Source organism: Bos grunniens, chromosome 18 (genome assembly GCF_055505025.1).
Source record: "Bos grunniens cultivar Pamir isolate PY7600 chromosome 18, Bosgru_T2T1.0, whole genome shotgun sequence".
Taxonomy (NCBI): domain Eukaryota; kingdom Metazoa; phylum Chordata; class Mammalia; order Artiodactyla; family Bovidae; genus Bos; species Bos grunniens.
Genome location: NC_141182.1, coordinates 51,622,544 through 51,686,907, shown reverse-complemented (window position 1 = coordinate 51,686,907; position 64,364 = coordinate 51,622,544). Strand labels below are relative to the sequence as shown.

The 64,364-nt window shown below is 52.0% G+C and overlaps 3 protein-coding genes across 15 annotated transcripts; all 3 read left to right on the top strand.

Annotated features, from left to right (window-relative positions):
• Positions 1-9,164: 9,164 nt before the first annotated feature.
• LOC147353947 (cell adhesion molecule CEACAM6-like) lies at positions 9,165-20,518 on the top strand. Of its 3 annotated transcripts, XM_086352850.1 has the most exons (8): positions 9,165-9,338; positions 10,217-10,576; positions 11,767-12,045; positions 17,500-17,611; positions 18,812-18,840; positions 19,160-19,191; positions 19,809-19,850; positions 20,095-20,518. In XM_086352850.1, the coding sequence occupies exons 1-8, from the start codon at positions 9,275-9,277 to the stop codon at positions 20,158-20,160; spliced, it is 984 nt and encodes a 327-aa protein (XP_086208976.1). In that variant the 5' UTR covers positions 9,165-9,274; the 3' UTR covers positions 20,161-20,518. The 3 variants fall into 3 exon arrangements, 2 of the variants coding, with proteins under 2 accessions (XP_086208976.1, XP_086208977.1); XR_015146140.1 differs by having other exon boundaries at positions 18,812-19,191; XM_086352851.1 differs by lacking the exons at positions 17,500-17,611; positions 19,160-19,191; positions 19,809-19,850; positions 20,095-20,518 and having other exon boundaries at positions 18,812-18,904.
• A 10,272-nt stretch (positions 20,519-30,790) lies between these two features.
• On the top strand, positions 30,791-42,141 carry LOC147353946 (cell adhesion molecule CEACAM6-like). Of its 6 annotated transcripts, none has more exons than XM_086352863.1 (8): positions 30,791-30,960; positions 31,839-32,198; positions 33,389-33,667; positions 39,123-39,234; positions 40,435-40,463; positions 40,783-40,814; positions 41,432-41,473; positions 41,718-42,141. In XM_086352863.1, the coding sequence occupies exons 1-8, from the start codon at positions 30,897-30,899 to the stop codon at positions 41,781-41,783; spliced, it is 984 nt and encodes a 327-aa protein (XP_086208989.1). In that variant the 5' UTR covers positions 30,791-30,896; the 3' UTR covers positions 41,784-42,141. The 6 variants fall into 6 exon arrangements, with proteins under 6 accessions (XP_086208989.1, XP_086208990.1, XP_086208988.1 ...); XM_086352862.1 differs by having other exon boundaries at positions 30,856-30,960; positions 40,729-40,814; XM_086352867.1 differs by lacking the exons at positions 39,123-39,234; positions 41,432-41,473; positions 41,718-42,141 and having other exon boundaries at positions 30,856-30,960; positions 40,783-40,810.
• Positions 42,142-52,411: 10,270 nt separating this feature from the next.
• Positions 52,412-63,766, top strand: LOC147353945 (cell adhesion molecule CEACAM6-like). 6 transcript variants are annotated; one of them, XR_015146139.1, is made up of 9 exons: positions 52,423-52,585; positions 53,464-53,823; positions 55,014-55,292; positions 56,126-56,390; positions 60,748-60,859; positions 62,060-62,088; positions 62,354-62,439; positions 63,057-63,098; positions 63,343-63,766. XR_015146139.1 is itself a non-coding variant. In XM_086352844.1 (9 exons), exons 1-8 carry the CDS (start codon positions 52,522-52,524, stop codon positions 63,068-63,070), a joined length of 1,155 nt encoding a protein of 384 aa, XP_086208970.1. In that variant the 5' UTR covers positions 52,423-52,521; the 3' UTR covers positions 63,071-63,098; positions 63,343-63,766. The 6 variants fall into 6 exon arrangements, 5 of the variants coding, with proteins under 5 accessions (XP_086208973.1, XP_086208970.1, XP_086208972.1 ...); XM_086352844.1 differs by having other exon boundaries at positions 62,408-62,439; XM_086352847.1 differs by lacking the exon at positions 56,126-56,390 and having other exon boundaries at positions 52,412-52,585; positions 62,408-62,439.
• The last annotated feature ends 598 nt before the right edge of the window (positions 63,767-64,364 follow it).

Genomic DNA, 64,364 nt, shown 5'->3' with positions numbered 1-64,364 from the left:
CAAGCATGGCCATGTATCATCTGTGCTGAGATGAGATGAGAGGTAAGAGAAACCACCTGCAAAGCTTCCAATCATGATTTAGGTCTAAATTACTTCTTATCCCCCCAGGCACACAGTCTTGGATGAGACAAGGTGACGCTTCTTGGTGTTCCTTACTGTTCTGTAACAAATGACCACAAATTTAGGGGCACAAACCACAGTGTCAATATGACGCTGTTCTTTCTGGATTCTACAGACAGTTCATTTCTTTGCCTTTCCAAGCTGTGAGAGGCTGCCTGCTTTCCTTGGTTCGTGGCCACTTCCTCCATCTTCAAAGCCAGCAGTGGAACATCTTAAAGGTCCCCAAGGTCTCCTTCCATCATCCCATCCCCTCTGGCTCTGCCTCTCCTGCCTTGGAACACTGTGAATGTATTGGACTCAGCCCAATACATCACCCACCATAATGTCCAAGTTACCCCACCATATCTCCCAAATACCCCACCATAGTCTCCCAGTCATGTGATCTGAATTTCATCTGTAGATTTCCTTAATAATGGGGCACATTTCTCAGATTGTGGGCTAGAAGTTGTGGACATCTCTTAGGGTTCTGTGCTCTGCCTCCCACTCCTCTCAAGGCCGTGGGCATCATCTTCCCTCGCTGCAATCTGCTCTGGGCAGCTTGGACTTTGTCAGGCCGATGTGGGGTCAAGTCCCGCCACGATGTCCACAGCAATCTCACTGGCCCTGAGCCCTGGAGATCGAGGCCAGTCCACACTCCCTGCAGCTCTCCCCACCCCTTCTTTCCAGTGAAGTGAAAGTTGTTCAGTCCGTCCAACTCTTTGCAACCCCATGGACTGTAACCCTCCAGGCACATCTGCCATGGGATTCTCCAGGCAAGAACACTGGAGTGGATAGCCATTGCCATCTCTGTAGATTCATCAAACCCAGGTCTCTGGGATTGCAGGAAGATTCTGTACTGTCTGAGCCACCATGGAAGCCTCTTCTTTTCTAGCAATGCCCAATTTTTCAGAATGGAAAGAAAGCAGATGTGACTCAAAGACCACAACTCCCAAGTCTCCAGGTGGCCTGTGTTCATCAGCACCATGGACAGTGTCTCTGCTGTGCTCAGCCCCCATCAATGGGAAGGGACGGCTGCATATCCTGCCCATTTCTATTCTATGACAAAGATGAACATAGTAGAATGTGTTCAGGGATAACCCGCTTTTCTCTAGTTTATGAATCGGGAGCACCTTCTCCTGTCTGTGTATTAGTTGTAGCTACAGCCATGATAACTCCCAGGTGAATGATCCTGCGCCCGGAGGGTGTCCTCAAGGAGGCTGAGAACTAACTTTGTCCTCTCAGAGTATCTCCCCGCCGCTGAGTGTCAGATAACCGGCTTGTCTACAACTTGGAGGGAACGTTTCATGATTAAGTCCTGACCCTCGGTACCTGACCTTGGAGACAGCCATCGCCTAGCCTGGAGGCCTCCTGAGCACAGCCTCCTGTTCCCTCATTCTCCAAATGATCCCCCCTCCCCCAGGGAGCAAGGCTGAGCAGAACGCCTGGGCTACCCTCCCAGCTTCTCCAGTCTGAGCCTCAAGCCTGGCGTGAGAGCTTTTGCCATCTCTCCACGCTTCCAACAGAGCAAGCGTCCTGCTGAAGAACAAGTGGGGCCTGAAGACCAGTCTCCAGGGTACAATCTGTCACCTGAGGGCTCCTCCGTCTGCCTGTGTACCCAAAGGAAGAGAAGGAACTAGGGCTCCACAGTCACCCCAAACTTCCTCTTCTCCATAAATGTACCATTGACAGGGGTAACTCTGACACCCAAACCCAGCACTATATTTCTCAATGACTCAGGTCTAACCCATCCAGCATCCCTAACAGTCATGCAAAATGCTCGAGACACCCAGTATAATGGTCACTGGATTACCAGGGCCTCCCCTATCTTCCATGGGGACAGACTCTGCAGGAATCACCTGGGCTCATGTGCACCACCTGTGGAACCATGGTGTTTAAATGGAGCAGCAGAGGGAGCTACTGAGGGTATCTCAGGGGTCCTGGCATCTGACCAACCACAGAGGCGCAGCCACAGGACTTCGTGAAAAGATGAACAGAAGGATGGGTAGGGGATAAAGGAGGGATGGTGTGTGGGAAGAGAGGTGGACATATGGACACACGTGCTATCTCCTCACAGAATTTTTCCGTAAAGGGTGAGGATGTTGGAAATGAACGTTTTCCTCTAGTCCCCATGCAGATGCAGTTTAGGGGATACAGTGGCACTCAGTGTGCACACATGTTAACCAGGACTCCAGTTCTAAGAGGAACCCTGAGCTGGGAGCTCGGACATGGAAGGATTCACCTGTCCTGCTTCTGCTGAGTCCACCGGCCAGCTCCAGGCCTGATGCAGGGAACTGCATGTCTGTGTGTCGAATGAATGAGCCCCTGGCTCACACTCCACGGGGGCCGAGATTTGTGGTGAGGATGTTCACTGCAGAGCAGATGCTCAGTGTGAAAGGCGGGATGCTCGCTACTGGCTGTTCCAGACTGAAAACAAATTTGCAGTGAAGTCACCCCAGTGGCAGAGCAGGTCCTCAGCCTGTGGAAAATCAATGTTTCAATGGTGTTCTGGATGTTTGAGAAAGAAGGAGTTGAAAAGAAGACCTCACAACTTCGGGAATAACATTTAATTCTGAACTACTCAGCAAATATTTTGTTTATTTTTTAATTTCCCCGCTGCACTGGGTCTTCATTGTTTTCCACCAGTTTTCTCTAGTGCGGTGAGCAGGGGCTACTCTTCGTTGCGATACGCCGGCTTCTCATTGAGGTGGCTTCTCTACTCCCGAGCAGGGGCTCTCGGCAAGCAGACTTCAGTCGTTGCAGCTCGTGGGCTCAGAGCACAGACTCAGCAGTTCTGATGCATGGCCTTAGTTGCTCAAAAGCATGTGAAATCCTCCTGACCAAGGATGAAACCCGGGTCCCGTGCTTTGGCAGGTGGATTCCTATCCACTGAGCCACCAGGAAAGTTCTCTAAACAATGCCTAACTTGTAGATAGACACTGGTTCATCATGGCCGCCCCACACACGAGGTTTCCATATTTGAGTATGGGTAAATAAACAAGCGATGTATGTCATAGTTTTTTAATTTACAGACACAAAACCATAGGCTCTGTGCTCACTAGCCCTGCAGACACACAACCATAGGCTCTGTGTTCACTAGCCCTACAGACTCACAACCACCTGCTCTGTGCTCACTAGCCCTGCTGGTGTGACTTGGGCAGCAGGACTGTCACTGACCTGGCGGTTGTTCTAGTTGCTAAGTCATATGCAACTCTTTTGTGACCCCATGGATGTAGCCCGCCAGGCTCCTCTATCCATGGGATTTCCCAGCAAGAACACCAGAGTGGTTTGCCATGTCTTCTCCAGGAGATCTTCCTGAGGCAGAAATCAAACCCGAGTCTCCTAAACAGGGAGGAGGATTCTTTACCACTGCACCACCAGGGAAGTCCATGTTGCTGATGATCACTTGTTCAAACCCATGCAAGTTACAGCTGCTGCTGCTAAGTCGCTTCAGTCGTGTCTGACTCTGTGCAACCCCAAAGATGGCAGCCCACCAGGCTCTCCCATCCCTGGGATTCTCCAGGCAAGAACACTGGAGTGGGTTGCCATTTCCTTCTCCAATGCATGAAAGTGAAAAGTGAAAGTGAAGTCACTCAGTCGTGTCTGACTCTTAGTGACCCCATGGACTGCAGGCTACCGGCTCCTCCACTCATGGGATTTTCCGGTAAGAGGACTGGAGTGGGATGCCATTGCCTTCTCCGGCAACTTACAGTACCAAGTGTCAACCCTAATGGAAGCTATGGAAGCTGGGTAATTTTCATGTGTCCATGTGGGTTCATCAATTAATAAAATGTACACCTCGGGTGTGGCATGTTGAATACTGAGGAGACCCTACACTCATGGGCGGCAAGTATCTAGGAAAACTCCGTACCTTCCCTCACTTTTGCTGTAAAACTGAAGCTACTATAAAAAAATAACCTTTACTACAACTGAACCACCCTGGCACCAACCCTTCTCAGGCTTAAGGAAGATGGAGATTCACCTTTGAAACTTCAAATATCAAAAGGTAAAAAGAAGTAAAAACAACCTAATAAATTAGAATACGAAAGAGCCCATTAAATCCTAATAATTTAGTTACAACAATCATCTACAGGGTGACAGGGACACTGAGTCCAGAGCTAGCATGCTTGATCCCTGTGTCCCTTTTGCTGAAAGAATCTCTGATCAGGGTCCTGTGGAGACGCCCCACCTTCCTTCTCACCATGAAGACCAGGTCCCCTGCTGGGGCAGAGACACAGAAGGCGGGAAGATGAGGTTCAGAATCACTGCACCACCCCTGGTCTTCCAATTCCACCTGGCCCTGCCCCCTGTGGAAGACACTAAAGGGGGTATGGGGGGAAAGGAAATGCAGCCTTTTCATGTCCACATGGACCCTCTGGATCAGGCAGGACACACGGACGTTTCCTCACCCTCCTCCTACTTACAGATGCTCCAGTCCTGCCCAAGGACTGAGAATGTTGCATCTGGATCCTTCCTCTTCTACAGAGAGAAATTGGCCTGGTATCAACACAAATCTCAACTGGATGAAATCTTGGAGTGGGGTATATAAGAGAAGATCTTGGACGAGAGATGTTGGAAATTCAGAGTGGGACATGATTCAGCATAAAGGATATGTAGTGTTGAAAGGGTTAGTCGCTTGGTCGTATACCATCCTTTGCGACCTCATGTCTGTAGCCTGCCAGCACCTCTGTCCCTGGGATTTGTAAGATGATATGTAAACACTTGACAAATACTTGAGTTGTCTTAGGAGAAAACCTCGAGTACTTTCCCATCGAGAAAAGTGAAGAGGAACTTTTCTCGAAGTTCCTCTTCGAAAATGAAGAGGAACTAAAAAGCCTCTTGATGACAGTGAAAGAGGAGAGTGGAAAAATTGGCTTAAAGCTCAACATTTGGAAAACAAAGATCATGGCATCTGTCCCATCACTTCATGGCAAATAGATGGGGAAACAGTGGAAACAGTGTCAGACTTTATTTTGGGGGGCTCCAAAATCACTGCAGATGGTGACTGCAGCCATGAAATTAAAAGACGCCTACTCCTTGGAAGGAAAGTTATGACCAACCTAGATAGCATATTCAAAAGCAGAGACATTACTTTGCCAACTAAGGTCCATCTAGTCAAGGCTATGGTTTTTCCAGTGGTCATGTATGGATGTGAGAGTTGGACTGTGAAGAAGGCTGAGCGCCGAAGAATTGATGCTTTTGAACTGTGGTGTTGGAGAAGACTCTTGAGAGTCCCTTGGACTGCAAGGAGATCCAACCAGTCCATTCTGAAGGAGATCAGCCCTGGGATTTCTTTGGAAGGAATGATGCTAAAGCTGAAACTCCAGTAGTCTGGCCACCTCATGCGAAGAGTTGACTCATTGGAAAAGACTCTGATGCTGGGAGGGATTGGGGGCAGGAGGAGAAGGGGAAGACAGAGGATGAGATGGCTGGATGGCATCACCGACTCGATGGACATGAGTTTGAGTGAACTGCAGGAGTTGCTGCTGGACAGAGAGGCCTGGCGTGCTGCGATACATGGGGTCGCAAAGAGTCAGCGACTCAACTGAGCTGAACTGAACTTTCCCTTCGACACTCCCCTCTGTGGCCGCCAGAGGGCGGCAGAGCTCCTCCATAGTCTGGAGCCTCCACAGGGCTGCCCACCTCCTTCCCACTTAGCAGGTCCCACCGCCCAGCAGCCTCTGACCCTCACCAACCTACTCCGTCCACAGTCCTCTCCACTCTCCCAGTTCCCCACACTGGACTCTGGCAGCTCCTCCTCCCAGCCAGGCCCACCTGAAGGCCAGACTCCCCTCAGGTAGCTCTGCCCTCTGAGCCCCATCCTTCTCTGCTGAGGGTCTGCTCACCCTTCACATCTCAGTCAAAAGATCACTTTTGCAGGGGTGCCTTCCATGACACCCAGTCCAGCTGAGATTCCATGACAGACTCCGGACCCTTTCCTTTCCACCAGACGCTTCCCTTTCAGTCTATCCCTCCATCATAATTAGCTCCTTTTTTCCAGGATTTTCTCTGAGTGTCTGTCTCCCCGTCACAAGGTCAGGTGTGTGAGCTCGAAGTCCAAGTCTATCCTATTCTCTGGACACCAGGACACAACCCAGGGCTGACAGGTCACACATGCTCAATAAATACTCTTTAAATAGATAAGGGAATCTGCATGACAGAAGCCAGAACTCACACCCCCCACCCAGTGTGACACCGAGGGGTCAGAGAATATTCCTTGTGGACACAGGGGTTCTGGCATCAGAGTGGGAGGAGACCTGCCAGTGCCCATAGCTGCTCCAGGACGGAACTTTATTCCTCCTGGAGTCAGGAGTGAGGACAGGGGCCTCTTAAGTGTGAGGAGTCAGACCTCTGCTCATTCCCAGATAATCACACCCTCTTCCATCTCTACTCAGGAGAATCTTCTAGTCTCCCTGGAGGGCCTGGGCTGGCACCTTGAGTCCTTCCCCTTCTCTTGGAGACCTGACCTGGCTCAGACTCCCGATCCTCCATCCCAAGGGAGTCACCACAGGGGAGGGGGAGCCCCAGCGTGAACTCACAGGAATTGGGGAGCAGCTCCTCATCCCAAGGTCCCTGATCTGTGGGAACACGTGGGTCTGGTCCCTGGAGACATCTCAGCCCCTCCCCCTAAGGCATCCTGGGAAAGGAGGGGAACTTCCGGAACAGAGGAACATAGCTTCTGCAGTTGATTTATCCCAGGGGGACTGGAGTCCCACGGGGGTCTTCCCTCCACTGACAGAGGAGCCCAGGGGCTCCCCTGACAGAGTCTCCCCAGGTCCTGGCACTGTGGGGAGGCTGAGAGCAGACCACTGATGGGGACACAGAGAACTAGGGTGCAGGCCCAGTGCTGTGAGGTGGAGGAGGACAGGGCCTTCTGGGGTCCAGCCCACAGGCCGCCATCCTCTCCCCAAAGCCCCGAGACCCCCCGCTGGCCCTTCCTTTGAAGCCTCAGGGACTGAGAGCTCCTCCTGAGCACACGTCCACCTGGATGGATGGTTCTCCTGCCACTGAACAATGCCCATCGTCTCCCTGGGCTCACCCTGCACTGGGATGAGGTCAGGAAGCCTGGGGACCCACAGAGACCTGAACCCCGGCTGATAGCCTCTAGTCTGGAGGTCAGCGCCCACCTCTGCCCAGAGCACATAACCAACTCACTCCCTTTGGCATTTGCACCCCAGCAGCCCACTCCAGTACTCTTGCCTGGAAAATTCCATGGACGGAGGAGCCTGGAAGGCTGCAGTCTATGGGGTTGCTAGAGTCGGACACGACTGAGCGACTTCACTTTCACTTTTCACTTTCATGCATTGGAGAAGGAAATGGCAACCCACTCCAGTGTTCCTGCCTGGAGAATCCCAGGGACGGGGGAGCCTGGTGGGCTGCCGACTATGGGGTCACACAGAGTCGGATACGACTGAAGGGACTTAGCAGCAACAGCAGCAGCAGCAGCCGCCTGTTACATTGTCCCCGGGTCTGCTCATAACCTCCAGGGGGCAACATTGGGCCAAACAGGAAATTAGCAGGTGAATTTTGTTTTGCCTAAGGAAGTGGAGAAGGAGCCTGATTTCCATCCCTCCTTCTAAATAGCGGTCTCCAACCTTAAGGGCACCAGGGACCGGTTTCATGGAAGACAATTGCGGAGGGTGGAGATGATTTGGTGATAATTCAAGCGTGTTACAATTACTGTGTACTTATATCTATTATTATTACATCAACTCCACCTCGGATTATCAGGCCTTAGACCCCAGGGGTCTAAGACAGACCCTCAGACCCTCAGACCCTCTACAGACCCTCAGAGCCCCTCATATGTGCCCACACTACGCGGCCCAACCTTCTAGGGGCCTATGGGCACCCATGCCAGCTCTCATCCCTGCCTGCAACCACCCATGGGAAAGATCACAGCGACCACAGAAAGATCAGCCAGGGTGACAGAGGAGGCCCTGTAATGGCAAGGAGGACCTGAATAGTTTCTGAACCAAGGTTCAGGCAATAGACACAGAGACGGAGAGTCTCCCGGAACTTGACCCGAGGACCAGGGAGCCCAGAGTCAGCCCACCCATCAGCACCAGGTTCCTCTCCTCCCAGGACACACAGGAAGCCTTTCCCTTCTCACCTGAGAACTGCAGCTCCTCCTGAACTCAGTTCTGGGTCTCTGTCCCTGAAAACAGATGCCAGGCTGGTGACACTGGAAAGTGGAGGTCAGGTCCCCTCTCCAGTCATCGCTCATCTGACTCCTTTCTCTCCTCCAGAGTCAGTGTGACCTTGAGGGGGGAGTAAATGCAGTCCTCTCAGATATTTGAGAACAGGAAGACCCTGGGCATCCAGCTGGGTTTCTGTGTCCGGGAACAATTACCACCAACATTTGGAAACCGCTGGATCTGTGTGTTGTGCTGAGAGACCTCAGACCAAAACACAGCAGAGGCCAACACTGGGGTGGGTGGGGCAGCCTAACCGGTGTTCTGGGGTCTCAGCCAGGCTGGGCGAGCGTGTGACCTGGTGGCTGCTGAAACAGCATTTCTAAGGTGTCACCTGGGGGTTCGCAGTCTTCATGAAGCTCCACAGGTGATTCCCACGCACCGTGGGGAAGACGTCCCTGTGACAACGTTCCTCATGCACCCCCCACCCCCAGGCTCCTCCTCTGAAGGGAAAACCCAGAAAGGGATAACAGAGGGCTCTGAGGGAGGCTGAGTGTGCATCTGATCCAGAGCAGTGGGAACCTCGGGCCCGAACACCCCAAGGTTGTGCTTTTCCAGACAAGGGTGTGTGTGTGTGTGCGTGTGTGTGTATAGATGTGTGTGTATGTAGGTGTCTGCGTGTAGCTGTGTGTGTATGTATGTGTGTGGTGGGTATATGTGTGTAGATGTGTGTGTGTGTAGGTGGAGAATCACTGCTCTAGAAGGCAGGGGACTCAGCAGAATTCAGGGAATAGAAATACAGACAAGGGGGACGGGGGAGGGGGACCACCAGGGAGGGAAGGAGGAGAGGGGAGGCAGAGGGCGGGGCCTGGGCAGAGACCCCGCCCCGGGCCACGTGACCCAGCGACGTGCTCCTGCCCCCGGAGGAGGCCCAGCACACAGAGGGAAGGACAGCGGAGCTCACACAGCAGGCTGCAGTGCTTCTGAGCGTTTCTGGACCAGAAGTTCTCCTCCCAGAGAGAGGGACACAGTAGACAGCAGGCACCATGGAGCCCCGGTCGGGCCCTGCAAGCAGGAGGCATGTCCCCTGGAACAGGCTCCTCCTGGCAGGTGAGAGGGGACAATTTTCAGGGAGTGGGCAGAGACTGGAGAACAAGAGACTGGCTGGTGTCTGGGGGAGACAGGGCTCTGAGAGGGGACAGAGGGCTTGTGTTCACACCTGAGCACAGAGGACAGGGGAGGGTGGGGGGCTCAGCCACAGGAGACTCTCCATGAAGTAGAGCTGGTGAGGGGTGGGAAGACCTCAACTGTTGTAGGTTTCATGAGTTATTCTTCACTGAGCAGTAATTGTTGAAAACTGATGACAATAATAACAGTTTATTGTGTCAGTACAGAAAAACAACCAGAACAGTAAACTTTGTCCTTACCCGCACCCTTAGAAACTGACAAATAAACAGCAGGCTGTGGAATTCCTGGGACTTCTCCTTCCTTCATCCCCAGGTACTAATGACTGGAGCCTGGTCCTGGCCCTGGGTTTCAAGCAGGATCAGACAAGCCCCTGCCCTCACGGAGCCCAAGCCCTGTGGGGAGGAAGACAGACAAGCAGAGAGATCGAGAGTGTGCTGGCAGGTGCTACAGGCGTCACGCAGGAAAGGGAGCGGGGAAGGGTCAGCAAGTGAGCACGGAGGGTCTTTACAGCAGTTGGTCGGGGCAAGGGGCATCTCCCAAGAGGCCCTGAGTGTGAGCAGGAGTGTGAGGGCAGTGAGGGAGTGAGCCAGGGGACAGCTGGGGAAACAGGAAAAAACGAGCCCAGAGGGGCTGAAGTGATGGGGGTCATGCTGCTGACCTTGAACCACACACACACATACATGCACACATACCCACACTAAGGCTGAGGGATGAAGAGACCTGCTCAGGACCCAGGGCACCATTTTCCCATCCCCCACATAGGTCACAATATTAACTGATTTCTCTCTCTTCCCTCCTAGTCTCCCTCTTAACTTTCTGGACCCCGCCCACCACTGCCCAGCTCACTATTGAAACGATGCCCCCCCTTGCTGCAGAAGGGTCGGATATTCTTCTACTTGCCCACAACCTGACAGAGAATCCTCTAGCCTATGCCTGGTACAGAGGAGAAAGGGTAGACAACAGCCAGCTAATCGCATCATATAGGGTAGACACTAACGCAACTACCAAAGGGCCTGCACACAGCGGACGGGAGACACTTTACCCCAACGGAACCCTGCTGATCCAGAACGTCACCCAGAAAGACACAGGCTCCTACCTCCTGCTCATTACAAAGGATGATTTACAGACAGAAAGACAAACTGGACACCTCCATGTACTCCGTGAGTGCCTCCTCTCTGACCTCGGGGTGTTGGGGGATGAATTCTGTTCTGACTAACCCGGATGGCACCTCCATCCCCTCTGCATTGTGTCCCGTGTTGGGGTTTGAACATTCAGTGCAGCGCGCACACTGTGGAGACCAACTCCAAAGGGTCAGAAATGCTTTCCAGGAAGCCAGGCCCTGCAGACACTGTGTAGAGAGAAGGACGGTCTGATGAGGGACTCGGCAGAGGGAGAGCACTCTTAGTCAGCCCCCTGGGCCCCTCCCCGTGACCATGACCCTGAGGAAGACCCTGCAGGACTCAGGGAAGACCCTGGCCTGAGGGCCCCCAGGGATCCTCACAGAGAAGCTCAGCCCCAGGAAGTCCCTCCCAGACCCTGTCCCAGGGCTCCTGCCTCCAGTGACCCTGGGAAGCCTGTGCCAAATCTGGAGGCTCCAAGCTGGTCACCAGCCAGGGCTCAGCCCCAAGAGCCACCTCCGTGCAGGGGCACAGTCTGGTCCTACTCATGAGACTCAGCATGGACAGCACACAGGTACGAGGTCCCCAGGAATCAAGCAAATGCCCTAGGGGACTTAGAGACGCCAGAAAAATCTCAGCACCCCCAGAGAGGAACACAGAAAGGAAGACACTGCTGGCAGCTCCTCCACCACAGGGTGCTGCCCAAGGAGCTCTCTCCTGATGCTGGTTGGTGAAAACTCGGAGATATGTGAGGCGGTCTCTGAATCTACCCTGTTCTGTCCACCACTAAACGCTGCTGCACAATCAACCCCCAAGGAAGCCTGTGCTTCTCCCAGACATAGAGCAGGTGGCCTCACACTCACTGAGCTCAGGTCCCCATGCATTTGTCCTGCCACACACAAGCCTGCCTTATTCTTTAAAGTCTGGCTGAGAGGCGAAGGATGCCAATTTTGTTGAAAGATGCTTTCAGAGGAGCCAAAAGTATAAGAAAGTGAGAGTGTTAATCGTTCAGTCACGTCCTACTCTTTCCTATTCCATGGACTGTAGCCCACCAGGCTCCTCTGTCCATGCAATTCTCCAGGCAAGAATATTGACTGGGTGGCAATTCCCTTCTCCAGGGGATCTTTCTGACCCAGGGACTGAACCCAGGTCTCCTGCACTGGCAGGCAGATTCTTTACTGTCTGAGCCACCAGGGAGGCTCAGGGCAATGTCCTCTCTGTTATCTGCACAGCGGTGCTACCCACACCCGTCATCACCAGCAACAACTCCAACCCCTGGGAGCACAAGGACACTGTGGTGTTAACATGTGGACCTGAGACTCAGAACACCTCCTACATGTGGTGGATCAGCAATCAGAGCCTCCCCAAGAGCACCAGGCTGGAACTGTCCGAGGACAAGAGGACTCTCACAGTGGTCACCGTCACAAGGAAAGAGAAAGGACCCTATGTGTGTGAAACCCGGAACCCAGTGAGCATCAGCCGCAGTGACCCATTCACCCTGGATGTCCTCTGTGAGTAACCTCTGTTCCTATGTGGCCTGAGCTGCCCACCCAAATGCACACTGCCAGAGGCCAATCCACACCCCTCCCTCTCAGGTCCGAGTACATGGGCCATCACCCCTGGACACCCAGACTGGCCATGACTTCCTGTCCCAGGCAAGCCCAGGCAGGTCCACCTTGAATGAGGACAGGGAGGGGATGGGCTGCTCTGTGTGGATGGCTGAGGATCACCAGAATATGATGGGAGAAACAAATTAACATCAGACTCACAATGAGTGAGCATGAAGGACCCAGGGGCCCCAATACAGACCAGGAACTTGCCTTCCCTCTGATTGCACCACGTGTGGCTTTCTGCTCTTTGCTCTAAACGGTCCGATCACCCCACCACTACCCCTCAGACTCCTCTGACCATCCAGAGGGGAACCTCAACCTCTCCTGCCACACAGCCTCTAACCCAGCCACACAGCGCTCCCCGCTTGTCAGTGTGAGGCCCCAGGAATACACCCAGGCTCTCTCTATTCCCAATCACAACATGTACTCTCAGATCCTACATTCTCTGACTGTCCTGGATAGCCCCACAGTCAGAAGATCAAGGTTCCCAGGGCTGATAGCACAGAGCTGTCTAGTACTAGAGTGTTGTCCCAGCAACCAGGCAAGGGTCCCTCTTGTGTGATCTGGGGGTCAGAGGAGATGTGCGATCATCTCTTTCCCGTTGCCACCTGAACAAAGACCCAGGGCCTTCCTCACAGTCATCTTTACAGAGGTCTTGGGCCCCAAGACTGAGGAGGGAGCAAGACCCAGGCCCCTGACCCACTCTCAGCAGTCACCCCTCTGTCTCTCCACAGACCCAGTGGCACGGCCTTCCCTCCAAGTCAGCAACACCACAGTCCCAGAACATGAGGGCCCCGTGGTCCTGACCTGCCTCACAGATGAGACTGGGGTCTCCATACGCTGGCTCTTCAAAGGCCAGAGTCTCCTCCTTGCAGACAGGATGACACTGTCCTCAGACAGCAGCACCCTCACCATAGACCCTGTCAGCAGACAGGACGCCGGGGATTATCAGTGTGAGGTCTCCAACAGGGGCAACTTCAGCAGAAGTGGCCCCCTAGGGTGAGGGTGACCTGTGAGTGACCACTGTCGCCTCCTGTCTTAGTCGTTCAGTGGTGTCCGACTCTTTGTGACACCACGGACTTGAGCTCACTAGGCTACTCTGTCCATGGGATTTCCCAGGCAAGAATCCTGGAGTGGGTTGCCATTCGCTACTCCAGGGTACGTCCTGACCCAAGGATCGATCCCGTGTCTGCTGCACTGCAGGCAGTCTTCCCGGCTAAGCCTCCAGTGAAGCCCATTTTCACTGGATAAGCTTCTTTTATTAACTCCACCAACAATTAGCCTATCATCTCATTTCCTTCACTTCAAGCAATTAGAACCTGTGCTGTCTCTCCCCTCCTCATCCCCTGATTTCTCCTGGCCCTCTGCTGTGAAGCCTCGTTGCCAAGACCGCTGGAAGCAGCACTAAAATCAGTACCTGGGACTTCCTGGGCAGTCCAGTGGTTAAGACTCCACCTTCCACTGCAGGGGTTGCTGTGACCTCCTCCAGGAGATCTTCCCCACCCAGGGACTGAATCCGTGTCTGTTATGCCTCCTGATTGGCAGGTGGGATCTTTACCACTGGTGCCTCCTAGGAAGCCCTGGTGAGTCATAAAGCCTAAATCTCCTTTTTCTTATGTGTACAGTGGTGTTTGTTATGCACTTTATAGAGCTTTGTGAATACGCGCTCCGATGAAGGTGGAAATTACAGCAGACATGTTCAGGCAGTAAGTGTCAGGATGTTAGTTCGCACTGTTGTGATTGCAGGCTTGCTGCCACACTCAACTCCAGGTCCCTCCACTTGGCTTTCTTAGTTGCACCTTCGTCTCTACAGTGGAAGTGACACCGTTTCTTCACAGGATGGGCGGTGGTCATGTGTGGTGAGAGCTGGGGGCCTTGAGGACTGTACTTTGTGCAACATAAACTCCTATGACTGTGTGTTGTCTGTTGGTCGGTTAGGTCTCTGGTTTACAGTGTTCTCACGGTCTCTAGTTGTCAGTGAAATCTCTCTGACTGCTGTGTCCATTATTGAAAGTGGGGTGTTGTAGTGTCAGTGTTATGACCGAGCTATTTCTCCCCTCGATGCTGTCCATTTTTGATTCACAAATCTGGTGTTGTTGGGTGCATAATGCTTATAATTGTTCTATTTCCTTGATGGATGGAAACTTTTCTTGATATGCAAGGTCCTAATGTCTCTTGCAGGCTTTTTTGATTTAGAGATGATTATAGCAGACACTCATACAGCCACCACAGTTCTCTTTTTATTGCTATTTGCATAGAATATCTTTTTCCAGCCTTACTTCAACCTTCTATGTTTTTGTATCTAAAGTGAGTCTCATGAAGAGAGTATAGAGAGGGGTTATAATTTTTATCCATTCTGTCAACCTCTGCCTTTAATTTGAAGGTTGAGGCTATCTATCATTCAAATACTTCCCAATAAGAAAGAGCTTCTGCCATCTAGCTATTTGTTATATGTCTTACATGCTTTATTCATTAATTCCTCTATTACTTCCTCTTTGGTATTTAGATGATTTCCTTTCATGTGTCATTTTGATTCTGTTCTTCCCCTTTCCAATGTATTTCAGTTCTTTTCTTAGCGCCTAACTTGAAGATGACAGTTATATCTTAAACACATAACTATCGAGTTGAAATACCAACCAGATCTATGATGTATATTACAAACAAGGTGCTCCTGTGCATCTCCATCGCCTCCATATTACACACTTGTTGTCATATATTTCAGCCGTCCTTGTACAATATATGCCCGTTATATAGATTTATAAACATTGTCTCATGTAATATCTTTGAAATAAAAAACAAAAATGAGCAATTATATAAAAGACAATAATACCGGCTCAGATAAGATAGCTACCTATTGTGTAATTTGACCACTCTTGTCTAGGTTGCCTGTGGCTCTGAGTTACCGTGTAATGTTTGTTCAGTCATCTTAAAGGCTTCCTTTCACACTTCATATATGCTGTGTCTCCAAGGAATGAGTTCCCTCGACTGTTGTTTATCTGGAAAAGTCCTAATTTGAGCTTCATTGAAGGAGAGCTTCTCTGTACATTGCTTCGCCGGTTGACAGTCTTGCTTTTAGGACTTCAGTCGGTCATCCCAACGCCTTCTGATGTGGAATTTGCTTTTCACACTGTTGAAGATCTGCTGCACACGCTGAGTCACTCCTCTCTCGCTGCGTTTTTCACTTCCTCTTTCCCTCGGTCTCTCAACATTTTGACTCTATTGTGTCACAAAGTCTATATCTTGAGTTACCCCTTTTTGGAGTTCCTCAACCATCTCTAATATGTGATCTCATCTACTTTTGGAGGTTTTAAACCATTCATTTTTATATATATTTTTCATTGTTTTTCCCTCTCTCTTCTCCTTCAGGAACTGCCATCCTGCATATGTTTGTCCACCTGATGGAGTTCTGCATAATACTTTGCCTGGAGTCACTATTTGCCTTTTTTTTTTTCCCTTTCTACTCCCCAGTCTGAGTAACTTCTTTTTTTCTATCTTCGTGTTCACAGATGCTTTCTTCTACCTGCTCAGACGTGCTGAGGAATCGCCCTTCTAAGTTATTGTTTTCACTTCCTATTCTTCAGCTCCAGATTTTCTTCAACCCTGTTTAAATAATTTAACAATGAGGAAGAACACATCTTTCGTGAGAAGCAGGTGCTCCTCAGATCTGACCAATGTGGAGACAGCCATCCCCTCACACTGTGCACTCCAGTGCTTTAGACATGGACACTGATTATGTGGCTACTGGGTCAATCTCAGACAAGCACACTAGGAGCAGAAAACCACAAAGAGAGGAGGCTAGTTGTGGACCCTGAGAAGGAAGGCTCATCCCACGAACTCTCAGATGGCATCAATCAAGGAACTGGACTTCTCCTCAAGTTTGAAGTACTCCCTTCCCTCTCTAGGGGCTTCTCATGTGGGGCTAGTGGTAAAGAACCTGCCTGCCAATGCTAATGCAGGAGACTAAGGGATGCAGGTTTGATCCCTGGGCGTCAGGAAGATCCCCTGGAGGAGGAAATGGCAACCCACTCCAGTATTCTTGCCTGGAGAATTCCATGGACAGAGGAGCCAATCCCAATGATCTGGAACCACAGACAAAGGTCATGCTCTTTGGTAATCAATCCCTCCCTCTTAGAAATCCCATGAGCCTTCCAATCTGGATGTAATAAGACCAAGTGATATGGGGACAAGCATCCAATGGTCGGTGAAACAATGAGCAGAGTTTACGGCTCACTGAGAAGGTGATGCTGTCCCAGACAAGCAACAGTGTCAGGACAGAGGATGCAGGGTCTGATCAGTGTGGGGTCTCCTCCCAGTCAGAGTCTGCCAATGTGATCCAGTGCCCCACTGAGCACTATAGTGACCTTCCACACCTCTCCATCTTCCCTTGTAATTTCACTGGAAATGGGTGTGTAATGAATGCAAATCATGAGGATGTGGGTAGTCTCCTTTTGGAGCCTGTAGAGCAATGTGTTTAATTAATTATGCAAAACTTAGCTAATTTTGTCATAGTTTGCTTACTGTTTGTGAGAACTGTTTGACTGTAGGCAAGGTACTGGATCTTGTGCCTCCGTTTCCCCGTCTGTAAAACTGGAGAAGAAGAGCTGGATCTTAGGGCTGCTGTGAGGATGGTCACTAGGAAGGGAATGAGATTAAAATTCTTCTGTAGGTAAAATTCTTACCCACACAGAGTGGGCAGGTAAGAAGTGTTCACAGAGGATATTTTGGATTTCAGCGTTGTGGGTTTTGGCTGTAGAGTCAAACAACTCAGTTACATTTCTGTTCCACCTGATCCTAGCTCTGGGGCCTCCATTCCTTTATGGAAGAACTGTGTGTCTCAAATCTGTGCATGCACAGCGGGGATGACAACCCCTCCCTCGTGGGGATGGAAAGATCAGAAAAAATGGGTGTAAAGGATTCCCCACTTTGCCAGTCGCACAGGAGTACCTGGAAACAGTTCATTAATATTATTACTACTAATCAATGTTGGGTGGACTGGAGAGGAACTACCCTCTAAGACCGACAGTTGTGATGGAAACAAAAAATCAGAGGGAGGGCGCATAATGTGAGAAGAAAAGAGTCCTTCAAAGGAAAATGAACAGGACATGGAGATGGCTACAGTGAGAGAATGGAGAGCTAGAGCAAGTCCAAGGTTTCAAATCTGACGAAGAGGGAAATGATGCAGCCTCGTGCAGTGGGAGAGTCAGGAGGACACTGTGATGACAAAACACGCAACCACACAGGCCTCAGAGCATTTCCTTCCACCTAACCAGGCCCTCTCCCTGTAAGACTCCTCTTGGTATTGCCTCCAGTGAACTCGGACCCCATTTCCCCTCTCTCTTTCTCTTCTGCTTTCAGGGCGAGAAAACACCCGAGCCCTCGGTGTGGGGGCCATTACTGGCATCGTGATTGGGGTCCTGCTTGTGCTGACGCTGCTGGCTGTCCTGGGGTGTTTCATTTTCCTTCACAGGTACAGTGGCATTCCCAGATGCTGCCCCCACCCCCAGGTTGACCCTAGTCCTAGAGGAAGGACACCCCATCCTCCAATTTCCGGCCTGGATCTCCAGGACCTCCCCACTTCCCCACGGGTATTCTCTCTCATTCTTCAGTTCCTGCCTCACCAGGTATTGACCTGTGGCAGCTTCCTTAGCACCATCCTCATTTATTTTGTTATTTAGTCGCCAAGTTGTATCCATCTCCTTTGCCACTCCATGAACTCCTCTGTCCATGGAATTTCCCAGGCAAGAATACTGGAGTGGGTTGCTATTTCCTTCCCCAGAGAATCTTCCTGGCCCAGGGATCGAACCTGTGTCCCCTGCATTGGCAGGTGGATTCTTTACCTCTGAGCCACCAGGGAAGGCCCATCTATCAGTTAACACAATTAAGACACCTCCTTGTCCTCGTTCCCTATATGTAGGCTGGCAGGTAGTAAGTACTCAGAAAAAGGTATCTCTTCCTGTATATTTAAATCCACCTACTCTGATGAGGGGCAGTCACAGGGCCAGGAGCTGAGGGTCGTCTTCGCCAAGTCCACACTTGGCCAGAGAGTGGAAGTTTGGACAGGCCAGGTGGGGTCAAATGCCCCCACGTGGCAGATGCATTAACAACACCCCTGATGCATGAGACAGAACATCGTGCCAGGTCCGCAGGTGGTGGGATGTCTCTACACTTAAGGTCCAGGTAGATGGAGACAGAGGACAAGGCCACTGTCACATTTCAGCAGCTCCTGGGTGAGGGCAGGTGGCCACAGCAGCGACACTGCCCTCAGTGAGATCCCAGAGTCTCTGGCTGACCGCTTTCCTCCCTATGCACTGGCCCTGCTCTCTCCATAAGCGTGATGAATCCACTCAGACAAAGCTTTGGATGGATGGACGCCTTTCCCAGAGCCTTGGTCCCTTGAGTGGCCACTTTCTCCTGAACCCTATTAGCCTATGGTCCTGCCCCTCTGGACTCAGGGCAGAAATGGCTTCTTAAGGACTTTCCTCAGTGTCCTTACTGGGCCCTCCCCTCCGAAGCAGCCTTGGTGGAGAAAGGAGGTGTCCAGCCCCTGCTTGGACATGGGGATCCTCCTGTCCCGTGTTCTGATAACAAAGCCTTGACCTCCGTCTACACTCCTCACAAATATGCCTGTTTTGTTTTTCTTTCCTAACCCCGGCTGCCTGCACAACAGAGGGAACTGGCCCCCAGCGTCCACCTCAGGTGAGTGTCTGTTCAGCCCAGGACAGCGGGGAGCCCCGGTCAGGCCCTGCCATGTCTGTTCCTGCCTGCCACCCCCAGGGTCTCTGGCCCTTTCTCTGGGGCTTCAGCACAGGGGATCCAATTGGCTAGTCTGCTTTTCCTATGGGTTATCATCCTGGGAGGCTCCCTCGCCCTCACTGGGGCCTGAAATTGCCAGAGGTTCTCTCCCTTGGTGGGGATCTTTCTCCCATGGTTCTCCGGAAGGTGGACATCCAACCTCTCCTAGGAGAATGGGCTAAGCTTCCTCACATGCTCAGTGGTAACTCCTGTCTCCTCCCAGGACGTGGTCCCTCTGGCAGCTCTGTCTCCCAGGTAAGTACATTCCTTCCTTGTCTCTTCTCCCAGCGTCCCCGCTTCACAAGCTCTGGGCAGGGGGACTGTCCAACCCAGAAGCACTGTGAGACACCCTTCACTCGAGGGTAGTTGAAAGTCACTCAGTCATGTCCAGTCTTTGTGACTCCATGGACTGTAGCCTGCCAGGCTCCTCTGTCCATGGATTTCTCCAGGCAAGAATACTGGAATGAGTTACCATTGCCTTCTCCAGGGGATCTCCCTGACCCAGGGATCGAGCCTCGGTCTCCCACATTGCAGGCAGATTCTTTGCCTTCTGAGCCACCAGGGAAGCTCATCAGAGTAGTTAGAACATGGCAAGTCCCACCAAGCTGGGAGCTGGATGCACTTCAGGGACATGACCACCCACAACCTTATGCAGAGGCTGCTCTGGTCCCCTGACTAGAACTCAGGAGAACCTTGGAGTTCAGCCAGGAAGAGAGTGGGCACTGGATCATCCGTCAGGGGAGCTAGGCTAACAAGGGTGGGAAACAGAGCCCAGATAGGATTTGGGGTCGGGGTTCCAGGCTTGGAGATGGCTGGTCGGGAGAAATGACTCTCTTTCCCTCTCCTCTGATGCCCACTTCCTCCATGCCCAGGCCTCCCTACCTGATGCCAGGCCACCAGCTCCCATCTACCAGGTGAGTGTGGGGATCCAAGTTCTGGTTCCATAGCCCAGAAGGCAAAGGAAGTGCCCCCTGCACACCTGGCTGTGTTTGGAGGTCCAAGAAATAGCAGGAAAGATGGAGAGGGGATGAAGGGGAGGTGGGTCTGGACCAAAAACCTCTGACACGAACAGACCCTGGGTAACCCGGGGCTGGGAAGTCCCTGGGAAGTCATCTAAGAAGGTTACATGAGCTGGAAGGCATCGGTTTTCTTTTGCAGGAATTACTACACCCCGACACAGACGTTTACTATAATATCAGCCACAAAGCAGATGCGGGTCCTTAGTTCCTCCAGACACGTCTCCTTACGGACTGTGTGAAAGAGCTTACCTGAGACCCAAGACCCGAGTGAGGTCAAGAGGAAGAGCCTGAGGCAGAGAACCAGCTCTGAGATCTGAGGCTATTCAGGAACCTGGGCCCAGGCTCAGGGTCCTCCTGGATTCCTGGCAACACTGACAGGCTGCCCTGAAGCCTGGATGGACCAGAACTCAGGCTGCAATTCCCACAGTGGGGGGAGGTTCAGCAGGGCAAGTGACTGGTCCTGTGACCCACGGTGGACCACCAGAGAGATCTGAATCAAGAGCACTTTCCTTCCCCTGGTTGCAAAATATACTGCCCTTGGGTCTTGTCCAGCAAGAAATTCACCTGAATCTCTGCTCTGGTCTCTCCATGGTTGCTCAGGGAAAGTATTAGCTCTAGTTACCTGACCTCCCCATCTATTCCCTGGGGGAAAGGAAGGGGAAGATTCTGAGAATGGAGGGAGGGGGCATGCTAACAGGAAAGGAGGGTCACCAGACCCTTGGCAGCCACATGGGCACTCGGCAGTCCTCACACTGCCCTGGGGTCCCAGACGCCTCCCAGTGCTTGCTCACTTGGCATGGAGTCTCTGGAGCACAGAATATGGGACCGTCTGAGACCCACTAGAACACGAGTCAGGAAGGATGAGTCGTGGGTGAGACAACTTTTATGGGTGAGGCCCCTTTGCAGCCTCTTGGTGTCCTGAGCCCTTGGCCATCCTCACCAAGCCCTGCTGGCCCCAACTTGTGCTGCCTCAATTGAGTTTTTTTTGTTCAGTTGCTAAGTTGTGTCTGAGTCTTTGGGACCCCATGGACTGCAGCACGCCAGGCTTCCCTGTTCTTCACTATCCCCCAGAGATTGCTTCAACTAATCTCCACTGAGTCAGCGATGGGACTGGAACTTTTGTCTGTTCCCAGATCAAGGATCCAGAATGCCTTCTCTCTCCATGGGTTTCTGTTGTTTCCCTAAGGGCCTAAGCCCTGAGGACCTCGTTCCCTTTGGGGGACCCAGAGGAGCAATCAGAGTCACCAAAGTAAGAGGGACCCAGAAGCCATGCTCTGAGCAAGGTCCTCCCAGGAACTTCCCGTGACCTCTATCCACTTTCTGCTGGTTTCCACTTTGCTTTCCGACGCGGATCGTGAGCCTGCTCCCAACACACACACACGTCAGCCTCAGGGCAAAGGTGCAGGCTCTACCTAAAACTCAACCTGACTATGACGGCAAAGGGCTCACCTGTCTCCTCCTCAGTGTCCCAAGGGCCTTCCCACCCAGATCTCCCCTGCAGCCCCCACCACACACCTGGGCTAGCAAGTCTCCGTCTCTCCCTGAGGTCCCTGGGATAGGTCTGTTCTCATATAGTTCCGCTCGGATCAGGTGCCCACACTCACACAAACACAGCAGGTGTGTGCCCTAGGGCACAGAGCCCACAGTTGGCAAGCATGCTCTTGGCAAGCATGGCCAAGTATCATCTGTGCTGAGATGAGATGAGAGGTAAGAGAAACCACCTGCAAAGCTTCCGATCATGATTTAGGTCTAAATTACTTCTTATCCCCCCAGGCACACAGTCTTGGATGAGACAAGGTGACGCTTCTTGGTGTTCCTTACTGTTCTGTAACAAATGACCACAAATTTAGGGGCACAAACCACAGTGTCAATATGACGCTGTTCTTTCTGGATTCTACAGACAGTTCATTTCTTTGCCTTTCCAAGCTGTGAGAGGCTGCCTGCTTTCCTTGGTTCGTGGCCACTTCCTCCATCTTCAAAGCCAGCAGTGGAACATCTTAAAGGTCCCCAAGGTCTCCTTCCATCATCCCATCCCCTCTGGCTCTGCCTCTCCTGCCTTGGAACACTGTGAATGTATTGGACTCAGCCCAATACATCACCCACCATAATGTCCAAGTTACCCCACCATATCTCCCAAATACCCCACCATAGTCTCCCAGTCATGTGATCTGAATTTCATCTGTAGATTTCCTTAATAATGGGGCACATTTCTCAGATTGTGGGCTAGAAGTTGTGGACATCTCTTAGGGTTCTGTGCTCTGCCTCCCACTCCTCTCAAGGCCGTGGGCATCATCTTCCCTCGCTGCAATCTGCTCTGGGCAGCTTGGACTTTGTCAGGCCGATGTGGGGTCAAGTCCCGCCACGATGTCCACAGCAATCTCACTGGCCCTGAGCCCTGGAGATCGAGGCCAGTCCACACTCCCTGCAGCTCTCCCCACCCCTTCTTTCCAGTGAAGTGAAAGTTGTTCAGTCCGTCCAACTCTTTGCAACCCCATGGACTGTAACCCTCCAGGCACATCTGCCATGGGATTCTCCAGGCAAGAACACTGGAGTGGATAGCCATTGCCATCTCTGTAGATTCATCAAACCCAGGTCTCTGGGATTGCAGGAAGATTCTGTACTGTCTGAGCCACCATGGAAGCCTCTTCTTTTCTAGCAATGCCCAATTTTTCAGAATGGAAAGAAAGCAGATGTGACTCAAAGACCACAACTCCCAAGTCTCCAGGTGGCCTGTGTTCATCAGCACCATGGACAGTGTCTCTGCTGTGCTCAGCCCCCATCAATGGGAAGGGACGGCTGCATATCCTGCCCATTTCTATTCTATGACAAAGATGAACATAGTAGAATGTGTTCAGGGATAACCCGCTTTTCTCTAGTTTATGAATCGGGAGCACCTTCTCCTGTCTGTGTATTAGTTGTAGCTACAGCCATGATAACTCCCAGGTGAATGATCCTGCGCCCGGAGGGTGTCCTCAAGGAGGCTGAGAACTAACTTTGTCCTCTCAGAGTATCTCCCCGCCGCTGAGTGTCAGATAACCGGCTTGTCTACAACTTGGAGGGAACGTTTCATGATTAAGTCCTGACCCTCGGTACCTGACCTTGGAGACAGCCATCGCCTAGCCTGGAGGCCTCCTGAGCACAGCCTCCTGTTCCCTCATTCTCCAAATGATCCCCCCTCCCCCAGGGAGCAAGGCTGAGCAGAACGCCTGGGCTACCCTCCCAGCTTCTCCAGTCTGAGCCTCAAGCCTGGCGTGAGAGCTTTTGCCATCTCTCCACGCTTCCAACAGAGCAAGCGTCCTGCTGAAGAACAAGTGGGGCCTGAAGACCAGTCTCCAGGGTACAATCTGTCACCTGAGGGCTCCTCCGTCTGCCTGTGTACCCAAAGGAAGAGAAGGAACTAGGGCTCCACAGTCACCCCAAACTTCCTCTTCTCCATAAATGTACCATTGACAGGGGTAACTCTGACACCCAAACCCAGCACTATATTTCTCAATGACTCAGGTCTAACCCATCCAGCATCCCTAACAGTCATGCAAAATGCTCGAGACACCCAGTATAATGGTCACTGGATTACCAGGGCCTCCCCTATCTTCCATGGGGACAGACTCTGCAGGAATCACCTGGGCTCATGTGCACCACCTGTGGAACCATGGTGTTTAAATGGAGCAGCAGAGGGAGCTACTGAGGGTATCTCAGGGGTCCTGGCATCTGGCCAACCACAGAGGCGCAGCCACAGGACTTCGTGAAAAGATGAACAGAAGGATGGGTAGGGGATAAAGGAGGGATGGTGTGTGGGAAGAGAGGTGGACATATGGACACACGTGCTATCTCCTCACAGAATTTTTCCGTAAAGGGTGAGGATGTTGGAAATGAACGTTTTCCTCTAGTCCCCATGCAGATGCAGTTTAGGGGATACAGTGGCACTCAGTGTGCACACATGTTAACCAGGACTCCAGTTCTAAGAGGAACCCTGAGCTGGGAGGTCGGACATGGAAGGATTCACCTGTCCTGCTTCTGCTGAGTCCACCGGCCAGCTCCAGGCCTGATGCAGGGAACTGCATGTCTGTGTGTCGAATGAATGAGCCCCTGGCTCACACTCCACGGGGGCCGAGATTTGTGGTGAGGATGTTCACTGCAGAGCAGATGCTCAGTGTGAAAGGCGGGATGCTCGCTACTGGCTGTTCCAGACTGAAAACAAATTTGCAGTGAAGTCACCCCAGTGGCAGAGCAGGTCCTCAGCCTGTGGAAAATCAATGTTTCAATGGTGTTCTGGATGTTTGAGAAAGAAGGAGTTGAAAAGAAGACCTCACAACTTCGGGAATAACATTTAATTCTGAACTACTCAGCAAATATTTTGTTTATTTTTTAATTTCCCCGCTGCACTGGGTCTTCATTGTTTTCCACCAGTTTTCTCTAGTGCGGTGAGCAGGGGCTACTCTTCGTTGCGATACGCCGGCTTCTCATTGAGGTGGCTTCTCTACTCCTGAGCAGTGGCTCTCGGCAAGCAGACTTCAGTCGTTGCAGCTCGTGGGCTCAGAGCACAGACTCAGCAATTCCGATGCGTGGTCTTAGTTGCTCAAAAGCATGTGAAATCCTCCTGACCAAGGATGAAACCCGGGTCCCGTGCTTTGGCAGGTGGATTCCTATCCACTGAGCCACCAGGAAAGTTCTCTAAACAATGCCTAACTTGTAGATAGACACTGGTTCATCATGGCCGCCCCACACACGAGGTTTCCATATTTGAGTATGGGTAAATAAACAAGCGATGTATGTCATAGTTTTTTAATTTACAGACACAAAACCATAGGCTCTGTGCTCACTAGCCCTGCAGACACACAACCATAGGCTCTGTGTTCACTAGCCCTACAGACTCACAACCACCTGCTCTGTGCTCACTAGCCCTGCTGGTGTGACTTGGGCAGCAGGACTGTCACTGACCTTGCGGTTGTTCTAGTTGCTAAGTCATATGCAACTCTTTTGTGACCCCATGGATGTAGCCCGCCAGGCTCCTCTATCCATGGGATTTCCCAGCAAGAACACCAGAGTGGTTTGCCATTTCTTCTCCAGGAGATCTTCCTGAGGCAGAAATCAAACCCGAGTCTCCTAAACAGGGAGGAGGATTCTTTACCACTGCACCATCAGGGAAGTCTATGTTGCTGATGATCACTTGTTCAAACCCATGCAAGTTACAGCTGCTGCTGCTAAGTCGCTTCAGTCGTGTCTGACTCTGTGCAACCCCAAAGATGGCAGCCCACCAGGCTCTCCCATCCCTGGGATTCTCCAGGCAAGAACACTGGAGTGGGTTGCCATTTCTTTCTCCAATGCATGAAAGTGAAAAGTGAAAGTGAAGTCACTCAGTCGTGTCTGACTCTTAGTGACCCCATGGACTGCAGGCTACCCGCTCCTCCACTCATGGGATTTTCCCGTAAGAGGACTGGAGTGGGATGCCCTTGCCTTCTCCGGCAACTTACAGTACCAAGTGTCAACCCTAATGGAAGCTATGGAAGCTGGGTAATTTTCATGTGTCCATGTGGGTTCATCAATTAATAAAATGTACACCTCGGGTGTGGCATGTTGAATACTGAGGAGACCCTACACTCATGGGCGGCAAGTATCTAGGAAAACTCCGTACCTTCCCTCACTTTTGCTGTAAAACTGAAGCTACTATAAAAAAATAACCGTTACTACAACTGAACCACCCTGGCACCAACCCTTCTCAGGCTTAAGGAAGATGGAGATTCACCTTTGAAACTTCAAATATCAAAAGGTAAAAAGAAGTAAAAACAACCTAATAAATTAGAATACGAAAGAGCCCATTAGATCCTAATAATTTAGTTACAACAATCATCTACAGGGTGACAGGGACACTGAGTCCAGAGCTAGCATGCTTGATCCCTGTGTCCCTTTTGCTGAAAGAATCTCTGATCAGGGTCCTGTGGAGACGCCCCACCTTCCTTCTCACCATGAAGACCAGGTCCCCTGCTGGGGCAGAGACATAGAAGGCGGGAAGATGAGGTTCAGAATCACTGCACCACCCCTGGTCTTCCAATTCCACCTGGCCCTGCCCCCTGTGGAAGACACTAAAGGGGGTATGGGGGGAAAGGAAATGCAGCCTTTTCATGTCCACATGGACCCTCTGGATCAGGCAGGACACACGGACGTTTCCTCACCCTCCTCCTACTTAGAGATGCTCCAGTCCTGCCCAAGGACTGAGAATGTTGCATCTGGATCCTTCCTCTTCTACAGAGAGAAATTGGCCTGGTATCAACACAAATCTCAACTGGATGAAATCTTGGAGTGGGGTATATAAGAGAAGATCTTGGACGAGAGATGTTGGAAATTCAGAGTGGGACATGATTCAGCATAAAGGATATGTAGTGTTGAAAGGGTTAGTCGCTTGGTCGTATACGATCCTTTGCGACCTCATGTCTGTAGCCTGCCAGCACCTCTGTCCCTGGGATTTGTAAGATGATATGTAAACACTTGACAAATACTTGAGTTGTCTTAGGAGAAAACCTCGAGTACTTTCCCATCGAGAAAAGTGAAGAGGAACTTTTCTCGAAGTTCCTCTTCGAAAATGAAGAGGAACTAAAAAGCCTCTTGATGACAGTGAAAGAGGAGAGTGGGAAAATTGGCTTAAAGCTCAACATTTGGAAAACAAAGATCATGGCATCTGTCCCATCACTTCATGGCAAATAGATGGGGAAACAGTGGAAACAGTGTCAGACTTTATTTTGGGGGGCTCCAAAATCACTGCAGATGGTGACTGCAGCCATGAAATTAAAAGACGCCTACTCCTTGGAAGGAAAGTTATGACCAACCTAGATAGCACATTCAAAAGCAGAGACATTACTTTGCCAACTAAGGTCCATCTAGTCAAGGCTATGGTTTTTCCAGTGGTCATGTATGGATGTGAGAGTTGGACTGTGAAGAAGGCTGAGCGCCGAAGAATTGATGCTTTTGAACTGTGGTGTTGGAGAAGACTCTTGAGAGTCCCTTGGACTGCAAGGAGATCCAACCAGTCCATTCTGAAGGAGATCAGCCCTGGGATTTCTTTGGAAGGAATGATGCTAAAGCTGAAACTCCAGTAGTCTGGCCACCTCATGCGAAGAGTTGACTCATTGGAAAAGACTCTGATGCTGGGAGGGATTGGGGGCAGGAGGAGAAGGGGAAGACAGAGGATGAGATGGCTGGATGGCATCACCGACTCGATGGACGTGAGTTTGAGTGAACTCCAGGAGTTGCTGCTGGACAGAGAGGCCTGGCGTGCTGCGATACATGGGGTCGCAAAGAGTCAGCGACTCAACTGAGCTGAACTGAACTTTCCCTTCGACACTCCCCTCTGTGGCCGCCAGAGGGCGGCAGAGCTCCTCCATAGTCTGGAGCCTCCACAGGGCTGCCCACCTCCTTCCCACTTAGCAGGTCCCACCGCCCAGCAGCCTCTGACCCTCACCAACCTACTCCGTCCACAGTCCTCTCCACTCTCCCAGTTCCCCACACTGGACTCTGGCAGCTCCTCCTCCCAGCCAGGCCCACCTGAAGGCCAGACTCCCCTCAGGTAGCTCTGCCCTCTGAGCCCCATCCTTCTCTGCTGAGGGTCTGCTCACCCTTCACATCTCAGTCAAAAGATCACTTTTGCAGGGGTGCCTTCCATGACACCCAGTCCAGCTGAGATTCCATGACAGACTCCGGACCCTTTCCTTTCCACCAGACGCTTCCCTTTCAGTCTATCCCTCCATCATAATTAGCTCCTTTTTTCCAGGATTTTCTCTGAGTGTCTGTCTCCCCGTCACAAGGTCAGGTGTGTGAGCTCGAAGTCCAAGTCTATCCTATTCTCTGGACACCAGGACACAACCCAGGGCTGACAGGTCACACATGCTCAATAAATACTCTTTAAATAGATAAGGGAATCTGCATGACAGAAGCCAGAACTCACACCCCCCACCCAGTGTGACACCGAGGGGTCAGAGAATATTCCTTGTGGACACAGGGGTTCTGGCATCAGAGTGGGAGGGGACCTGCCAGTGCCCATAGCTGCTCCAGGACGGAACTTTATTCCTCCTGGAGTCAGGAGTGAGGACAGGGGCCTCTTAAGTGTGAGGAGTCAGACCTCTGCTCATTCCCAGATAATCACACCCTCTTCCATCTCTACTCAGGAGAATCTTCTAGTCTCCCTGGAGGGCCTGGGCTGGCACCTTGAGTCCTTCCCCTTCTCTCGGAGACCTGACCTGGCTCAGACTCCCGATCCTCCATCCCAAGGGAGTCACCACAGGGGAGGGGGAGCCCCAGCGTGAACTCACAGGAATTGGGGAGCAGCTCCTCATCCCAAGGTCCCTGATCTGTGGGAACACGTGGGTCTGGTCCCTGGAGACATCTCAGCCCCTCCCCCTAAGGCATCCTGGGAAAGGAGGGGAACTTCCGGAACAGAGGAACATAGCTTCTGCAGTTGATTTATCCCAGGGGGACTGGAGTCCCACGGGGGTCTTCCCTCCACTGACAGAGGAGCCCAGGGGCTCCCCTGACATAGTCTCCCCAGGTCCTGGCACTGTGGGGAGGCTGAGAGCAGACCACTGATGGGGACACAGAGAACTAGGGTGCAGGCCCAGTGCTGTGAGGTGGAGGAGGACAGGGCCTTCTGGGGTCCAGCCCACAGGCCGCCATCCTCTCCCCAAAGCCCCGAGACCCCCCGCTGGCCCTTCCTTTGAAGCCTCAGGGACTGAGAGCTCCTCCTGAGCACACGTCCACCTGGATGGATGGTTCTCCTGCCACTGAACAATGCCCATCGTCTCCCTGGGCTCACCCTGCACTGGGATGAGGTCAGGAAGCCTGGGGACCCACAGAGACCTGAACCCCGGCTGATAGCCTCTAGTCTGGAGGTCAGCGCCCACCTCTGCCCAGAGCACATAACCAACTCACTCCCTTTGGCATTTGCACCCCAGCAGCCCACTCCAGTACTCTTGCCTGGAAAATTCCATGGACAGAGGAGCCTGGAAGGCTGCAGTCTATGGGGTTGCTAGAGTCGGACACGACTGAGCGACTTCACTTTCACTTTTCACTTTCATGCATTGGAGAAGGAAATGGCAACCCACTCCAGTGTTCCTGCCTGGAGAATCCCAGGGACGGGGGAGCCTGGTGGGCTGCCGACTATGGGGTCACACAGAGTCGGATACGACTGAAGGGACTTAGCAGCAACAGCAGCAGCAGCAGCCGCCTGTTACATTGTCCCCGGGTCTGCTCATAACCTCCAGGGGGCAACATTGGGCCAAACAGGAAATTAGCAGGTGAATTTTGTTTTGCCTAAGGAAGTGGAGAAGGAGCCTGATTTCCATCCCTCCTTCTAAATAGCGGTCTCCAACCTTAAGGGCACCAGGGACCGGTTTCATGGAAGACAATTGCGGAGGGTGGAGATGATTTGGTGATAATTCAAGCGTGTTACAATTACTGTGTACTTATATCTATTATTATTACATCAACTCCACCTCGGATTATCAGGCCTTAGACCCCAGGGGTCTAAGACAGACCCTCAGACCCTCAGACCCTCTACAGACCCTCAGAGCCCCTCATATGTGCCCACACTACACGGCCCAACCTTCTAGGGGCCTATGGGCACCCATGCCAGCTCTCATCCCTGCCTGCAACCACCCATGGGAAAGATCACAGCGACCACAGAAAGATCAGCCAGGTGACAGAGGAGGCCCTATAATGGCAAGGAGGACCTGAATAGTTTCTGAACCAAGGTTCAGGCAATAGACACAGAGACGGAGAGTCTCCCGGAACTTGACCCGAGGACCAGGGAGCCCAGAGTCAGCCCACCCATCAGTACCAGGTTCCTCTCCTCCCAGGACACACAGGAAGCCTTTCCCTTCTCACCTGAGAACTGCAGCTCCTCCTGACACTCGGTTCTGGGTCTCTGTCCCTGAAAACAGATGCCAGGCTGGTGACACTGGAAAGTGGAGGTCAGGTCCCCTCTCCAGTCATCGCTCATCTGACTCCTTTCTCTCCTCCAGAGTCAGTGTGACCTTGAGGGTGGAGTACATGCAGTCTTCTCAGATATTTGAGAACAGGAAGACCCTGGGCATCCAGCTGGGTTTCTGTGTCCGGGAACAATTACCACCAACATTTGGAAACCGCTGGATCTGTGTGTTGTGCTGAGAGACCTCAGACCAAAACACAGCAGAGGCCAACACTGGGGTGGGTGGGGCAGCCTAACCGGTGTTCTGGGGTCTCAGCTGGGCTGGGCGAGCGTGTGACCTGGCGGCTGCTGAAACAGCATTTCTAAGGTGACACCTGGGGGTTCGAAGTCTTCATGAAGCTCCACAGGTGATTCCCACGCACCGTGGGGAAGACGTCCCTGTGACAACGTTCCTCATGCACCCCCCACCCCCAGGCTCCTCCTCTGAAGGGAAAAGCCAGAAAGGGATAACAGAAGGCTCTGAGGGAGGCTGAGTGTGCATCTGATCCAGAGCAGTGGGAACCTCGGGCCCGGACACCCCAAGGTTGTGCTTTTCGAGACAAGGGTGTGTGTGTGTGTGCGTGTGTGTGTATAGATGTGTGTGTATGTAGGTGTCTGCGTGTAGCTGTGTGTGTATGTATGTGTGTGGTGGGTATATGTGTGTAGATGTGTGTGTGTGTGTAGGTGGAGAATCACTGCTCTAGAAGGCAGGGGACTCAGCAGAGTTCAGGGAATAGAAATACAGACAGAGGGGGACGGGGGAGGGGGACCACCAGGGAGGGAAGGAGGAGAGGGGAGGCAGAGGGCGGGGCCTGGGCAGAGACCCCGCCCCAGGCCACGTGACCCAGAACGTGCTCCTGCCCCCGGAGGAGGCCCAGCACACAGAGGGAAGGACAGCGGAGCTCACACAGCAGGCTGCAGTGCTTCTGAGCGTTTCTGGACCAGAAGTTCTCCTTCCAGAGAGAGGGACACAGTAGACAGCAGGCACCATGGAGCCCCGGTCGGGCACTGCAAGCAGGAGGCATGTCCCCTGGAACAGGCTCCTCCTGGCAGGTGAGAGGGGACGATTTTCAGGGAGTGGGCAGAGACTGGAGAACAAGAGACTGGCTGGTGTCTGGGGGAGACAGGGCTCTGAGAGGGGACACAGGGCTTGTGTTCACACCTGAGCACAGAGGACAGGGGAGGGTGGGGGGCTCAGCCACAGGAGACTCTCCATGAACTAGAGCTGGTGAGGGGTGGGAAGACCTCAACTGCTGTAGGTTTCATGAGTTATTCTTCACTGAGCAGTAATTGTTGAAAACTGATGACAATAATAACAGTTTATTGTGTCAGTACAGAAAAACAACCAGAACAGTAAACTTTGTCCTTACCCGCACCCTTAGAAACTGACAAATAAACAGCAGGCTGTGGAATTCCTGGGACTTCTCCTTCCTTCATCCCCAGGTACTAATGACTGGAGCCTGGTCCTGGCCCTGGGTTTCAAGCAGGATCAGACAAGCCCCTGCCCTCACGGAGCCCACGCTCTGTGGGGAGGAAGACAGACAAGCAGAGAGATCGAGAGTGTGCTGGCAGGTGCTACAGGCGTCACGCAGGAAAGGGAGCGGGGAAGGGTCAGCAAGTGAGCACGGAGGGTCTTTACAGCAGTTGGTCGGGGCAAGGGGCATCTCCCAAGAGGCCCTGAGTGTGAGCAGGAGTGTGAGGGCAGTGAGGGAGTGAGCCAGGGGACAGCTGGGGAAACAGGAAAAAACGAGCCCAGAGGGGCTGAAGTGATGGGGGTCATGCTGCTGACCTTGAACCACACACACACATACATGCACACACACCCACACTAAGGCTGAGGGATGAAGAGACCTGCTCAGGACCCAGGGCACCATTTTCCCATCCCCCACATAGGTCACAATATTAACTGATTTCTCTCTCTTCCCTCCTAGTCTCCCTCTTAACTTTCTGGACCCCGCCCACCACTGCCCAGCTCACTATTGAAACGATGCCCCCCCTTGCTGCAGAAGGGTCGGATATTCTTCTACTTGCCCACAACCTGACAGAGAATCCTCTAGCCTATGCCTGGTACAGAGGAGAAAGGGTAGACAACAGCCAGCTAATCGCATCATATAGGGTAGACACTAACGCAACTACCAAAGGGCCTGCACACAGCGGACGGGAGACACTTTACCCCAACGGAACCCTGCTGATCCAGAGCGTCACCCAGAAAGACACAGGCTCCTACCTCCTGCTCATTACAAAGGATGATTTACAGACAAAAAGACAAACTGGACACCTCCATGTACTCCGTGAGTGCCTCCTCTCTGACCTTGGGGTGTTGGGGGATGAATTCTGTTCTGACTAACCCGGATGGCACCTCCATCCCCTCTGCATTGTGTCCCGTGTTGGGGTTTGAACATTCAGTGCAGCACGCACACTGTGGAGACCAACTCCAAAGGGTCAGAAATGCTTTCCAGGAAGCCAGGCCCTGGGGACACTGTGTAGAGAGAAGGACGGTCTGATGAGGGACTCGGCAGAGGGAGAGCACTCTTAGTCAGCCCCCTGGGCCCCTCCCCGTGACCATGACCCTGAGGAAGACCCTGCAGGACTCAGGGAAGACCCTGGCCTGAGGGCCCCCAGGGATCCTCACAGAGAAGCTCAGCCCCAGGAAGTCCCTCCCAGACCCTGTCCCAGGGCTCCTGCCTCCAGTGACCCTGGGAAGCCTGTGCCAAATCTGGAGGCTCCAAGCTGGTCACCAGCCAGGGCTCAGCCCCAAGAGCCACCTCCGTGCAGGGGCACAGTCTGGTCCTACTCATGAGACTCAGCATGGACAGCACACAGGTACGAGGTCCCCAGGAATCAAGCAAATGCCCTAGGGGACTTAGAGACGCCAGAAAAATCTCAGCACCCCCAGAGAGGAACACAGAAAGGAAGACACTGCTGGCAGCTCCTCCACCACAGGGTGCTGCCCAAGGAGCTCTCTCCTGACGCTGGTTGGTGAAAACTCGGAGATATGTGAGGCGGTCTTTGAATCTACCCTGTTCTGTCCACCACTAAACGCTGCTGCACAATCAACCCCGAAGGAAGCCTGTGCTTCTCCCAGACATAGAGCAGGTGGCCTCACACTCTCTGAGCTCAGGTCCCCATGCATTTGTCCTGCCACACACAAGCCTGCCTTATTCTTTAAAGTCTGGCTGAGAGGCGAAGGATGCCAATTTTGTTGAAAGATGCTTTCAGAGGAGCCAAAAGTATAAGAAAGTGAGAGTGTTAATCGTTCAGTCACGTCCTACTCTTTCCTATTCCATGGACTGTAGCCCACCAGGCTCTTCTGTCCATGCAATTCTCCAGGCAAGAATATTGACTGGGTGGCAATTCCCTTCTCCAGGGGATCTTTCTGACCCAGGGACTGAACCCAGGTCTCCTGCACTGGCAGGCAGATTCTTTACTGTCTGAGCCACCAGGGAGGCTCAGGGCAATGTCCTCTCTGTTATCTGCACAGCGGTGCTACCCACACCCGTCATCACCAGCAACAACTCCAACCCCTGGGAGCACAAGGACACTGTGGTGTTAACATGTGGACCTGAGACTCAGAACACCTCCTACATGTGGTGGATCAGCAATCAGAGCCTCCCCAAGAGCACCAGGCTGGAACTGTCCGAGGACAAGAGGACTCTCACAGTGGTCACCGTCACAAGGAAAGAGAAAGGACCCTATGTGTGTGAAACCCGGAACCCAGTGAGCATCAGCCGCAGTGACCCATTCACCCTGGATGTCCTCTGTGAGTAACCTCTGTTCCTATGTGGCCTGAGCTGCCCACCCAAATGCACACTGCCAGAGGCCAATCCACACCCCTCCCTCTCAGGTCCGAGTACATGGGCCATCACCCCTGGACACCCAGACTGGCCATGACTTCCTGTCCCAGGCAAGCCCAGGCAGGTCCACCTTGAATGAGGACAGGGAGGGGATGGGCTGCTCTGTGTGGGTGGCTGAGGATCACCAGAATATGATGGGAGAAACAAATTAACGTCAGACTCACAATGAGTGAGCATGAAGGACCCAGGGGCCCCAATACAGACCAGGAACTTGCCTTCCCTCTGATTGCACCACGTGTGGCTTTCTGCTCTTTGCTCTAAACAGTCCGATCACCCCACCACTACCCCTCAGACTCCTCTGACCATCCAGAGGGGAACCTCAACCTCTCCTGCCACACAGCCTCTAACCCAGCCACACAGCGCTCCCCGCTTGTCAGTGTGAGGCCCCAGGAATACACCCAGGCTCTCTCTATTCCCAATCACAACATGTACTCTCAGATCCTACATTCTCTGACTGTCCTGGATAGCCCCACAGTCAGAAGATCAAGGTTCCCAGGGCTGATAGCACAGAGCTGTCTAGTACTAGAGTGTTGTCCCAGCAACCAGGCAAGGGTCCCTCTTGTGTGATCTGGGGGTCAGAGGAGATGTGCGATCATCTCTTTCCCGTTGCCACCTGAACAAAGACCCAGGGCCTTCCTCACAGTCATCTTTACAGAGGTCTTGGGCCCCAAGACTGAGGAGGGAGCAAGACCCAGGCCCCTGACCCACTCTCAGCAGTCACCCCTCTGTCTCTCCACAGACCCAGTGGCACGGCCTTCCCTCCAAGTCAGCAACACCGCAGTCCCAGAACATGAGGGCCCCGTGGTCCTGACCTGCCTCACAGATGAGACTGGGGTCTCCATACGCTGGCTCTTCAAAGGCCAGAGTCTCCTCCTTGCAGACAGGATGACACTGTCCTCAGACAGCAGCACCCTCACCATAGACCCTGTCAGCAGACAGGACGCCGGGGATTATCAGTGTGAGGTCTCCAACAGGGGCAACTCCAGCAGAAGTGGCCCCCTAGGGTGAGGGTGACCTGTGAGTGACCACTGTCGCCTCCTGTCTTAGTCGTTCAGTGGTGTCCGACTCTTTGTGACACCACGGACTTGAGCTCACTAGGCTACTCTGTCCATGGGATTTCCCAGGCAAGAATCCTGGAGTGGGTTGCCATTCGCTACTCCAGGGTACGTCCTGACCCAAGGATCGATCCCGTGTCTGCTGCACTGCAGGCAGTCTTCCCGGCTAAGCCTCCAGTGAAGCCCATTTTCACTGGATAAGCTTCTTTTATTAAGTCCACCAACAATTAGCCTATCATCTCATTTCCTTCACTTCAAGCAATTAGAACGTGTGCTGTCTCTCCCCTCCTCATCCCCTGATTTCTCCTGGCCCTCTGCTGTGAAGCCTCGTTGCCAAGACCGCTGGAAGCAGCACTAAAATCAGTACCTGGGACTTCCTGGGCAGTCCAGTGGTTAAGACTCCACCTTCCACTGCAGGGGTTGCTGTGACCTCCTCCAGGGGATCTTCCCCACCCAGGGACTGAATCCGTGTCTGTTATGCCTCCTGATTGGCAGGTGGGATCTTTACCACTGGTGCCTCCTAGGAAGCCCTGGTGAGTCATAAAGCCTAAATCTCCTTTTTCTTATGTGTACAGTGGTGTTTGTTATGCACTTTATAGAGCTTTGTGAATACGCGCTCCGATGAAGGTGGAAATTACAGCAGACATGTTCAGGCAGTAAGTGTCAGGATGTTAGTTCGCACTGTTGTGATTGCAGGCTTGCTGCCACACTCAACTCCAGGTCCCTCCACTTGGCTTTCTTAGTTGCACCTTCGTCTCTACAGTGGAAGTGACACCGTTTCTTCACAGGATGGGCGGTGGTCATGTGTGGTGAGAGCTGGGGGCCTTGAGGACTGTACTTTGTGCAACATAAACTCCTATGACTGCGTGTTGTCTGTTGGTCGGTTAGGTCTCTGGTTTACAGTGTTCTCACGGTCTCTAGTTGTCACTGAAATCTCTCTGACTGCTGTGTCCATTATTGAAAGTGGGGTGTTGTAGTGTCAGTGTTATGACCAAGCTATTTCTCCCCTCGATGCTGTCCATTTTTGATTCACAAATCTGGTGTTGTTGGGTGCATAATGCTTATAATTGTTCTATTTCCTTGATGGATGGAAACTTTTCTTGATATGCAAGGTCCTAATGTCTCTTGCAGGCTTTTTTGATTTAGAGATGATTATAGCAGACACTCATACAGCCACCACAGTTCTCTTTTTATTGCTATTTGCATAGAATATCTTTTTCCAGCCTTACTTCAACCTTCTATGTTTTTGTATCTAAAGTGAGTCTCTTGAAGAGAGTATAGAGAGGGGTTATAATTTTTATCCATTCTGTCAACCTCTGCCTTTAATTTGAAGGTTGAGGCTATCTATCATTCAAATACTTCCCAATAAGAAAGAGCTTCTGCCATCTAGCTATTTGTTATATGTCTTACATGCTTTATTCATTAATTCCTCTATTACTTCCTCTTTGGTATTTAGATGATTTCCTTTCATATGTGTCATGTTGATTCTGTTCTTCCCCTTTCCAATGTATTTCAGTTCTTTTCTTAGCGCCTAACTTGAAGATGACAGTTATATCTTAAACACATAACTATCGAGTTGAAATACCAACCAGATCTATGATGTATATTACAAACAAGGTGCTCCTGTGCATCTCCATCGCCTCCATATTACACACTTGTTGTCATATATTTCAGCCGTCCTTGTACAATATATGCCCGTTATATAGATTTATAAACATTGTCTCATGTAATATCTTTGAAATAAAAAACAAAAATGAGCAATTATATAAAAGACAATAATACCGGCTTAGATAAGATAGCTACCTGTTGTGTAATTTGACCTCTCTTCTCTAGGTTGCCTGTGGCTCTGAGTTACCGTGTAATGTTTGTTCAGTCATCTTAAAGGTTTCCTTTCACACTTCATATATGCTGTGTCTCCAGGGAATGAGTTCCCTCGACTGTTGTTTATCTGGAAAAGTCCTAATTTGAGCTTCATTGAAGGAGAGCTTCTCTGTACATTGCTTCGCCGGTTGACAGTCTTGCTTTTAGGACTTCAGTCGGTCATCCCAACGCCTTCTGATGTGGAATTCGCTTTTCACACTGTTGAAGATCTGCTGCACACGCTGAGTCACTCCTCTCTCGCTGCGTTTTTCACTTCCTCTTTCCCTCGGTCTCCCAACATTTTGACTCTATTGTGTCACAAAGTCTATATCTTGAGTTACCCCTTTTTGGAGTTCCTCAACCATCTCTAATATGTGATCTCATCTACTTTTGGAGGTTTTAAACCATTCATTTTTATATATATTTTTCATTGTTTTTCCCTCTCTCTTCTCCTTCAGGAACTGCCATCCTGCATATGTTTGTCCACCTGATGGAGTTCTGCATAATACTTTGCCTGGAGTCACTATTTGCCTTTTTTTTTTCCCTTTCTACTCCCCAGTCTGAATAACTTCTTTTTTTCTATCTTCGTGTTCACAGATGCTTTCTTCTACCTGCTCAGACGTGCTGAGGAATCGCCCTTCTAAGTTATTGTTTTCACTTCTTATTCTTCAGCTCCAGATTTTCTTCAACCCTGTTTAAATAATTTAACAATGAGGAAGAACACATCTTTCTTGAGAAGCAGGTGCTCCTCAGACCTGACCAATGTGGAGACAGCCATCCCCTCACACTGTGCACTCCAGTGCTTTAGACATGGACACTGATTATGTGGCTAGTGGGTCAATCTCAGACAAGCACACTAGGAGCAGAAAACCACAAAGAGAGGAGGCTAGTTGTGGACCCTGAGAAGGAAGGCTCATCCCACGAACTCTCAGATGGCATCAATCAAGGAACTGGACTTCTCCTCAAGTTTGAAGTACTCCCTTCCCTCTCTAGGGGCTTCTCATGTGGGGCTAGTGGTAAAGAACCTGCCTGCCAATGCTAATGCAGGAGACTAAGGGATGCAGGTTTGATCCCTGGGCGTCAGGAAGATCCCCTGGAGGAGGAAATGGCAACCCACTCCAGTATTCTTGCCTGGAGAATTCCATGGACAGAGGAGCCAATCCTAATGATCTGGAACCACAGACAAAGGTCATGCTCTTTGGTAATCAATCCCTCCCTCTTAGAAATCCCATGAGCCTTCCAATCTGGATGTAATAAGACCAAGTGATATGGGGACAAGCATCCAATGGTCGGTGAAACAATGAGCAGAGTTTACGGCTCACTGAGAAGGTGATGCTGTCCCAGACAAGCAACAGTGTCAGGACAGAGGATGCAGGGTCTGATCAGTGTGGGGTCTCCTCCCAGTCAGAGTCTGCCAATGTGATCCAGTGCCCCACTGAGCACTATAGTGACCTTCCACACCTCTCCATCTTCCCTTGTAATTTCACTGGAAATGGGTGTGTAATGAACGCAAATCATGAGGATGTGGGTAGTCTCCTTTTGGAGCCTGTAGAGCAATGTGTTTAATTAATTATGCAAAACTTAGCTAATTTTGTCATAGTTTGCTTACTGTTTGTGAGAACTGTTTGACTGTAGGCAAGGTACTGGATCTTGTGCCTCCGTTTCCCCGTCTGTAAAACTGGAGAAGAAGAGCTGGATCTTAGGGCTGCTGTGAGGATGGTCACTAGGAAGGGAATGAGATTAAAATTCTTCTGTAGGTAAAATTCTTACCCACACAGAGTGGGCAGGTAAGAAGTGTTCACAGAGGATATTTTGGATTTCAGCGTTGTGGGTTTTGGCTGTAGAGTCAAACAACTCAGTTACATTTCTGTTCCACCTGATCCTAGCTCTGGGGCCTCCATTCCTTTATGGAAGAACTGTGTGTCTCAAATCTGTGCATGCACAGCGGGGATGACAACCCCTCCCTCGTGGGGATGGAAAGATCAGAAAAAATGGGTGTAAAGGATTCCCCACTTTGCCAGTCGCACAGGAGTACCTGGAAACAGTTCATTAATATTATTACTACTAATCAATGTTGGGTGGACTGGAGAGGAACTACCCTCTAAGACCGACAGTTGTGATGGAAACAAAAAATCAGAGGGAGGGCGCATAATGTGAGAAGAAAAGAGTCCTTCAAAGGAAAATGAACAGGACATGGAGATGGCTACAGTGAGAGAATGGAGAGCTAGAGCAAGTCCAAGGTTTCAAATCTGACGAAGAGGGAAATGATGCAGCCTCGTGCAGTGGGAGAGTCAGGAGGACACTGTGATGACAAAACACGCAACCACACAGGCCTCAGAGCATTTCCTTCCACCTAACCAGGCCCTCTCCCTGTAAGACTCCTCTTGGTATTGCCTCCAGTGAACTCGGACCCCATTTCCCCTCTCTCTTTCTCTTCTGCTTTCAGGGCGAGAAAACACCCGAGCCCTCGGTGTGGGGGCCATTACTGGCATCGTGATTGGGGTCCTGCTTGTGCTGACGCTGCTGGCTGTCCTGGGGTGTTTCATTTTCCTTCACAGGTACAGTGGCATTCCCAGATGCTGCCCCCACCCCCAGGTTGACCCTAGTCCTAGAGGAAGGACACCCCATCCTCCAATTTCCGGCCTGGATCTCCAGGACCTCCCCACTTCCCCACGGGTATTCTCTCTTGTCCTTCAGTTCCTGCCTCACCAGGTATTGACCTGTGGCAGCTTCCTTAGCACCATCCTCATTTATTTTGTTATTTAGTCGCCAAGTTGTATCCATCTCCTTTGCCACTCCATGAACTCCTCTGTCCATGGAATTTCCCAGGCAAGAATACTGGAGTGGGTTGCTATTTCCTTCCCCAGAGAATCTTCCTGGCCCAGGGATCGAACCTGTGTCCCCTGCATTGGCAGGTGGATTCTTTACCTCTGAGCCACCAGGGAAGGCCCATCTATCAGTTAACACAATTAAGACACCTCCTTGTCCTCGTTCCATATATGTAGGCTGGCAGGTAGTAAGTACTCAGAAAAAGGTATCTCTTCCTGTATATTTAAATCCACCTACTCTGATGAGGGGCAGTCACAGGGCCAGGACCTGAGGGTCGTCTTCGCCAAGTCCACACTTGGCCAGAGAGTGGAAGTTTGGACAGGCCAGGTGGGGTCAAATGCCCCCACGTGGCAGATGCATTAACAACACCCCTGATGCATGAGACAGAACGTCGTGCCAGGTCCGCAGGTGGTGGGATGTCTTTACACTTAAGGTCCAGGTAGATGGAGACAGAGGACAAGGCCACTGTCACATTTCAGCAGCTCCTGGGTGAGGGCAGGTGGCCACAGCAGCGACACTGCCCTCAGTGAGATCCCAGAGTCTCTGGCTGACCGCTTTCCTCCCCGTGCACTGGCCCTGCTCTCTCCATAAGCGTGATGAATCCACTCAGACAAAGCTTTGGATGGATGGACGCCTTTCCCAGAGCCTTGGTCCCTTCAGTGGCCACTTTCTCCTGAACCCTATTAGCCTATGGTCCTGCCCCTCTGGACTCAGGGCAGAAATGGCTTCTTAAGGACTTTCCTCAGTGTCCTTACTGGGCCCTCCCCTCCAAAGCAGCCTTGGTGGAGAAAGGAGGTGTCCAGCCCCTGCTTGGACATTCAGATCCTCCTGTCCCGTGTTCTGACAACAAAGCCTTGACCTCCGTCTACACTCCTCACAAATATGCCTGTTTTGTTTTTCTTTCCTAACCCCGGCTGCCTGCACAACAGAGGGAACTGGCCCCCAGCGTCCACCTCAGGTGAGTGTCTGTTCAGCCCAGGACAGCGGGGAGCCCCGGTCAGGCCCTGCCATGTCTGTTCCTGCCTGCCACCCCCAGGGTCTCTGGCCCTTTCTCTGGGGCTTCAGCACAGGGGATCCAATTGGCTAGTCTGCTTTTCCTATGGGTTATCATCCTGGGAGGCTCCCTCGCCCTCACTGGGGCCTGAAATTGCCAGAGGTTCTCTCCCTTGGTGGGGATCTTTCTCCCATGGTTCTCCGGAAGGTGGACATCCAACCTCTCCTAGGAGAATGGGCTAAGCTTCCTCACATGCTCAGTGGTAACTCCTGTCTCCTCCCAGGAGGTGGTCCCTCTGGCAGCTCTGTCTCCCAGGTAAGTACATTCCTTCCTTGTCTCTTCTCCCAGCGTCCCCGCTTCACAAGCTCTGGGCAGGGGGACTGTCCAACCCAGAAGCACTGTGAGACACCCTTCACTCGAGGGTAGTTGAAAGTCACTCAGTCATGTCCAGTCTTTGTGACGCCATGGACTGTAGCCTGCCAGGCTCCTCTGTCCATGGATTTCTCCAGGCAAGAATACTGGAATGAGTTACCATTGCCTTCTCCAGGGGATCTCCCTGACCCAGGGATCGAGCCTCGGTCTCCCACATTGCAGGCAGATTCTTTGCCTTCTGAGCCACCAGGGAAGCTCATCAGAGTAGTTAGAACATGGCAAGTCCCACCAAGCTGGGAGCTGGATGCACTTCAGGGACATGACCACCCACAACCTTATGCAGAGGCTGCTCTGGTCCCCTGACTAGAACTCAGGAGAACCTTGGAGTTCAGCCAGGAAGAGAGTGGGCACTGGATCATCCGTCAGGGGAGCTAGGCTAACAAGGGTGGGAAACAGAGCCCAGATAGGATTTGGGGTCGGGGTTCCAGGCTTGGAGATGGCTGGTCGGGAGAAATGACTCTCTTTCCCTCTCCTCTGATGCCCACTTCCTCCATGCCCAGGCCTCCCTACCTGATGCCAGGCCACCAGCTCCCATCTACCAGGTGAGTGTGGGGATCCAAGTTCTGGTTCCATAGCCCAGAAGGCAAAGGAAGTGCCCCCTGCACACCTGGCTGTGTTTGGAGGTCCAAGAAATAGCAGGAAAGATGGAGAGGGGATGAAGGGGAGGTGGGTCTGGACCAAAAACCTCTGACACGAACAGACCCTGGGTAACCCGGGGCTGGGAAGTCCCTGGGAAGTCATCTAAGAAGGTTACATGAGCTGGAAGGCATCGGTTTTCTTTTGCAGGAATTACTACACCCCGACACAGACGTTTACTGTAATATCAGCCACAAAGCAGATGCGGGTCCTTAGTTCCTCCAGACACGTCTCCTTACGGACTGTGTGAAAGAGCTTACCTGAGACCCAAGACCCGAGTGAGGTCAAGAGGAAGAGCCTGAGGCAGAGAACCAGCTCTGAGATCTGAGGCTATTCAGGAACCTGGGCCCAGGCTCAGGGTCCTCCTGGATTCCTGGCAACACTGACAGGCTGCCCTGAAGCCTGGATGGACCAGAACTCAGGCTGCGATTCCCACAGTGGGGGGAGGTTCAGCAGGGCAAGTGACTGGTCCTGTGACCCACGGTGGACCACCAGAGAGATCTGAATCAAGAGCACTTTCCTTCCCCTGGTTGCAAAATATACTGCCCTTGGGTCTTGTCCAGCAAGAAATTCACCTGAATCTCTGCTCTGGTCTCTCCATGGTTGCTCAGGGAAAGTATTAGCTCTAGTTACCTGACCTCCCCATCTATTCCCTGGGGGAAAGGAAGGGGAAGATTCTGAGAATGGAGGGAGGGGGCATGCTAACAGGAAAGGAGGGTCACCAGACCCTTGGCAGCCACATGGGCACTCGGCAGTCCTCACACTGCCCTGGGGTCCCAGACACCTCCCAGTGCTTGCTCACTTGGCATGGAGTCTCTGGAGCACAGAATATGGGACCGTCTGAGACCCACTAGAACACGAGTCAGGAAGGATGAGTCGTGGGTGAGACAACTTTTATGGGTGAGGCCCCTTTGCAGCCTCTTGGTGTCCTGAGCCCTTGGCCATCCTCACCAAGCCCTGCTGGCCCCAACTTGTGCTGCCTCAATTGAGTTTTTTTTGTTCAGTTGCTAAGTTGTGTCTGAGTCTTTGGGACCCCATGGACTGCAGCACGCCAGGCTTCCCTGTTCTTCACTATCCCCCAGAGATTGCTTCAACTAATCTCCACTGAGTCAGCGATGGGACAGGAACTTTTGTCTGTCCCCAGATCAAGGATCCAGAATGCCTTCTCTCTCCATGGGTTTCTGTTGTTTCCCTAAGGGCCTAAGCCCTGAGGACCTCGTTCCCTTTGGGGGACCCAGAGGAGCAATCAGAGTCACCAAAGTAAGAGGGACCCAGAAGCCATGCTCTGAGCAAGGTCCTCCCAGGAACTTCCCGTGACCTCTATCCACTTTCTGCTGGTTTCCACTTTGCTTTCCGACGCGGATCGTGAGCCTGCTCCCAACACACACACACGTCAGCCTCAGGGCAAAGGTGCAGGCTCTACCTAAAACTCAACCTGACTATGACGGCAAAGGGCTCACCTGTCTCCTCCTCAGTGTCCCAAGGGCCTTCCCACCCGGATCTCCCCTGCAGCCCCCACCACACACCTGGGCTAGCAAGTCTCAGTCTCTCCCTGAGGTCCCTGGGATAGGTCTGTTCTCATATAGTTCCGCTCGGATCAGGTGCCCACACTCACACAAACACAGCAGGTGTGTGCCCTAGGGCACAGAGCCCACAGTTGGCAAGCATGCTCTTGGCAAGCATGGCCAAGTATCATCTGTGCTGAGATGAGATGAGAGGTAAGAGAAACCACCTGCAAAGCTTCCGATCATGATTTAGGTCTAAATTACTTCTTATCCCCCCAGGCACACAGTCTTGGATGAGACAAGGTGACGCTTCTTGGTGTTCCTTACTGTTCTGTAACAAATGACCACAAATTTAGGGGCACAAACCACAGTGTCAATATGACGCTGTTCTTTCTGGATTCTACAGACAGTTCATTTCTTTGCCTTTCCAAGCTGTGAGAGGCTGCCTGCTTTCCTTGGTTCGTGGCCGCTTCCTCCATCTTCAAAGCCAGCAGTGGAACATCTTAAAGGTCCCCAAGGTCTCCTTCCATCATCCCATCCCCTCTGGCTCTGCCTCTCCTGCCTTGGAACACTGTGAATGTATTGGACTCAGCCCAATACATCACCCACCATAATGTCCAAGTTACCCCACCATATCTCCCAAATACCCCACCATAGTCTCCCAGTCATGTGATCTGAATTTCATCTGTAGATTTCCTTAATAATGGGGCACATTTCTCAGATTGTGGGCTAGAAGTTGTGGACATCTCTTAGGGTTCTGTGCTCTGCCTCCCACTCCTCTCAAGGCCGTGGGCATCATCTTCCCTCGCTGCAATCTGCTCTGGGCAGCTTGGACTTTGTCAGGCCGATGTGGGGTCAAGTCCCGCCACGATGTCCACAGCAATCTCACTGGCCCTGAGCCCTGGAGATCGAGGCCAGTCCACACTCCCTGCAGCTCTCCCCACCCCTTCTTTCCAGTGAAGTGAAAGTTGTTCAGTCCATCCAACTCTTTGCAACCCCATGGACTGTAACCCTCCAGGCACATCTGCCATGGGATTCTCCAGGCAAGAACACTGGAGTGGATAGCCATTGCCATCTCTGTAGATTCATCAAACCCAGGTCTCTGGGATTGCAGGAAGATTCTGTACTGTCTGAGCCACCATGGAAGCCTCTTCTTTTCTAGCAATGCCCAATTTTTCAGAATGGAAAGAAAGCAGATGTGACTCAAAGACCACAACTCCCAAGTCTCCAGGTGGCCTGTGTTCATCAGCACCATGGACAGTGTCTCTGCTGTGCTCAGCCCCCATCAATGGGAAGGGACGGCTGCATATCCTGCCCATTTCTATTCTATGACAAAGATGAACATAGTAGAATGTGTTCAGGGATAACCCGCTTTTCTCTAGTTTATGAATCGGGAGCACCTTCTCCTGTCTGTGTATTAGTTGTAGCTACAGCCATGATAACTCCCAGGTGAATGATCCTGCGCCCGGAGGGTGTCCTCAAGGAGGCTGAGAACTAACTTTGTCCTCTCAGAGTATCTCCCCGCCGCTGAGTGTCAGATAACCGGCTTGTCTACAACTTGGAGGGAACGTTTCATGATTAAGTCCTGACCCTCGGTACCTGACCTTGGAGACAGCCATCGCCTAGCCTGGAGGCCTCCTGAGCACAGCCTCCTGTTCCCTCATTCTCCAAATGATCCCCCCTCCCCCAGGGAGCAAGGCTGAGCAGAACGCCTGGGCTACCCTCCCAGCTTCTCCAGTCTGAGCCTCAAGCCTGGCGTGAGAGCTTTTGCCATCTCTCCACGCTTCCAACAGAGCAAGCGTCCTGCTGAAGAACAAGTGGGGCCTGAAGACCAGTCTCCAGGGTACAATCTGTCACCTGAGGGCTCCTCCGTCTGCCTGTGTACCCAAAGGAAGAGAAGGAACTAGGGCTCCACAGTCACCCCAAACTTCCTCTTCTCCATAAATGTACCATTGACAGGGGTAACTCTGACACCCAAACCCAGCACTATATTTCTCAATGACTCAGGTCTAACCCATCCAGCATCCCTAACAGTCATGCAAAATGCTCGAGACACCCAGTATAATGGTCACTGGATTACCAGGGCCTCCCCTATCTTCCATGGGGACAGACTCTGCAGGAATCACCTGGGCTCATGTGCACCACCTGTGGAACCATGGTGTTTAAATGGAGCAGCAGAGGGAGCTACTGAGGGTATCTCAGGGGTCCTGGCATCTGGCCAACCACAGAGGCGCAGCCACAGGACTTCGTGAAAAGATGAACGGAAGGATGGGTAGGGGATAAAGGAGGGATGGTGTGTGGGAAGAGAGGTGGACATATGGACACACGTGCTATCTCCTCACAGAATTTTTCCGTAAAGGGTGAGGATGTTGGAAATGAACGTTTTCCTCTAGTCCCCATGCAGATGCAGTTTAGGGGATACAGTGGCACTCAGTGTGCACACATGTTAACCAGGACTCCAGTTCTAAGAGGAACCCTGAGCTGGGAGCTCGGACATGGAAGGATTCACCTGTCCTGCTTCTGCTGAGTCCACCGGCCAGCTCCAGGCCTGATGCAGGGAACTGCATGTCTGTGTGTCGAATGAATGAGCCCCTGGCTCACACTCCACGGGGGCCGAGATTTGTGGTGAGGATGTTCACTGCAGAGCAGATGCTCAGTGTGAAAGGCGGGATGCTCGCTACTGGCTGTTCCAGACTGAAAACAAATTTGCAGTGAAGTCACCCCAGTGGCAGAGCAGGTCCTCAGCCTGTGGAAAATCAATGTTTCAATGGTGTTCTGGATGTTTGAGAAAGAAGGAGTTGAAAAGAAGACCTCACAACGTCGGGAATAACATTTAATTCTGAACTACTCAGCAAATATTTTGTTTATTTTTTAATTTCCCCGCTGCACTGGGTCTTCATTGTTTTCCACCAGTTTTCTCTAGTGCGGTGAGCAGGGGCTACTCTTCGTTGCGATACGCCGGATTCTCATTGAGGTGGCTTCTCTACTCCCGAGCAGGGGCTCTCGGCAAGCAGACTTCAGTCGTTGCAGCTCGTGGGCTCAGAGCACAGACTCAGCAGTTCTGATGCATGGCCTTAGTTGCTCAAAAGCATGTGAAATCCTCCTGACCAAGGATGAAACCCGGGTCCCGTGCTTTGGCAGGTGGATTCCTATCCACTGAGCCACCAGGAAAGTTCTCTAAACAATGCCTAACTTGTAGATAGACACTGGTTCATCATGGCCGCCCCACACACGAGGTTTCCATATTTGAGTATGGGTAAATAAACAAGCGATGTATGTCATAGTTTTTTAATTTACAGACACAAAACCATAGGCTCTGTGCTCACTAGCCCTGCAGACACACAACCATAGGCTCTGTGTTCACTAGCCCTACAGACGCACAACCACCTGCTCTGTGCTCACTAGCCCTGCTGGTGTGACTTGGGCAGCAGGACTGTCACTGACCTTGCGGTTGTTCTAGTTGCTAAGTCATATGCAACTCTTTTGTGACCCCATGGATGTAGCCCGCCAGGCTCCTCTATCCATGGGATTTCCCAGCAAGAACACCAGAGTGGTTTGCCATTTCTTCTCCAGGAGATCTTCCTGAGGCAGAAATCAAACCCGAGTCTCCTAAACGGGGAGGAGGATTCTTTACCACTGCACCACCAGGGAAGTCCATGTTGCTGATGATCACTTGTTCAAACCCATGCAAGTTACAGCTGCTGCTGCTAAGTCGCTTCAGTCGTGTCTGACTCTGTGCAACCCCAAAGATGGCAGCCCACCAGGCTCTCCCATCCCTGGGATTCTCCAGGCAAGAACACTGGAGTGGGTTGCCATTTCCTTCTCCAATGCATGAAAGTGAAAAGTGAAAGTGAAGTCACTCAGTCGTGTCTGACTCTTAGTGACCCCATGGACTGCAGGCTTCCCGCTCCTCCACTCATGGGATTTTCCGGCAAGAGGACTGGAGTGGGATGCCCTTGCCTTCTCCGGCAACTTACAGTACCAAGTGTCAACCCTAATGGAAGCTATGGAAGCTGGGTAATTTTCATGTGTCCATGTGGGTTCATCAATTAATAAAATGTACACCTCGGGTGTGGCATGTTGAATACTGAGGAGACCCTACACTCATGGGCAGCAAGTATCTAGGAAAACTCCGTACCTTCCCTCACTTTTGCTGTAAAACTGAAGCTACTATAAAAAAATAACCGTTACTACAACTGAACCACCCTGGCACCAACCCTTCTCAGGCTTAAGGAAGATGGAGATTCACCTTTGAAACTTCAAATATCAAAAGGTAAAAAGAAGTAAAAACAACCTAATAAATTAGAATACGAAAGAGCCCATTAGATCCTAATAATTTAGTTACAACAATCATCTACAGGGTGACAGGGACACTGAGTCCAGAGCTAGCATGCTTGATCCCTGTGTCCCTTTTGCTGAAAGAATCTCTGATCAGGGTCCTGTGGAGACGCCCCACCTTCCTTCTCACCATGAAGACCAGGTCCCCTGATGGGGCAGAGACAGAGAAGGCGGGAAGACGAGGTTCAGAATCACTGCACCACCCCTGGTCTTCCAATTCCACCTGGCCCTGCCCCCTGTGGAAGACACTAAAGGGGGTATGGGGGGAAAGGAAATGCAGCCTTTTCATGTCCACATGGACCCTCTGGATCAGGCAGGACACACGGACGTTTCCTCACCCTCCTCCTACTTACAGATGCTCCAGTCCTGCCCAAGGACTGAGAATGTTGCATCTGGATCCTTCCTCTTCTACAGAGAGAAATTGGCCTGGTATCAACACAAATCTCAACTGGATGAAATCTTGGAGTGGGGTATATAAGAGAAGATCTTGGACGAGAGATGTTGGAAATTCAGAGTGGGACATGATTCAGCATAAAGGATATGTAGTGTTGAAAGGGTTAGTCGCTTGGTCGTATACGATCCTTTGCGACCTCATGTCTGTAGCCTGCCAGCACCTCTGTCCCTGGGATTTGTAAGATGATATGTAAACACTTGACAAATACTTGAGTTGTCTTAGGAGAAAACCTCGAGTACTTTCCCATCGAGAAAAGTGAAGAGGAACTTTTCTCGAAGTTCCTCTTCGAAAATGAAGAGGAACTAAAAAGCCTCTTGATGACAGTGACAGAGGAGAGTGGGAAAATTGGCTTAAAGCTCAACATTTGGAAAACAAAGATCATGGCATCTGGTCCCATCACTTCATGGCAAATAGATGGGGAAACAGTGGAAACAGTGTCAGACTTTATTTTGGGGGGCTCCAAAAACACTGCAGATGGTGACTGCAGCCATGAAATTAAAAGACGCCTACTCCTTGGAAGGAAAGTTATGACCAACCTAGATAGCATATTCAAAAGCAGAGACATTACTTTGCCAACTAAGGTCCATCTAGTCAAGGCTATGGTTTTTCCAGTGGTCATGTATGGATGTGAGAGTTGGACTGTGAAGAAGGCTGAGCGCCGAAGAATTGATGCTTTTGAACTGTGGTGTTGGAGAAGACTCTTGAGAGTCCCTTGGACTGCAAGGAGATCCAACCAGTCCATTCTGAAGGAGATCAGCCCTGGGATTTCTTTGGAAGGAATGATGCTAAAGCTGAAACTCCAGTAGTCTGGCCACCTCATGCGAAGAGTTGACTCATTGGAAAAGACTCTGATGCTGGGAGGGATTGGGGGCAGGAGGAGAAGGGGAAGACAGAGGATGAGATGGCTGGATGGCATCACCGACTCGATGGACGTGAGTTTGAGTGAACTCCAGGAGTTGCTGCTGGACAGAGAGGCCTGGCGTGCTGCGATACATGGGGTCGCAAAGAGTCAGCGACTCAACTGAGCTGAACTGAACTTTCCCTTCGACACTCCCCTCTGTGGCCGCCAGAGGGCGGCAGAGCTCCTCCATAGTCTGGAGCCTCCACAGGGCTGCCCACCTCCTTCCCACTTAGCAGCTCCCACCGCCCAGCAGCCTCTGACCCTCACCAACCTACTCCGTCCACAGTCCTCTCCACTCTCCCAGTTCCCCACACTGGACTCTGGCAGCTCCTCCTCCCAGCCAGGCCCACCTGAAGGCCAGACTCCCCTCAGGTAGCTCTGCCCTCTGAGCCCCATCCTTCTCTGCTGAGGGTCTGCTCACCCTTCACATCTCAGTCAAAAGATCACTTTCGCAGGGGTGCCTTCCATGACACCCAGTCCAGCTGAGATTCCATGACAGACTCCGGACCCTTTCCTTTCCACCAGACGCTTCCCTTTCAGTCTATCCCTCCATCATAATTAGCTCCTTTTTTCCAGGATTTTCTCTGAGTGTCTGTCTCCCCGTCACAAGGTCAGGTGTGTGAGCTCGAAGTCCAAGTCTATCCTATTCTCTGGACACCAGGACACAACCCAGGGCTGACAGGTCACACATGCTCAATAAATACTCTTTAAATAGATAAGGGAATCTGCATGACAGAAGCCAGAACTCACACCCCCCACCCAGTGTGACACCGAGGGGTCAGAGAATATTCCTTGTGGACACAGGGGTTCTGGCATCAGAGTGGGAGGAGACCTGCCAGTGCCCATAGCTGCTCCAGGACGGAACTTTATTCCTCCTGGAGTCAGGAGTGAGGACAGGGGCCTCTTAAGTGTGAGGAGTCAGACCTCTGCTCATTCCCAGATAATCACACCCTCTTCCATCTCTACTCAGGAGAATCTTCTAGTCTCCCTGGAGGGCCTGGGCTGGCACCTTGAGTCCTTCCCCTTCTCTCGGAGACCTGACCTGGCTCAGACTCCCGATCCTCCATCCCAAGGGAGTCACCACAGGGGAGGGGGAGCCCCAGCGTGAACTCACAGGAATTGGGGAGCAGCTCCTCATCCCAAGGTCCCTGATCTGTGGGAACACGTGGGTCTGGTCCCTGGAGACATCTCAGCCCCTCCCCCTAAGGCATCCTGGGAAAGGAGGGGAACTTCCGGAACAGAGGAACATAGCTTCTGCAGTTGATTTATCCCAGGGGGACTGGAGTCCCACGGGGGTCTTCCCTCCACTGACAGAGGAGCCCAGGGGCTCCCCTGACAGAGTCTCCCCAGGTCCTGGCACTGTGGGGAGGCTGAGAGCAGACCACTGATGGGGACACAGAGAACTAGGGTGCAGGCCCAGTGCTGTGAGGTGGAGGAGGACAGGGCCTTCTGGGGTCCAGCCCACAGGCCGCCATCCTCTCCCCAAAGCCCCGAGACCCCCCGCTGGCCCTTCCTTTGAAGCCTCAGGGACTGAGAGCTCCTCCTGAGCACACGTCCACCTGGATGGATGGTTCTCCTGCCACTGAACAATGCCCATCGTCTCCCTGGGCTCACCCTGCACTGGGATGAGGTCAGGAAGCCTGGGGACCCACAGAGACCTGAACCCCGGCTGATAGCCTCTAGTCTGGAGGTCAGCGCCCACCTCTGCCCAGAGCACATAACCAACTCACTCCCTTTGGCATTTGCACCCCAGCAGCCCACTCCAGTACTCTTGCCTGGAAAATGCCATGGACGGAGGAGCCTGGAAGGCTGCAGTCTATGGGGTTGCTAGAGTCGGACACGACTGAGCGACTTCACTTTCACTTTTCACTTTCATGCATTGGAGAAGGAAATGGCAACCCACTCCAGTGTTCCTGCCTGGAGAATCCCAGGGACGGGGGAGCCTGGTGGGCTGCCGACTATGGGGTCACACAGAGTCGGATACGACTGAAGGGACTTAGCAGCAACAGCAGCAGCAGCAGCCGCCTGTTACATTGTCCCCGGGTCTGCTCATAACCTCCAGGGGGCAACATTGGGCCAAACAGGAAATTAGCAGGTGAATTTTGTTTTGCCTAAGGAAGTGGAGAAGGAGCCTGATTTCCATCCCTCCTTCTAAATAGCGGTCTCCAACCTTAAGGGCACCAGGGACCGGTTTCATGGAAGACAATTGCGGAGGGTGGAGATGATTTGGTGATAATTCAAGCGTGTTACAATTACTGTGTACTTATATCTATTATTATTACATCAACTCCACCTCGGATTATCAGGCCTTAGACCCCAGGGGTCTAAGACAGACCCTCAGACCCTCAGACCCTCTACAGACCCTCAGAGCCCCTCATATGTGCCCACACTACGCGGCCCAACCTTCTAGGGGCCTATGGGCACCCATGCCAGCTCTCATCCCTGCCTGCAACCACCCATGGGAAAGATCACAGCGACCACAGAAAGATCAGCCAGGTGACAGAGGAGGCCCTATAATGGCAAGGAGGACCTGAATAGTTTCTGAACCAAGGTTCAGGCAATAGACACAGAGACGGAGAGTCTCCCGGAACTTGACCCGAGGACCAGGGAGCCCAGAGTCAGCCCACCCATCAGTACCAGGTTCCTCTCCTCCCAGGACACACAGGAAGCCTTTCCCTTCTCACCTGAGAACTGCAGCTCCTCCTGACACTCGGTTCTGGGTCTCTGTCCCTGAAAACAGATGCCAGGCTGGTGACACTGGAAAGTGGAGGTCAGGTCCCCTCTCCAGTCATCGCTCATCTGACTCCTTTCTCTCCTCCAGAGTCAGTGTGACCTTGAGGGTGGAGTAAATGCAGTCTTCTCAGATATTTGAGAACAGGAAGACCCTGGGCATCCAGCTGGGTTTCTGTGTCCGGGAACAATTACCACCAACATTTGGAAACCGCTGGATCTGTGTGTTGTGCTGAGAGACCTCAGACCAAAACACAGCAGAGGCCAACACTGGGGTGGGTGGGGCAGCCTAACCGGTGTTCTGGGGTCTCAGCTGGGCTGGGCGAGCGTGTGACCTGGCGGCTGCTGAAACAGCATTTCTAAGGTGACACCTGGGGGTTCGAAGTCTTCATGAAGCTCCACAGGTGATTCCCACGCACCGTGGGGAAGACGTCCCTGTGACAACGTTCCTCATGCACCCCCCACCCCCAGGCTCCTCCTCTGAAGGGAAAAGCCAGAAAGGGATAACAGAAGGCTCTGAGGGAGGCTGAGTGTGCATCTGATCCAGAGCAGTGGGAACCTCGGGCCCGGACACCCCAAGGTTGTGCTTTTCCAGACAAGGGTGTGTGTGTGTGTGCGTGTGTGTGTATAGATGTGTGTGTATGTAGGTGTCTGCGTGTAGCTGTGTGTGTATGTATGTGTGTGGTGGGTATATGTGTGTAGATGTGTGTGTGTGTGTAGGTGGAGAATCACTGCTCTAGAAGGCAGGGGACTCAGCAGAGTTCAGGGAATAGAAATACAGACAGAGGGGGACGGGGGAGGGGGACCACCAGGGAGGGAAGGAGGAGAGGGGAGGCAGAGGGCGGGGCCTGGGCAGAGACCCCGCCCCAGGCCACGTGACCCAGCGACGTGCTCCTGCCCCCGGAGGAGGCCCAGCACACAGAGGGAAGGACAGCGGAGCTCACACAGCAGGCTGCAGTGCTTCTGAGCGTTTCTGGACCAGAAGTTCTCCTCCCAGAGAGAGGGACACAGTAGACAGCAGGCACCATGGAGCCCCGGTCGGGCACTGCAAGCAGGAGGCATGTCCCCTGGAACAGGCTCCTCCTGGCAGGTGAGAGGGGACGATTTTCAGGGAGTGGGCAGAGACTGGAGAACAAGAGACTGGCTGGTGTCTGGGGGAGACAGGGCTCTGAGAGGGGACACAGGGCTTGTGTTCACACCTGAGCGCAGAGGACAGGGGAGGGTGGGGGGCTCAGCCACAGGAGACTCTCCATGAACTAGAGCTGGTGAGGGGTGGGAAGACCTCAACTGCTGTAGGTTTCATGAGTTATTCTTCACTGAGCAGTAATTGTTGAAAACTGATGACAATAATAACAGTTTATTGTGTCAGTACAGAAAAACAACCAGAACAGTAAACTTTGTCCTTACCCGCACCCTTAGAAACTGACAAATAAACAGCAGGCTGTGGAATTCCTGGGACTTCTCCTTCCTTCATCCCCAGGTACTAATGACTGGAGCCTGGTCCTGGCCCTGGGTTTCAAGCAGGATCAGACAAGCCCCTGCCCTCACGGAGCCCACGCTCTGTGGGGAGGAAGACAGACAAGCAGAGAGATCGAGAGTGTGCTGGCAGGTGCTACAGGCGTCACGCAGGAAAGGGAGCGGGGAAGGGTCAGCAAGTGAGCACGGAGGGTCTTTACAGCAGTTGGTCGGGGCAAGGGGCATCTCCCAAGAGGCCCTGAGTGTGAGCAGGAGTGTGAGGGCAGTGAGGGAGTGAGCCAGGGGACAGCTGGGGAAACAGGAAAAAACGAGCCCAGAGGGGCTGAAGTGATGGGGGTCATGCTGCTGACCTTGAACCACACACACACATACATGCACACACACCCACACTAAGGCTGAGGGATGAAGAGACCTGCTCAGGACCCAGGGCACCATTTTCCCATCCCCCACATAGGTCACAATATTAACTGATTTCTCTCTCTTCCCTCCTAGTCTCCCTCTTAACTTTCTGGACCCCGCCCACCACTGCCCAGCTCACTATTGAAACGATGCCCCCCCTTGCTGCAGAAGGGTCGGATATTCTTCTACTTGCCCACAACCTGACAGAGAATCCTCTAGCCTATGCCTGGTACAGAGGAGAAAGGGTAGACAACAGCCAGCTAATCGCATCATATAGGGTAGACACTAACGCAACTACCAAAGGGCCTGCACACAGCGGACGGGAGACACTTTACCCCAGCGGAACCCTGCTGATCCAGAGCGTCACCCAGAAAGACACAGGCTCCTACCTCCTGCTCATTACAAAGGATGATTTACAGACAGAAAGACAAACTGGACACCTCCATGTACTCCGTGAGTGCCTCCTCTCTGACCTCGGGGTGTTGGGGGATGAATTCTGTTCTGACTAACCCGGATGGCACCTCCATCCCCTCTGCATTGTGTCCCGTGTTGGGGTTTGAACATTCAGTGCAGCGCGCACACTGTGGAGACCAACTCCAAAGGGTCAGAAATGCTTTCCAGGAAGCCAGGCCCTGCAGACACTGTGTAGAGAGAAGGACGGTCTGATGAGGGACTCGGCAGAGGGAGAGCACTCTTAGTCAGCCCCCTGGGCCCCTCCCCGTGACCATGACCCTGAGGAAGACCCTGCAGGACTCAGGGAAGACCCTGGCCTGAGGGCCCCCAGGGATCCTCACAGAGAAGCTCAGCCCCAGGAAGTCCCTCCCAGACCCTGTCCCAGGGCTCCTGCCTCCAGTGACCCTGGGAAGCCTGTGCCAAATCTGGAGGCTCCAAGCTGGTCACCAGCCAGGGCTCAGCCCCAAGAGCCACCTCCGTGCAGGGGCACAGTCTGGTCCTACTCATGAGACTCAGCATGGACAGCACACAGGTACGAGGTCCCCAGGAATCAAGCAAATGCCCTAGGGGACTTAGAGACGCCAGAAAAATCTCAGCACCCCCAGAGAGGAACACAGAAAGGAAGACACTGCTGGCAGCTCCTCCACCACAGGGTGCTGCCCAAGGAGCTCTCTCCTGACGCTGGTTGGTGAAAACTCGGAGATATGTGAGGCGGTCTTTGAATCTACCCTGTTCTGTCCACCACTAAACGCTGCTGCACAATCAACCCCGAAGGAAGCCTGTGCTTCTCCCAGACATAGAGCAGGTGGCCTCACACTCACTGAGCTCAGGTCCCCATGCATTTGTCCTGCCACACACAAGCCTGCCTTATTCTTTAAAGTCTGGCTGAGAGGCGAAGGATGCCAATTTTGTTGAAAGATGCTTTCAGAGGAGCCAAAAGTATAAGAAAGTGAGAGTGTTAATCGTTCAGTCACGTCCTACTCTTTCCTATTCCATGGACTGTAGCCCACCAGGCTCCTCTGTCCATGCAATTCTCCAGGCAAGAATATTGACTGGGTGGCAATTCCCTTCTCCAGGGGATCTTTCTGACCCAGGGACTGAACCCAGGTCTCCTGCACTGGCAGGCAGATTCTTTACTGTCTGAGCCACCAGGGAGGCTCAGGGCAATGTCCTCTCTGTTATCTGCACAGCGGTGCTACCCACACCCATCATCACCAGCAACAACTCCAAGCCCTGGGAGCACAAGGACACTGTGGTGTTAACATGTGGACCTGAGACTCAGAACACCTCCTACATGTGGTGGATCAGCAATCAGAGCCTCCCCAAGAGCACCAGGCTGGAACTGTCCGAGGACAAGAGGACTCTCACAGTGGTCACCGTCACAAGGAAAGAGAAAGGACCCTATGTGTGTGAAACCCGGAACCCAGTGAGCATCAGCCGCAGTGACCCATTCACCCTGGATGTCCTCTGTGAGTAACCTCTGTTCCTATGTGGCCTGAGCTGCCCACCCAAATGCATACTGCCAGAGGCCAATCCACACCCCTCCCTCTCAGGTCCGAGTACATGGGCCATCACCCCTGGACACCCAGACTGCCATGACTTCCTGTCCCAGGCAAGCCCAGGCAGGTCCACCTTGAATGAGGACAGGGAGGGGATGGGCTGCTCTGTGTGGGTGGCTGAGGATCACCAGAATATGATGGGAGAAACAAATTAACGTCAGACTCACAATGAGTGAGCATGAAGGACCCAGGGGCCCCAATACAGACCAGGAACTTGCCTTCCCTCTGATTGCACCATGTGTGGCCTTTCTGCTCTTTGCTCCAAACGGTCCGATCACCCCACCACTACCCCTCAGACTCCTCTGACCATCCAGAGGGGAACCTCAACCTCTCCTGCCACACAGCCTCTAACCCAGCCACACAGCGCTCCCCGCTTGTCAGTGTGAGGCCCCAGGAATACACCCAGGCTCTCTCTATTCCCAATCACAACATGTACTCTCAGATCCTACATTCTCTGACTGTCCTGGATAGCCCCACAGTCAGAAGATCAAGGTTCCCAGGGCTGATAGCACAGAGCTGTCTAGTACTAGAGTGTTGTCCCAGCAACCAGGCAAGGGTCCCTCTTGTGTGATCTGGGGGTCAGAGGAGATGTGCGATCATCTCTTTCCCGTTGCCACCTGAACAAAGACCCAGGGCCTTCCTCACAGTCATCTTTACAGAGGTCTTGGGCCCCAAGACTGAGGAGGGAGCAAGACCCAGGCCCCTGACCCACTCTCAGCAGTCACCCCTCTGTCTCTCCACAGACCCAGTGGCACGGCCTTCCCTCCAAGTCAGCAACACCACAGTCCCAGAACATGAGGGCCCCGTGGTCCTGACCTGCCTCACAGATGAGACTGGGGTCTCCATACGCTGGCTCTTCAAAGGCCAGAGTCTCCTCCTCGCAGACAGGATGACACTGTCCTCAGACAGCAGCACCCTCACCATAGACCCCGTCAGCAGAGAGGACGCCGGGGCTTATCAGTGTGAGGTCTCCAACAGGGGCAACTCCAGCAGAAGTGGCCCCCTAGGGTGAGGGTGACCTGTGAGTGACCACTGTCGCCTCCTGTCTTAGTCGTTCAGTGGTGTCCGACTCTTTGTGACACCACGGACTTGAGCTCACTAGGCTACTCTGTCCATGGGATTTCCCAGGCAAGAATCCTGGAGTGGGTTGCCATTCGCTACTCCAGGGTACGTCCTGACCCAAGGATCGATCCCGTGTCTGCTGCACTGCAGGCAGTCTTCCCGGCTAAGCCTCCAGTGAAGTCCATTTTCACTGGATAAGCTTCTTTTATTAAGTCCACCAACAATTAGCCTATCATCTCATTTCCTTCACTTCAAGCAATTAGAACATGTGCTGTCTCTCCCCTCCTCATCCCCTGATTTCTCCTGGCCCTCTGCTGTGAAGCCTCGTTGCCAAGACCGCTGGAAGCAGCACTAAAATCAGTACCTGGGACTTCCTGGGCAGTCCAGTGGTTAAGACTCCACCTTCCACTGCAGGGGTTGCTGTGACCTCCTCCAGGGGATCTTCCCCACCCAGGGATTGGATCTGTGTCTGTTATGCCTCCTGATTGGCAGGTGGGATCTTTACCACTGGTGCCTCCTAGGAAGCCCTGGTGAGTCATAAAGCCTAAATCTCCTTTTTCTTATGTGTACAGTGGTGTTTGTTATGCACTTTATAGAGCTTTGTGAATACGCGCTCCGATGAAGGTGGAAATTACAGCAGACATGTTCAGGCAGTAAGTGTCAGGATGTTAGTTCGCACTGTTGTGATTGCAGGCTTGCTGCCACACTCAACTCCAGGTCCCTCCACTTGGCTTTCTTAGTTGCACCATCGTCTCTACAGTGGAAGTGACACCGTTTCTTCACAGGATGGGCGGTGGTCATGTGTGGTGAGAGCTGGGGGCCTTGAGGACTGTACTTTGTGCAACATAAACTCCTATGACTGCGTGTTGTCTGTTGGTCGGTTAGGTCTCTGGTTTACAGTGTTCTCACGGTCTCTAGTTGTCAGTGAAATCTCTCTGACTGCTGTGTCCATTATTGAAAGTGGGGTGTTGTAGTGTCAGTGTTATGACCGAGCTATTTCTCCCCTCGATGCTGTCCATTTTTGATTCACAAATCTGGTGTTGTTGGGTGCATAATGCTTATAATTGTTCTATTTCCTTGATGGATGGAAACTTTTCTTGATATGCAAGGTCCTAATGTCTCTTGCAGGCTTTTTTGATTTAGAGATGATTATAGCAGACACTCATACAGCCACCACAGTTCTCTTTTTATTGCTATTTGCATAGAATATCTTTTTCCAGCCTTACTTCAACCTTCTATGTTTTTGTATCTAAAGTGAGTCTCATGAAGAGAGTATAGAGAGGGGTTATAATTTTTATCCATTCTGTCAACCTCTGCCTTTAATTTGAAGGTTGAGGCTATCTATCATTCAAATACTTCCCAATAAGAAAGAGCTTCTGCCATCTAGCTATTTGTTATATGTCTTACATGCTTTATTCATTAATTCCTCTATTACTTCCTCTTTGGTATTTAGATGATTTCCTTTCATATGTGTCATTTTGATTCTGTTCTTCCCCTTTCCAATGTATTTCAGTTCTTTTCTTAGCGCCTAACTTGAAGATGACAGTTATATCTTAAACACATAACTATCGAGTTGAAATACCAACCAGATCTATGATGTATATTACAAACAAGGTGCTCCTGTGCATCTCCATCGCCTCCATATTACACACTTGTTGTCATATATTTCAGCCGTCCTTGTACAATATATGCCCGTTATATAGATTTATAAACATTGTCTCATGTAATATCTTTGAAATAAAAAACAAAAATGAGCAATTATATAAAAGACAATAATACCGGCTCAGATAAGATAGCTACCTATTGTGTAATTTGACCACTCTTGTCTAGGTTGCCTGTGGCTCTGAGTTACCGTGTAATGTTTGTTCAGTCATCTTAAAGGCTTCCTTTCACACTTCATATATGCTGTGTCTCCAAGGAATGAGTTCCCTCGACTGTTGTTTATCTGGAAAAGTCCTAATTTGAGCTTCATTGAAGGAGAGCTTCTCTGTACATTGCTTCGCCGGTTGACAGTCTTGCTTTTAGGACTTCAGTCGGTCATCCCAACGCCTTCTGATGTGGAATTTGCTTTTCACACTGTTGAAGATCTGCTGCACACGCTGAGTCACTCCTCTCTCGCTGCGTTTTTCACTTCCTCTTTCCCTCGGTCTCTCAACATTTTGACTCTATTGTGTCACAAAGTCTATATCTTGAGTTACCCCTTTTTGGAGTTCCTCAACCATCTCTAATATGTGATCTCATCTACTTTTGGAGGTTTTAAACCATTCATTTTTATATATATTTTTCATTGTTTTTCCCTCTCTCTTCTCCTTCAGGAACTGCCATCCTGCATATGTTTGTCCACCTGATGGAGTTCTGCATAATACTTTGCCTGGAGTCACTATTTGCCTTTTTTTTTTCCCTTTCTACTCCCCAGTCTGAGTAACTTCTTTTTTTCTATCTTCGTGTTCACAGATGCTTTCTTCTACCTGCTCAGACGTGCTGAGGAATCGCCCTTCTAAGTTATTGTTTTCACTTCCTATTCTTCAGCTCCAGATTTTCTTCAACCCTGTTTAAATAATTTAACAATGAGGAAGAACACATCTTTCTTGAGAAGCAGGTGCTCCTCAGACCTGACCAATGTGGAGACAGCCATCCCCTCACACTGTGCACTCCAGTGCTTTAGACATGGACACTGATTATGTGGCTACTGGGTCAATCTCAGACAAGCACACTAGGAGCAGAAAACCACAAAGAGAGGAGGCTAGTTGTGGACCCTGAGAAGGAAGGCTCATCCCACGAACTCTCAGATGGCATCAATCAAGGAACTGGACTTCTCCTCAAGTTTGAAGTACTCCCTTCCCTCTCTAGGGGCTTCTCATGTGGGGCTAGTGGTAAAGAACCTGCCTGCCAATGCTAATGCAGGAGACTAAGGGATGCAGGTTTGATCCCTGGGCGTCAGGAAGATCCCCTGGAGGAGGAAATGGCAACCCACTCCAGTATTCTTGCCTGGAGAATTCCATGGACAGAGGAGGCAATCCCAATGATCTGGAACCACAGACAAAGGTCATGCTCTTTGGTAATCAATCCCTCCCTCTTAGAAATCCCATGAGCCTTCCAATCTGGATGTAATAAGACCAAGTGATATGGGGACAAGCATCCAATGGTCGGTGAAACAATGAGCAGAGTTTACGGCTCACTGAGAAGGTGATGCTGTCCCAGACAAGCAACAGTGTCAGGACAGAGGATGCAGGGTCTGATCAGTGTGGGGTCTCCTCCCAGTCAGAGTCTGCCAATGTGATCCAGTGCCCCACTGAGCACTATAGTGACCTTCCACACCTCTCCATCTTCCCTTGTAATTTCACTGGAAATGGGTGTGTAATGAATGCAAATCATGAGGATGTGGGTAGTCTCCTTTTGGAGCCTGTAGAGCAATGTGTTTAATTAATTATGCAAAACTTAGCTAATTTTGTCATAGTTTGCTTACTGTTTGTGAGAACTGTTTGACTGTAGGCAAGGTACTGGATCTTGTGCCTCCGTTTCCCCGTCTGTAAAACTGGAGAAGAAGAGCTGGATCTTAGGGCTGCTGTGAGGATGGTCACTAGGAAGGGAATGAGATTAAAATTCTTCTGTAGGTAAAATTCTTACCCACACAGAGTGGGCAGGTAAGAAGTGTTCACAGAGGATATTTTGGATTTCAGCGTTGTGGGTTTTGGCTGTAGAGTCAAACAACTCAGTTACATTTCTGTTCCACCTGATCCTAGCTCTGGGGCCTCCATTCCTTTATGGAAGAACTGTGTGTCTCAAATCTGTGCATGCACAGCGGGGATGACAACCCCTCCCTCGTGGGGATGGAAAGATCAGAAAAAATGGGTGTAAAGGATTCCCCACTTTGCCAGTCGCACAGGAGTACCTGGAAACAGTTCATTAATATTATTACTACTAATCAATGTTGGGTGGACTGGAGAGGAACTACCCTCTAAGACCGACAGTTGTGATGGAAACAAAAAATCAGAGGGAGGGCGCATAATGTGAGAAGAAAAGAGTCCTTCAAAGGAAAATGAACAGGACATGGAGATGGCTACAGTGAGAGAATGGAGAGCTAGAGCAAGTCCAAGGTTTCAAATCTGACGAAGAGGGAAATGATGCAGCCTCGTGCAGTGGGAGAGTCAGGAGGACACTGTGATGACAAAACACGCAACCACACAGGCCTCAGAGCATTTCCTTCCACCTAACCAGGCCCTCTCCCTGTAAGACTCCTCTTGGTATTGCCTCCAGTGAACTCGGACCCCATTTCCCCTCTCTCTTTCTCTTCTGCTTTCAGGGCGAGAAAACACCCGAGCCCTCGGTGTGGGGGCCATTACTGGCATCGTGATTGGGGTCCTGCTTGTGCTGACGCTGCTGGCTGTCCTGGGGTGTTTCATTTTCCTTCACAGGTACAGTGGCATTCCCAGATGCTGCCCCCACCCCCAGGTTGACCCTAGTCCTAGAGGAAGGACACCCCATCCTCCAATTTCCGGCCTGGATCTCCAGGACCTCCCCACTTCCCCACGGGTATTCTCTCTCGTCCTTCAGTTCCTGCCTCACCAGGTATTGACCTGTGGCAGCTTCCTTAGCACCATCCTCATTTATTTTGTTATTTAGTCGCCAAGTTGTATCCATCTCCTTTGCCACTCCATGAACTCCTCTGTCCATGGAATTTCCCAGGCAAGAATACTGGAGTGGGTTGCTATTTCCTTCCCCAGAGAATCTTCCTGGCCCAGGGATCGAACCTGTGTCCCCTGCATTGGCAGGTGGATTCTTTACCTCTGAGCCACCAGGGAAGGCCCATCTATCAGTTAACACAATTAAGACACCTCCTTGTCCTCGTTCCATATATGTAGGCTGGCAGGTAGTAAGTACTCAGAAAAAGGTATCTCTTCCTGTATATTTAAATCCACCTACTCTGATGAGGGGCAGTCACAGGGCCAGGACCTGAGGGTCGTCTTCGCCAAGTCCACACTTGGCCAGAGAGTGGAAGTTTGGACAGGCCAGGTGGGGTCAAATGCCCCCACGTGGCAGATGCATTAACAACACCCCTGATGCATGAGACAGAACGTCGTGCCAGGTCCGCAGGTGGTGGGATGTCTTTACACTTAAGGTCCAGGTAGATGGAGACAGAGGACAAGGCCACTGTCACATTTCAGCAGCTCCTGGGTGAGGGCAGGTGGCCACAGCAGCGACACTGCCCTCAGTGAGATCCCAGAGTCTCTGGCTGACCGCTTTCCTCCCCGTGCACTGGCCCTGCTCTCTCCATAAGCGTGATGAATCCACTCAGACAAAGCTTTGGATGGATGGACGCCTTTCCCAGAGCCTTGGTCCCTTCAGTGGCCACTTTCTCCTGAACCCTATTAGCCTATGGTCCTGCCCCTCTGGACTCAGGGCAGAAATGGCTTCTTAAGGACTTTCCTCAGTGTCCTTACTGGGCCCTCCCCTCCGAAGCAGCCTTGGTGGAGAAAGGAGGTGTCCAGCCCCTGCTTGGACATTCAGATCCTCCTGTCCCGTGTTCTGACAACAAAGCCTTGACCTCCGTCTACACTCCTCACAAATATGCCTGTTTTGTTTTTCTTTCCTAACCCCGGCTGCCTGCACAACAGAGGGAACTGGCCCCCAGCGTCCACCTCAGGTGAGTGTCTGTTCAGCCCAGGACAGCGGGGAGCCCCGGTCAGGCCCTGCCATGTCTGTTCCTGCCTGCCACCCCCAGGGTCTCTGGCCCTTTCTCTGGGGCTTCAGCACAGGGGATCCAATTGGCTAGTCTGCTTTTCCTATGGGTTATCATCCTGGGAGGCTCCCTCGCCCTCACTGGGGCCTGAAATTGCCAGAGGTTCTCTCCCTTGGTGGGGATCTTTCTCCCATGGTTCTCCGGAAGGTGGACATCCAACCTCTCCTAGGAGAATGGGCTAAGCTTCCTCACATGCTCAGTGGTAACTCCTGTCTCCTCCCAGGAGGTGGTCCCTCTGGCAGCTCTGTCTCCCAGGTAAGTACATTCCTTCCTTGTCTCTTCTCCCAGCGTCCCCGCTTCACAAGCTCTGGGCAGGGGGACTGTCCAACCCAGAAGCACTGTGAGACACCCTTCACTCGAGGGTAGTTGAAAGTCACTCAGTCATGTCCAGTCTTTGTGACGCCATGGACTGTAGCCTGCCAGGCTCCTCTGTCCATGGATTTCTCCAGGCAAGAATACTGGAATGAGTTACCATTGCCTTCTCCAGGGGATCTCCCTGACCCAGGGATCGAGCCTCGGTCTCCCACATTGCAGGCAGACTCTTTGCCTTCTGAGCCACCAGGGAAGCTCATCAGAGTAGTTAGAACATGGCAAGTCCCACCAAGCTGGGAGCTGGATGCACTTCAGGGACATGACCACCCACAACCTTATGCAGAGGCTGCTCTGGTCCCCTGACTAGAACTCAGGAGAACCTTGGAGTTCAGCCAGGAAGAGAGTGGGCACTGGATCATCCGTCAGGGGAGCTAGGCTAACAAGGGTGGGAAACAGAGCCCAGATAGGATTTGGGGTCGGGGTTCCAGGCTTGGAGATGGCTGGTCGGGAGAAATGACTCTCTTTCCCTCTCCTCTGATGCCCACTTCCTCCATGCCCAGGCCTCCCTACCTGATGCCAGGCCACCAGCTCCCATCTACCAGGTGAGTGTGGGGATCCAAGTTCTGGTTCCATAGCCCAGAAGGCAAAGGAAGTGCCCCCTGCACACCTGGCTGTGTTTGGAGGTCCAAGAAATAGCAGGAAAGATGGAGAGGGGATGAAGGGGAGGTGGGTCTGGACCAAAAACCTCTGACACGAACAGACCCTGGGTAACCCGGGGCTGGGAAGTCCCTGGGAAGTCATCTAAGAAGGTTACATGAGCTGGAAGGCATCGGTTTTCTTTTGCAGGAATTACTACACCCCGACACAGACGTTTACTGTAATATCAGCCACAAAGCAGATGCGGGTCCTTAGTTCCTCCAGACACGTCTCCTTACGGACTGTGTGAAAGAGCTTACCTGAGACCCAAGACCCGAGTGAGGTCAAGAGGAAGAGCCTGAGGCAGAGAACCAGCTCTGAGATCTGAGGCTATTCAGGAACCTGGGCCCAGGCTCAGGGTCCTCCTGGATTCCTGGCAACACTGACAGGCTGCCCTGAAGCCTGGATGGACCAGAACTCAGGCTGCGATTCCCACAGTGGGGGGAGGTTCAGCAGGGCAAGTGACTGGTCCTGTGACCCACGGTGGACCACCAGAGAGATCTGAATCAAGAGCACTTTCCTTCCCCTGGTTGCAAAATATACTGCCCTTGGGTCTTGTCCAGCAAGAAATTCACCTGAATCTCTGCTCTGGTCTCTCCATGGTTGCTCAGGGAAAGTATTAGCTCTAGTTACCTGACCTCCCCATCTATTCCCTGGGGGAAAGGAAGGGGAAGATTCTGAGAATGGAGGGAGGGGGCATGCTAACAGGAAAGGAGGGTCACCAGACCCTTGGCAGCCACATGGGCACTCGGCAGTCCTCACACTGCCCTGGGGTCCCAGACACCTCCCAGTGCTTGCTCACTTGGCATGGAGTCTCTGGAGCACAGAATATGGGACCGTCTGAGACCCACTAGAACACGAGTCAGGAAGGATGAGTCGTGGGTGAGACAACTTTTATGGGTGAGGCCCCTTTGCAGCCTCTTGGTGTCCTGAGCCCTTGGCCATCCTCACCAAGCCCTGCTGGCCCCAACTTGTGCTGCCTCAATTGAGTTTTTTTTGTTCAGTTGCTAAGTTGTGTCTGAGTCTTTGGGACCCCATGGACTGCAGCACGCCAGGCTTCCCTGTTCTTCACTATCCCCCAGAGATTGCTTCAACTAATCTCCACTGAGTCAGCGATGGGACAGGAACTTTTGTCTGTCCCCAGATCAAGGATCCAGAATGCCTTCTCTCTC

What these genes read in the sequence shown, in the direction of transcription:
- LOC147353947 (XM_086352850.1), top strand. Translation starts at nt 9,275, where the DNA reads ATGGAGCCCCGGTCGGGCCCTGCAAGCAGGAGGCATGTCCCCTGGAAC. An exon ending in GCCCCCAGCGTCCACCTCAG is followed by an intron (nt 18,841 to 19,159) that starts GTGAGTGTCTGT and finishes GTCTCCTCCCAG; the next exon opens with GACGTGGTCCCTCTGGCAGC. An exon ending in CACCAGCTCCCATCTACCAG is followed by an intron (nt 19,851 to 20,094) that starts GTGAGTGTGGGG and finishes TTTCTTTTGCAG; the next exon opens with GAATTACTACACCCCGACAC.
- LOC147353946 (XM_086352862.1), top strand. Translation starts at nt 30,897, where the DNA reads ATGGAGCCCCGGTCGGGCACTGCAAGCAGGAGGCATGTCCCCTGGAAC. An exon ending in TGGACACCTCCATGTACTCC is followed by an intron (nt 32,199 to 33,388) that starts GTGAGTGCCTCC and finishes TTATCTGCACAG; the next exon opens with CGGTGCTACCCACACCCGTC. An exon ending in ATTCACCCTGGATGTCCTCT is followed by an intron (nt 33,668 to 39,122) that starts GTGAGTAACCTC and finishes TTCTGCTTTCAG; the next exon opens with GGCGAGAAAACACCCGAGCC.
- LOC147353945 (XM_086352844.1), top strand. Translation starts at nt 52,522, where the DNA reads ATGGAGCCCCGGTCGGGCACTGCAAGCAGGAGGCATGTCCCCTGGAAC. An exon ending in GAACAGGCTCCTCCTGGCAG is followed by an intron (nt 52,586 to 53,463) that starts GTGAGAGGGGAC and finishes CTTCCCTCCTAG; the next exon opens with TCTCCCTCTTAACTTTCTGG. An exon ending in TGTTTCATTTTCCTTCACAG is followed by an intron (nt 60,860 to 62,059) that starts GTACAGTGGCAT and finishes CCTGCACAACAG; the next exon opens with AGGGAACTGGCCCCCAGCGT.